Below are 72,089 nucleotides of genomic sequence, written 5' to 3'. Positions count from 1 at the left end.
TTTGTTTAGAAGCAGAGCGACACAGATGGATCCAGTTCTCAACCCTGTCATCACTGTGGTGGTGGGAAAGACTTTCATTGTGACCTCTGTGGAAAAACTTTCAGTCAGCAAAAGGCCCTAAAAGTACATCAACGTAGACACACTGGAGACAAACTGAAATACTGCAAAGAATGTGGGAGAAGCTTCACCACATCAAGTGAGTTAAAACGACATGAACTGATTCACAGTGGGGTTAAAAAGCACCTCTGTGATCAGTGTGGGTCATCCTTCACCACTGAAGGTCAGCTTAAAACACACAAAGGAGTCCACACAGGAGAGAAACCACACAAGTGCAGACACTGTGAGAGAAGCTTCTCACAGTCAGGTCATCGTAACATTCATGAACGTGCACACATGGAAGGAAACTACAGCTGTGACCAGTGTGACAAGAGCTTCAGGAATCTCAGATCATACTCTGCACACAAACGATCCCACGTTACTAATAAACTGTTTCACTGTTACCAATGTGCCCAAACATTCACCTCATTGTCTGCTCTGTGCAAACATCAGCGCGATCACTCAGGGCTGAAATCACTCCCATCACTGGATCACAGTGAATCTGAAGACACAGAAAGATCCTCTGGTTTCTGTGTCAGACTCAAAAAGCTTGAGATCAGGCTCCACAGAGTTCAGATAGAATCATTTAAACTTGTGTTGAACTGAACTGGTTGCTGGGCTGAACTTCTACATAATACAGATCTACATGGGATCTTCTTTTCTGTTTTTTACTGAGTCAGTTTTGTCCTTTTTTCTCTGTCCTGGTTTTGCTCGTCTGTAAATGATTGAAACTCAGTCAAATAGTTCATTGTTCTCCAGCAAAACGTTTTGGAAACTCATGTTTAACCTTTAAAACTCTGACATGTTTTAGCACACAAGGCTTCATCAGGGAGTTCACTCATGATTGGACCATGAGAACAAAGGTTTTTAGTTCTTTCAAAGAGAGTCTTGGAGATGTTTGATGTTTCTGTTTTTCTGAAACCACCTGAAAGAAAAACTATTTTTCTTGCTTTATGTAGTGTGGAAGTTTTTAATGTTTCTTCATCTGTGATGTTCTTGAATGTGTTCACGTGAAGATGGTACAAATAAACTGTCCTTTCAGCTTTAGCTCCTAATTTATTCATTATTTATGGATGTAGCACAGCAGCCGTCTCTTGATTAACACATGGAGGGCTCAGGATCTGATGGTGTCGTCTCCCTAATTTGCCCACTCAGTAAATCTCACTCATGGCCAAGAAATTGAAATAAACCTTGTTTCCCTGCTGGATAGTGATCCACTGTAACTCTGCTCCTCCTTCCTGTTTAGGATTTCTGTGGCTGAAGTAAAATTCCCTGTTGGACCACACCCCTGGTTTCATGAGAAATTGTTTCAGCCATGATTTCTCTTCCTGTATTTCAGAGTAAAGACTGAAGTGACAAATGGAAGCATGTTTAAAAAACACAATGTGAGAGAGACGTTGAGGTCCTTAGAAGTTACCCTGGGTTTTTCTGTCACCCTGCTAGATGTTACACACCTTGTTATTGGACTGATTTCTACTGCTGGACTACTCCTGCGGAGAGTAACAATACTCTTACTAATTAGCTCCCTTTCACAGCTTTGGGGATATTTATTTTTGTGTTTGCAGCGCTGTGAGCCAGAACAGCGAGAGAAAAATCTGCAACAGCGACGAGCCGAATGCTTACGTGAATTGCAGCAGCTGCACATGTGCTACGCTGAATTAGAGGATATCTTTGCTCTGGATTTCTATTTCTACTTTTTCATTTCTATATGATTCTTCTTGCATCTAAACAAAGAGGATTCAATTTGCTAAATGTTGATGGCTCTTCGTGCTCAGGTGTAAATGAGATGTAATATTTGCTCTTGGTTTGGTTCTCCTGTACAGAACCTTGCAGTACAACAGAAACCTAAAAACATTATTTGTAGTTGTTATTCTTAGTTGTTCTGCTGCCTAAATACCACAGGGTCTGATTATGAAGTTATTGAGCTGCACATACATTACGACCTGCTTAAGTTTGAGGTCACAGCGTCTGTAGAGCAGCTGGAACATAATGAAGTCTACAAGGTTAAAGTTTTCTCTTCAGTTATTGTTCTTTCTGCTGCTTGGTTTAATGGATCTGAGAGCTTTTGTTTTTATTATTGTTATTATAATTATCATTAATATATTACTCTCTAGAAGCTTTAAAATAGTGTTTGTGTTTGAAAAAATTGATTTAAGAATTGAACAGAAACATCTGTCCTTCTGAAAATGGCCCAAAGGCACGGAGACAAAGTCAAAGGATGCAACCTGTAACTTTCTCTTCCTTCATGTCAGGACCATCATCCATGATTTATATAAAATGCATATAGCAACAGTAGCACTTTAGTTTGGACTTTATGATTTCTGTAACTGGAAAATATTATTTTGTTTAAAGACAGAAGTGACCGCATAGTTGCAACATCAAAGGGAAATATTAATTAATTAGCATCAAGTATATTTGTTGCTTAAGCGTTTGCACTATAACTTAAGTAGGATTATAACTTTTAAGGAAGGAAAGATTTCAGATATTTAGTTCACTGTTTCAGTTATTTTATATGAAATTTTTGTTTTTTTTAACATATATTTCTAGTTAGAGAAATTTAAGAAGCTTATCCCTCAAAACTGTAAATACAAAAAAGTTGCACAAACTAGTTTCCCACCACAGGAAATTTATTTTAAGTGTCTTCATAGTTTTATTTTTTAAATACAGCAATTTTTATATACTGCACGAAAAACGAAAATAAATATTATAGTGCAAATTTGCAAAATAACAGCATATGCATCAAAATAAACTATTTCCAGCAGTGCAATATGAGTCCTAAGCATCCCAGAAATGACACAGAAAGTCATGAAGTCAAACATAACTTTTAAAAACACAAGTATAAGCTCTTGAGGCCACGATGGTAAAAAAAAACTACATTTCCGCAAAATGACGTCACTTCCGGTTTCGGGCAGGTCATGCGGTCATGTGATAGTTCGTGCTGATGGACGTAGGAAGTTTTACAAACAGCTGATCGGATCGGCGAAGCGTGTTTCTGGAATATCATGTTTTTGTTGCTGCAATTGATTTTTATGCAGTTTTTGCAAAGCTATATGTGGAAGGAAACTGTGACCTAGGACAAGCTGATGGCATAAAATGTAAGTACAACTCCTCCAGTTTCATATGCAAAAAAAATGATTGCGCTAGCTTACGTGGTTGCAGAGCTACCGGGATTTAAAAACAGTTACGCAAAACAGAGCGTGCCCGCTCCGATCGGCTGTAAAGGGTTAAAAATGGCTGGGAATAAATAAAATGCCTCAGGAATAATCTCTGTTATTGTGAAAAATAATGATCATGAAATAATATTTCACAATAATAAGTAAATTTATATAGCAATAATGAGCTTTTTTTGAAAATGTGTTCAATTATTTCACAATATCATTCTCACCTTACATATCTGTCTTATTTATTCACATAGTTATTTACATGGTAAATGGCCTGTATTTATATAGCGCTTTACTAGTCCCTAAGGACCCCAAAGCGCTTTACATATCCAGTCATCCACCCATTCACACACACATTCACACACTGGTGATGGCAGCTACATTGTAGCCACAGCCACCCTGGGGCGCACTGACAGAGGCGAGGCTGCCGGACACTGGCGCCACCGGGCCCTCTGACCACTACCAGTAGGCAACGGGTGAAGTGTCTTGCCCAAGGACACAACGACCGAGACTGTCCAAGCCGGGGCTCGAACCGGCAACCTTCCGATTACAAGGCGAACTCCCAACTCTTGAGCCACGATCGCCCATATTTCGCATTTATTTCATCATGACTTATTTATTTATTTCATTTTGAACACTTTGGAGTTCCATATGGTTGTAGTGGGCTTGTAATGTAAATGTGGTCTGATTAAATGTGACATTAATGCTGACGCTGCATCAAACCCTGATAAAACAGTTCTATTAGTGGGTCTGTGAGATCAGCATCAGTGGGTTAAGGTGAGGCCTTGACTAGTAGAACGTCATGTTGGTGTTTAACAACACATGAGCCAACATTAGACCCCGAGCGCTACGATGCTAAAGATCAGAAGATCCAGTGTGACATCATCGTTACCTGGCAACAGCAGCCCTCATGTGACTTTATTGGAGGATATTTACACCAGCAACACGATTTAGTTTGATATGACGGATTAACAACATGCGCTGTGATATCCAGTTCATCTGTAATAGATACAGGATCTAATCAGTCAGCAGATATTTGATCAGCTTATTTATAACTATACTAGAAACAAATACAACTGTGTTGGTGATTCATGCAAACTTGCATATCAGCCTTTGAAGGTTTTGTAGTATTGAGAACAAAGAGGTTGTGTTAGGGCTGAAAAGCCCGACTTGTTCTCCTCTGCAGGTCATCAAATGCACCACAGAAGTTTGTATTTGCACAAGCCTGTATATGTTTGATGGCTTTATTATTCTCTGTTCAAAGACAGTAAATGTGGAAAACGTCTCATGTAGAACCAGCTTCATTTAAAATGACTGCAAACATTTAGAGAACATGTGCTGCTGTTTGTCCTACATTTCAACACTGAATGAACCCTGAAAACATGATGGCAGCTGGCAGGTTGGAGTTCACATGAAATATCGGCTGTATGAAGACTGGAAATATAGATGATTAAAAACATGCAGCCAAACATTTGTGGACATGGATAAACTATCTGATCGAAAAAGCAGGAAGTGACACAGCTAGAAAGTGTGTAACAGCTGAAGTCAAATGTAATGCAGAGTTGAATCTGCACTTGGATCCATCTGTGAAAGGTCCACATGTAGGGATCACATGAGTCCTGATGTTTGTCAGTCAGCTTGATAACTCCATCTACTGTGGGCTACATATACTGGGCTGGTAGCTCCACAGTGTTGGAAAGAAACTATTAAATGTGCAAAGTTTAAAATCAGAGGCTCTTCTAACACAGGAGCCATGTTGAGTTTAGATCACAGCCGACCACCGGCAGTCTGAAATGGAATGAAGCCCATTGACAGCCAGCAGGTCTAAACAGGAACGCACCCATTTGTATGTGTGGCAATGATGTGGCTGCGGCTGACACAGGATTGGTTCAAACTAAACATCAGACATATTTCACAGAGTTCACAAATAAACTCACGTTTTTATCTTTGATAATCATCATAAAGTAGAATTGATGGTCCAGTAGAAACAGCAGGAGGTTTGAGCCCTTCTGATGGCAAGGCAAGTTTATTTGTATAGCACAATTCAACAACAAGGTGATTCAAAGTGCTTTACAGAGACATTAGAAACAGAAACAAATAAAAAGCATGATTTAAAATTGATTAAAACAAGCAAACAAACTAACTAACAGTAGATAAAATCAGTAGTTAAATGTAAGTTTTGAAATTTAAGCTTAAAAGTGTGGATTTGGTGCTTTATTCAAATGCAGCTGAGAACAGGTGAGTCTTCAACCTGGATTTAAATAAACTGAGTGTTTCAGCTGATCTGAGGCTTTCTGGGAGTTTGTTCCAGATATAAGGAGCATAAAAGCTGAATGCAGCTTCTCCGTGTCTGGTTCTGACTCTGGGAACTGATAAAAGACTGGATTCAGATGACCTGAGGGATCTGGAAGGTTCATACTGGGTCAGGAGGTCACTGATGTATTTTGGTCCTAAACCATTCAGAGCTTTATAGACCAGCATCAGAACTTTAAAGTCTATCCTCTGACGGACAGGCAGCCAGTGTAAGGACCTCAGAGCTGGACTGATGTGGTCCACTTTTTTGGTCTTAGTGAGGACTTGAGCAGCAGAGTTCCGAATGAGCTGTAGTTGTCTGACTGATTTTTTAGGTAGACCTGTAAAGATGCTGTTACAGTAGTCAAGCCTACTAAAGATGAATGCATGGACTAGTTTTTCCAGGTCCTGTTGAGACATCAGATCTTTTATCCTTGAAATATTCTTGAGGCGATAGTAAGCTGATTTTGTTATTGTCTTAATGTGTTTTTCTAAGTTTAGGTCTGCATCCATCACTACACCCACATTTCTCGCCTGGTTTGTGGTTTTAGATGTATAGATTGAAGTTCTCTGGTGACCTGTAATCGTTTTTCTTTGGCGCCAAAGACTATTACCTCAGTTTTGTTTTTGTTTAGCTGGAGAAAATTGTACGGGGCCTTGGTCTCCTGGTGACATTGTGATATATATTTGTGTGTCATCTGCATAGCTATGACAGTTTATTTTGTTGTTCTTTATAATCTGTGCCAGTGGGAGCATGTAAATGTTAAACAGAAAGGGTCCCAAGATGGAACCTTGGGGAACTCCACATGTGATACTTGTCTGCTCAGATGTGAAGTTACCTATTGATACAAAGTATTTCCTGTTTTCTAAGTATGTTTTGAACCAGTTTAGTACAGTTCCTGAAAGACCTGTCCAGTTCTCCAGTCGTTTGAGTAATATGTTGTGGTCAACTGTATCAAATGCTGCACTGAGATCCAGTAAAACTAAGACTGACATTTTTCCACTGTCTGTATTCAGACATATGTCATTAAACAGCAGAAACAGGATTTGGAGGAAGATGTTAATAGATTAGAAAGAATTGTACACTGTGAATCAATGCAAGTCTTTCTATATAGACAGATCTGTAATAATCCCTCAGGTAGGTTCCTCTGGGACAGTCACAGATAGAGACACCAATTCTGACATCCTTTGAAAGCCTGACTTTGAATTTTCATCACTCGTCATGCACACAGATGTTAATTCTACATATTCCTGGTACTGAACTCTAAATCAATATGAAGAAAATGCTCCTGCTAATCTGCATCTATGTTGATATCAAATCCTTTTCCAGCACATGGATAAATCTCTATAAATCTTTCAGTCTGATCAGAATGGGCACAGTGTTGTTATTGCAGCTCCCTGATGTTTGAAAAGCTAAATGTCCATTTTAAAGTGCTCGTGTGTAGGATTGTGTTTTCTTCCTTTGTGCAGTTCTTACAGTAAACATGTTTGAATGTTTCCTGTTCCCCTGATGCTTCTTCCTGTTGGATAAAATTGGTTTGAATAACATAGAACAACTCCCTGATAACGACTGTGTGATGACTATTCTTCCCGTCCCATGAAGGCCACCTGGGTTGGCTGGCAGACTGTTTACTTAGCCTGATAGAGCGAAGGACACTGTCTCCGCTGAACTCTGGACACGCACACACATACACTTACACTGATAAGCACACACTCATCCCCCCTCCCTTCCAAACGCCTTCGATGCTTGTTTCCTGAAGGGGCAGCACGGCGGGTCTGTGTGCCGCGCTGGAATGGTAGCGCTGTGCAGGGTGGCTGCTGTGTTCGCTTCGGATTACTCCTCAACCCCCACCCACCCCTGTGGCTTGTCATGTCTTCACAATGTTGTGCTGTGGACATTTATGTGCTTCTTGTGCAGAGGAGTTTTTTTTGTTTCCTGTTCTCATGCTGTCCTACCATGGAAGCATAGCATGAGTAGGGGTCTCTTTTTTTCCTCTTGTACTTTCCCCAGTGTAGTGTACATTTCAATGTTTTTTTTCTGAGTCTACCAATCTCTGACCTGTATCCCCATGTAATGTTTGTGCTATATGTGTAAGGTTGGGGGGGGGGGGGGGGGGTCCTATTTCACTGCAGGGCAACCTGCATGTGACGAATAAAGCTTTGATTGATTGTTCTTATAGGTTTTAATGAACTTCAAACTGGGATCCACTTACAAAACTGTCTTATTTTATTGGAACGATCCACATTTGCATCCATTCACGGTACATTTGACATCTGAACACGTTTGTACACATGATGAAAGGACAGATGGTGTTTGTGTGTCCTTCTTAAACTTAGTGTGGATGTTTCATCATGTAGAACTACTTAGAACAAAGTCTTTGGGAACATTTGGAGAACACGTTTAGGAAAGTAACATCCTGGTAGAACATTTTCTTAAAGCAGAGCAGAGCTGCAACATGACTGTGAGGATTCAGAAGAATAAAGTCAGAATACTTTATTATTATGAAGACTAAAGTGCACCTTAATGCTGCCAATGAACACACATGTTCTTTGTGAAAGCATGTGTGAGCACAGCTGACGTGCACCACACTGACCCCACTCGCCCCATTTCTTCATCCACTTCTTGCTCTTGTGCTTGAAATGAGACGCAGCAAAAGTCAGAGGCTCTAAAATCCATAAAAAGGGGGCTCGTTAGATCAGGATACTGGATGTGATCCATAGAAAACATGGATAATACACCACTTTATTTGAAGCATCTGTAGCACTGCCTCAGCTCTGGATGTTTCCACAGACTCCTCTGTGCACCTAAATGAAAGGTCAAAGGTCAGCAGCACATGTAGTTGGGACAATTCTTCAGTCGCACAAACTACACAATTATTTTCCTCCAATGACGACTTTTCACTTGCAGAAATGGTCCTGTGTGATTTCCAGGCTGTGATATAAAAACTAGTTCCTAATGGCAGCGACTCACTCAGTAAACATGTGTTTCCTTCACCAACCTCACACACAGATCCAATAAGATCAGGAAGTGGGCAGTATAGTACAATATGTGTTATTTTGTGCTGCACTGCCCAAACTAAAGATCTGCTGAAGTGTTGGAAATGATCCAGATGTTTATTTTGGACGATACAGCAGAAGATCAGACATGAAAGTGGAGATAACACAGAAGACCTGCAGCAAAGGTCAGAGGTCAGACTGGGCCCCTGGATTCAACAATGAGCCAATGATCATCAAGCAGTGACTAAAGCAGAGCCCTGACGTTCTGACATTCATCACACAGCAGAACAAATGTCTGCTGATGACTTCATCTCATGAAATGACTGATAGATGTCAGTTCATTGATCAGCTGAGCTGCTGATCTTCATCGTCACAGAAACATTCAGCCTTTTTCAATCAGTAAATAACTCCCACTACTCCCAGTTTGAACTGTTCCCACTCAAAATGCTGTGAGAACAATGATCATTGTAGGACTTCACAGACATCACGTGTTGTTTTCCACATGTAAGATCAGCAAACACACAGAAACTTCCTGTTGCCACACACGGCCTCTAAAATCTCTTCCACGCTTTCTGTCTGAAGTCCACTCTCTGTGTCGGATCCACAGGAAACAACAAGATCTTATTAACATGGTTTTCAATGTGCCTCCTTCCAAAAAGTCCAACCAATGAACAAATGTGTTGTTACTAAGCTCCACCTGCTTCACCTGCCTCCTCAGCATCTGTACACCTGAAGAGAAAAGAAAGGCTCCAACAGCTCAAATCTACAAAGGATTCATGAAGTTTCATCCAACAATAACATGTTTGCCTTCCACAGTGTGCTGTTAGACACCACTGTACCTCTGCCATTTCAAAAAGAGCAGCTTGGGAACATTTTGGCTCCAAACACTTTGTGTTTAAGTTCTTTGTTTTCTTTGTGAAGCCGACAACATCTGGAGCTTTGTGACTCATAGAAACATCATTTTGTTCTTTAGATGACAGCAGATTGGGACTGAATAATCAATCACTATCAAACCAATAAAGACAAACATGCTGATTTTACAGGAACTTTGTTGGAGAAGCTGCAAAGACATGAAAATGGTGGAGATCCCAAACCAGTTGATAGTGCTGGTTATTCCAAATAAAGCTGTTTCCCTTTGAGATGAAATGACTTTCTGTCCTGATATATAATAAAGATGTTGTTGTTTTTGAGCCCCTGTATTAAAAGTAGTTTAAAGTCAGCTTGAGTTTGATGTCTTTATGTCAAAGCTGCTCATGATGTTGAGCTGCTGATGGAATAAAAACAATATAAAAGCATGTAGTCCAGACTTAAATGCAGCCTGTTGTTAGCTGAGGTCCACACACAGTGTTTGACAGTGTAAAGTGTGTGAAAGGGCTGCTGGTGGAGCTCACTAGGATGAGCAGGTGACCATGTGCCACGAGGTGGAGAGCAGCTGGCCTGGCTTTGACCCGGGCCACGCCCCCTTTCTCTCTGCTTTGCTGTCACTTATCTTCACTGCTCTGTCCAATAAAGCTGAAAAAGGCCCCGAATCAAAGAAATCTGCTGCAGCCTCTGAAATGTCTTCTGTTTCCTTCCCGACGGCTTTTTCACCGTCAGCCCATCAGACAGTCCAGCAGCATTTATGATGATGTCATGATGTTGAAGAGGCTGCTACGGTGGCCTCCCGTGACCCCCAGCCTCATCACAGCTGAGATGCAGACATTTGAAAACATTCAGCAGACAACTGAATAACAGTCCAACACAACAGTCTGTGTGCAGACACACACTGACCTTTCATATAGTCAAAGGAGTCAATCAAACACAGCTGGTTGAGTCATTTCTCTGTGAGTCTAAAGTGAATCTAGTATTTGAAAGTCCACTTCCTGTATTTGTTGTTGAAGACTTCTTCAGCTTCTTCTCAAGGACATCAGCTGCTTGTTTGGCAGCAGAGGCAGTTAAGAAGCTTCCTGAAAAACACTGAACAGTGAGTTCACTGTGGCATATGACAGATTCAGCTTTCTGTGTGCAAATGTGTCTGTGTCGACCTTTCAAATGCTGTTGAATCCAAAACATCAGCGGCTCCTTGGCTGCTCACTTCATGCACTTCTGTCTGTGTGACAGTCCAATGACATCACAGCTGTTTCCAGCCCCAGTGTCTCAGGACTGGACACCTTTAAACATTTCGAGGATCAAACAGCGTCCAGCTAAACACACATGAAACTATCAAAGCTGACAATCATTCCAATAACATCTAATGGTTCATGTATGTAGACACAGGACTACAAGGAAATGGCTCTCAGCATCTGGCTGTGGGAACACATGAGTCCCTGTTTGTGTTCAGATTGTGTGCATGTTTTAGATGTGTGTCACATGTAGAAACGCAACAATCCCACAATGACACAAAGATGTGTTTGACACAGCTGTGCAGCTGTAAGTTGTTTCTAATGATTCATTGAAGCACTTCTAACATTCTGGAGACGATCAGTACATGAATCTGTTCAACACGACAACAATTTGACTTCAGTGTGAACGTTTGCATTAAATAACCTTCTTCATCCAGCTGACAGCATCTTCATCCTATGATCAGAATCAGAATCAGAATCAGAAAGGGGTTTATTGCCAAATGTTGAGCAGGTTTACAACATTAGGAAAGTGCTGCGGTGCTTCAGTGCAAACATAGTGTCATAAATAGCACTTAAATAGACATGAAAAAATAAAAGTAGGAATAAGAATTAAAAGTGCTACGTAGAAAGATATGTGCATGAGATATACATGAGATATATACATGAGAATAAGAATTAAAAGTGCTACGTGGAAAGATATATACATGAGTGCAGGTGGTGATCAGTGCCAAACATGGAATGGTGCAGTGACACAGCGTAGGGTCATGTGTTAGTGGCGGGGACAGTCATATGGTTATTGTTCATGTGTCCAACAGCAGAGGGGAAGAAACTGTTCTTATGGCGAGAGGTTCTGGTGCGAATGGACCGGAGCCTCCTGCCTGAGGGGAGCAGGTCAGACAGACTGTGTCCAGGGTGAGAAGGGTCAGCTGAGATCCGAGCTGCACGCCGCAATGTCCTGGAGGTGTACAGGTCCTGCAGAGATGGGAGTCTTTAGCCAATCACCTTCTCAGCAGAGCGCACAACACGCTGCAGTCTCTGTTTGTCCCTGATAGTGGCTCCAGCGTACCACACGGTGATGGAGGAGGTGAGAATGGACTCGATGATTGCAGTGTAGAACTGCATCATCGTCCGTGTTGGCAGGTTGAATTTCTTCAGCTGCCTCAGGAAGTACATCCTCTGCTGGGCTTTCTTGATGACGGAGGTGATGGTGGGCTCCCACTTCAGGTCCTGAGTGATGGTGGTACCCAGGAAGCGGAATGAGTCCACAGAGGTGATGGGGGTGTCAGTCAGGATGATGGGGGGGAGTGGAGCTGTGTGCTTCCTGAAGTCCACAATAAGTCCACAATAATCTCCACTGTCTTCTGGGCATTCAGCACCAGGTTGATGTGAACAGTTCCTCCTGTTGATGACAAACCTCTGACAGGATCTGCTTGAGGAGCTTTTTCATGTGCAGCTCTCTGAGCTCAGGGCTGAGCTGCTGTTTCATCTTTAAGAGCTGCTGCCTCCTCGACCGGACTTGTTCTCCTCTTCTTCTCCTAATGACACCATTTCTGCTTCATATAAAATTCAATAAAGATGCTGACATGTGTCTGTAGGAACAACATTGAATCTATACCAACTGGAGCCAAACCAGTGGCTCTGCTGGGATCACTGGTGAGCCAACACTTCCTTGTTGGATGCAGATTTCAGGGCTTCCTTTTGCTCCTCCGTTATAACTGTTCTCTCTTCTCAACACATGATGACACAAAGGAATCAGCAGTGACAAAGATGATGCTGAAGAGAAGCACACACTCCACACATATAACAGACCAGTGCAGTTACACACACCTCTGCTTGACATCAGGCCTCAAACAAAGACACAAAACACTAACTTGACTCTAAACAGAAGAAACGAGCAGCTGTTTCTGTTCTGTGCTTATTTATATTTGACACACATGCTTCTCTTTGTGCAAACACACATCGCACTATAAGGGTAACCTCGCACACAATGATTGGACAGCACAGTGATGATGCTGGGAGATCCTATACGCAGCAACACAGAAACACTGAGAACTTTAAACAATGATGGAAAGTGTTATAAATGACTTGTTGGCCTCTGATCTGTCACAAACAGCTGAAACGTGTCTCTCATGAGTCAAATGAAGGTTTTTTTTTGTTTTTTTTTATATGGCTCAGAAGATCATCATTGCCTAATAATTTTTTTTTTCTCTTTCTTTTTTTTTTCCCCCCCTCCCGGATAGGACAGGGGGAAAGAATGAAAGAAAGAGAGGGAGAGAAAGAAAGAAAACCAAAGGGGAGAAGAGGCGGTGAGAAGGGGGGAAGAGAGAAAAACAAACAAACAAACAAAAAAAAAACAAAAAAAAAAACAAACTCCTGGGTCACCTGTATGGAGAAAAAATAACAGAGCAGACAGCAAACAACAAAGAGCAACATAATGAGAGAAAAAAAAAGCACCATCACAATAAACTAGCTAGCAGTAGATATCAATAGTTACTAAATAATAAACGATATTGTGCAGCACGCAAGATAGTGTTAAGGTTCAAAATATTGGGGATGGAGACAAGAGAAAAAACCACAATAACAACACTGGTCCGGCCGGGTTGAGTCAAACGATGATTTAATGATCACACACGTGGGAGATGGACACTGATGCAGACAGCCTCAAAATCTCAAAAATGGTGGAGCATTGCTCAAACTTTTATAACCTCTGGTGCCTCCACCTTATCATAAAAAGCCTAAACATTCACATGCTCTCTCTCACACAGCGCCTAAGCTACGACCTTGGCTCCCTGTTTATCTGCTCCTGCTGAAATGGGGCAGAAAACTCCAGCACACTCTGTTCTCTTCTACTCAGACAAATTAGACAATAACCTTCTGCGAACAGTATTTCTTATAACTCAGCAATATAATGCATCATAAAACAATATCATTCATTCACAACAAGTCAGCAATTTAATGTAATGCAAATCAGTTTAACTAATGCAATAGTTATCAGCTTCTTCTAATTCAGGAGAATAATGCAAACTAAAACTACATAATAATTCACAATCTTTAATTAGGGGTATAACATGGCATAAAATAATATCATAATTTTACAATTCCCCCTGATGAGGTCATTAGAATAATGACCTCACAAACACCCTGTAGCCCAGTGTGGCCGGGTTCATCTCTTCTCACTCCCGAGGTCCTTTGTCCCCCTGAGGGGCAAACCATATGTAAGATGACCTCTGTGTTTGCGCAAGTCAGGTGCAAGACAAACTATTACTACAAGGATAGCAGGTCCAGATGACACTCCCCTGTTCTCCCACAGCTTTATTTGGTGTTCCCTGATACCATTCAGACGTAGACTAGAACCTCTGTCCGAAGAGCTCTTAACCTTTATTTTATTGCTGCAGCTACCAGTGTCGTCCAGTTGGGTGATCCTCTGCTCTTAATTCCTCAACCTTAGGGGTTAGACAACCCTTCAGTCGTAACACAGATCAGGGGATTATTCTGCTCCGATTTCAAACAACGATCTGTGTATTCTCCAGAAAAAGGAACAGGAAGGTGTCCCCTTTTTGCCCAAAAGCCTCTCGAACTTCGTTGGTCTGGTGTTCCCGGATTTCCGCCAACCCCTTCATGGTTATTTGGCTGTGTTTATGGGATCCATCCTTTTGTGGTGACTAGCTGGAGCCCAAACGCCATGACCCTTGGACCCAGTTGATGTCTCGGCAGTCACTGTGTCTGACTCTGCTACGGAGGATCCTCGCATCTCAGTGACCTCGTCTGGTGTCTGTTCCTTGCTCTGTAAGAGACAGAAAACCAAAACACCTCTCTTCCTAACCCTAATAATCTAATGTTATTATCTACTGACCTTCTAGTGATTCAGAATTGGTCTAAAACATTCAGAATGTCCCAGGGACTTATTCTAATCATATCTTATGTGTGTGTAAGCAGTGTTTGCATTTAGCCCTCCGCACTCAAGGCATTTCTTACACTTTATCAGTCCGGACAGTCACGCCGAACGAAGCTTCTGACCTTCAAAAGGCCGAGTGCCAACTCGTTATAAGCACATTTGCAAGGTGTGTCTGAAAATTATTGAAACCCCTCTTTTTAACAAAAGACAAAAAATTAACAAATCTTCTAAACGCTATTCAGTTCATTTCAATGAGTAATGATTAAACATGAAAGTGATAGTTTATGCTTTTTCACTGATTCTCTAAAAGGTCCGTCTTCTCGGACCGCTATTAGCTTAAGCTTTACCATTCCTAAATTATTAAAGACACAAATGAAGTTATAAAATGTTCAAATAATCCTTGTTTGATGTTAAAGCTCAACCTTCCCCCCCTTTTTTGACACATTCCAATGTGTCAAATCAACGGAGCTAGAACATTCAAAAAAAAGTTAGGCAGCTACAAAGTTTCCCAGACTCTTAAGGTGATCCGCGTGTAACGTTCTGACTCAGGTATTTAATATTTTAATGAATCTCGTTTAATTAACTGCCACTATTTAAACTAACCTTAAAGACATAATTTAAGAAAAGATCACAAAAAATAACATGATATCAGTGTTTTGTAAGCGCGTGCGGCCTTCTATGCTCGAAGCCTTTCCCCTCAATAGATCAGTCAGACATTCGCGCTGACTGTAGCTTTTAACCCTTATTAACTTGAGCACAACTCTACAATGAGCAACAAGTTGCAATATGTATAAAAATGATCATGGTTACACTTGCAATGAAAAATTATATCATTATCCTAACACCTGTAAATAGAAGATTCATCAGAGGTTATAACAATCACAGGAACACAGATGTTAGTATAAGGTCAAAAACTTCAATAAATGATCATCGATGCAATGCTTGTTGCATGATTCTCATACAATAATAATGCTGACATTAAAATAACAGTATAACACCCCCTTTTGTCCCGTTTCACTTGACACCTAAACGTTTATAAATGCCTCTTTAATTCTTGATTTTATTTCCCCCTTTTCTCCCCTTACTGACCACAGCAGGGGGATCTTAGTTTTGAATCAGCCATGAATCCAGCTCACCTGATTCATCAGTGAGCTCCACCATCACTGGCGTCTGACAGGGTGGCGCTGCATACTCTTCCTTTAATATCACTATTTTCAACCTGTTAATGAGAGTGTTTAAACCTGAAGTCGACTACGTCCACAACAAGTCAATACAGCTGTAAATGAGGCCAATTATCAATCTATTACCAATCAATAACAACAGATAACTTCTATTTTATGCATGCTTTTAATCAACCACTCACCCAGAGGATCTCCAATCCCAGGAAATGCCTTCTCCTCCTTTAATGAGTCTGTCCTCCTTCCATGCCCTGGTAACTGGTCCATCCAGAGCCATATGATCTCAAATATACATACAACAAGCCAAACCACACCTTGATCACACCAACCCCTTTCCACCCCCAAGATGTCCAATGCCATCCTAGTATGGACTGTCAAAAGTGGCTTTAACGCTGACTGTTCTGACAATCAATTTTATAACGTTCCTGGTCAGATTTGCCAATCTCTGCACCAGAGTTTTAAACGTTTCGCCATTTTCATTAGGTTTTATCTTTTATTTAGTTTCGACTCCAGATTTTCAATTTTTTGCCAGTTGTAATTAGTTTTTACCAATTCTTTGCTAGTTTAGTCTAGTTTTTATTTTCTGAAAATCCTTAGTTTCAATTTAGTTTTATTTGTGTTTTGCAAAAGTTAAGTGTAACAAAATCTCAGTTGCATCATATCAGTCATGCTCTTCTAATTATCCTTGGGTGTTGAGACTAATAACTATTAACTCTTGCCGCACCGAGTGTTCCTAATTTTGGTTGAAGTCAATTGATAACCTTTTGAAGGCGATTGTTTCACACCTTTATTTAGATGTCTCAGTCCTGTTATCTCGGGATACATCACGCTGCCTTATCTGGGGTTAGCTATTTTCTTGGGATGCGAGTTAAGTGGGTGAGCTCTTCAACGAGGGGGAGCGTGCTCCCCCTGATGAGGTCTTCTAGGTAAGCTAGGTTAACCTTCTTGTGTGAGCTTTTCAAGTGCACTTTTAAAGTTTGTGGGATTTTTGTTTTATAAATGTCCCTCAAGACCCCCTGATGACCCAGTAATTCATTTTTGCGCACTGTAGTACACATTTAGTTTTTTGCTTGTAGCTCTCATACTCTACTTGCCACTCCTCTAAGTCCTGATGTTTCTTAGAGAGGACAACAGAACCTTTAAAATTATATCCCATATGTGGGGGTGTGGCCTTGCCAATTGTTTTTCCCACCTTTTCAAAATGGCTGGCGTGCCCACAAGCACATTTTATGGAAGAAAGAAAGGTAAGCTTGATATTTACAATTAAAATGTTTTGTTAAACTCAGATTTTTATTTTATTCAAAAAATAAACATCTGGTAAATAATTTCAGGGGTCTTTAAGAATTAGGCTCATTTACTTTCACAGGGAACATGACTAATTTATTAATGTGTGCTCTACACATTGGGACTTTATATTTATATTTATTTCACTTTTTCCTAATATCCAACTTTTGACAAAGGCGGAGAGAATTCTTAACACAATTATTAAGGGAGATTCAAACATAGATTTTTCAAAATATGAGAGGGTCAGGACCCACTAAAAGCCACACAAAGATTATCGAGATGCAGTGGCAGATGTAATAGAGAAAGACACAGGGCCACCTGAAATCTGTCGTCCTATCTGGTGCAAAACCAACATGTAGTAGAATCTGGAATTTTGATTTTGAGTTAAAAATAAAATATGGGTAAAATGCAGAAATCTTTTCCAGTAAAGTAAAAAAATAAGTGTCGCAATTATAGTTGAATCCATAACACCTAATTGTTTCTACGAGATCACGTCGTTGCTGAGAGTTATCAGTGATCTCAACGTGTGAAAAGAACTCACAGTATCTGGGGTTTAAGCTCCTCTTGGCTGAGAAACCTGGGACAAACATGTGAACAAGACCTGAATAATATCAGTAATGAAGACTTCTCTCCAAAGATCAATAAAAGGAAGCCCCAATCTGATGAGAGTCTAGCAAAATATGGTTCACTCCACTTGCCTGAAATGGTTAGCAGTCCAAGGCATTTCAGTTGTAGAATGATTGGGTACAACAATGAAACAGATGTGAGATGAGGGAAGTGCCAAATGTTCCTTTGTGTCTCCAAATAAAATCAGTACTTACTCAGATATCCTAAATAAATTGACTTTTGTGAAATAGAAAGGTCAGTGCCATCACTTATTCCTAAACCAATAGTTTACAGTTGGTGAAGTGTCAGTGACTTCTGGGTTGGTCCCTGATCTTCATCTTATGAGATTGTTATTTTAATAACACTTGATTCATTTAAAAGAAAAAAGAAAAAAAAGAAAAAACGAAAATAATTTCTCCCTGTTTTTTTTCTTATTCTCTGGGTCTCAGGAGGACATTACGTCCCTCTCCACTACAAGACTCTTGTTATGTCTACAAAACAATCATATTAAAATCATCCTCAATTCTATTCTGGCGCTGTCTCCCGACTTTTCCTGACCTGATTCTGCGCGTGGACGGAGCAGCAACACAGACGACTCGACTAAAGTACTACCTTAATTTCACTATAGCAGGGCACGCACACATCAATGCAACCAAACATATTTTGCTATAAATCCAGTTAATTTTAGTTAGTTTTGTGAACATTCAGTACAGTTTTAGTTAGTACTTCTTTTTTTTTTTGATTTTATTGCCGTTAACGCAAATTCTTTCCAGTTCTACTTTTCGTTATTTCATTTGTTGTCTGTAATAATAATAATCTCCTCTGCACCCTTGAATAAACACCATTAACATGATCAACCTTTTGCTGCTTGTTACTTCACCATCTTATTGAATCAAATACTTCATGCTTATGTGGTTTACGACATTATATTTATCTAAATCTCCACTTTGTGTCTAAATGTTTGAAGAATTTTTGAGGGTCAAATTTTGAGAATTTGACCACAGTGAAAGTTATGGCATTATCACCCCCTTTGGGGATTACCTGTTTCCAGTTTTGATGATATTCCTCCCCGTTCTTTATTTTTTTCAAGTACCCCTCTTCGGTGGCGAGAAACTGTTGGTGTGATCAAGCGGGTGCTGTAAAAACAAAAGCTCAGGACAGAACAGTCACCAGTCATGTACTTCATTCAAAATTAACAAATATTAAGCTTCATATTGATCCTCTGAGTGTAATGGTACATTTTAATTTGCACTTCTAAAAACAATATTTTCTTTATTTTACTCTTGTTCTTGTGCAGCACCACCCCTCAGCACATGCCCCTGTTATTTTATCTTACTTTTAAATTGTTGACTACTTCAAGAGAGCGCCCAAAAGACGGGGACCAGTGTTTATCATTACATATCTCCATTTTGAGTGTGGCTGTCTATCATTCCCCTCTTATTCATAGACCTCGGTGGAGGGTTTTTTGTTTGTTTGTTTTTTTCTAAAATTAATTGACTCTCTATAGTGACCCACTATGGTTAATAATAACATGCTCAGTCATGAGTGGGATCAAACCTTTTCTTCACTTTAGCATTTAATATTCCCAACAATATAATGTAATACCTTAATTCAAACACAGCTACTAAAACACAATTTCCTTAATGCAAACATCAGTAGCTCAAAATTAGCAACCAAAGGGTTCAGTCTGCAGTTCACACTGCTGTGAAGCTACAGCCTCCCCCTTTAGTCTCTGTCATTCTTCTGTTCTTGCAGACAAAACAAAGCAAAACAAAACATCCACCCATCTTTTACAGGCTGGGTGAATTGTCTGTGGACATTCAATAATCCTAAAGTCAGCACCGTTTTTGTCTCAGTATCAAGTCAGTTAAACTTTTAGTCGTCAGTCCATGACTTTTAGTCGTCAGTCATATGCATACATCCACACACATTCATACCAAAAGTTGCTGATAATGGAGTCTCACGCGCAGCCTATTCGAGGCTCCATCACCAGCAAGATGACGTCATCATTTTAAAGGAAACAGCTCCTTGTTTGTTTTTCCTTCTTTGGACTGGATTGACTCGCTGCAATCCTTTTAGGCTTCAGGATCAGTGTCCCATATAAGTCAATTTTCTCCCAAGCTCATTATAATCATGGAGAAAAAATACTTTGCGACTGTTTTCAATAAGAATATTTTATAGCGCTTTAAAGTTCAATCTCTCAGGCCTGGATTAAAGAGCTGATTTATTAAATCAGGAACTCACAAAATACCAAAATATCACCACCGGTGGATCACACCTCTCAGATGTTCTTATCTCAGTGCACTGTAACAAAAGCAAACACAGACGTAACCAATTAAACACTCATATGATAACAGATACTGGGGCCCATTGCAAACATGTCCAAAGTTCAAACCATCTTTCTCTCTCTTAGAGAAAGAGAACAATCCAAACCTCACTGATAGAATCAACCTAGTATCAAACAAAACCCAAAGATCAACCAAAACTCCTTTTTGCACCAACAAAACATGTTGGATTTACTTGACTCAATCGTGGACATTAGTTACACACCACTCTTTACCTTGGCAAAAACGTAAACAACTAAGTTGAATCAACACAACCTTTTCATAATCTCTTCGAAATAAAACTCACACCATTCATCCATCATTTTCACTCTGTACCACTGCTCCTTGTTAGACTGTGTGAAGCACAGTAAACAATTCAGTGGAGGCTTTGAGCCATAAACAGACATCACGCACAGACATTGTTTTCATTATCAAAGTGCTTCAGACCATGTCCTCTAAATCTACACAAATGCCCTCTGCGTGGCATGAAATACATTTAAGCAATAAATAATCAATCAGTTCTTGCTGTTGTAACCAACTCCGTATTTGGATGTTTGTGTGCAGCATTTGTTAGTAAAGCATTCTTCATTGCATCAGCGTGTGTGTGTGTGTGTGGATCACTTCTCAGTTCATTGAATCAACATTTTAATTTGTGTGTGTATGTGTGTCATTCCTCCCTCAATCAACGAGTGCATATGTTCATATGTATGTTTCTTTTCACTCTGAGTCGGTGCATGTAGATGTGTGTGTTTGTGTGGGTGTTTGTGTTCATCACTTTCCTGTTGTAGTGTTCTGGGTAAACCACGGCCTGAAGCGTGCCCTGGGTCCTGCCCTCCTCCTTTTCAGTCTGTTTGCATCCATTGGTGCTGCTGCTCAGAGTTCTGTCCATACTGGTTCTGGCCCCAATTGAGGCAGTCCTTTTCTCCAGTGTCCAGCATCTTCTCCTTATTTCGCTCCTCCTTAACTTGACCCTTTTGCTTCGGTCTTCCTTCAGGGTTTTGATACGCAGCTCAATTGTCTGGATGTCCGTTTGTTGCTTGCAGAAGTACGACTGCTGTCCGTTTGTTTGCAGGTGGAACGGCTGACATCCAGAAGGTGTATAGGAGAGTCTGCAGCTTCCACCTCCCCAGTGGAAGACCTCAATCTTTGTTCTGTTAGTTTTACACAGGCCTCAAGGCTCTCTGGGATCCCTTCTTGCACTCTCAAGCCCACGGCTGAGGTCGTAGTCGTGGTCCCATTCCACGGGAATGGAGTCCATGGTTGTTTGGGTGTCTCGGCCCGAGCGTTCAGTCCAGAGCTGGGCAGCCCAGGACGCTGAGCGATCGGAGGACGGCAGAGGCGACAGGAAGCCATCCCCCTAACGTTCGCTCCATAGCAGACCGGACAAATCACACTGCTCATCTAGCTCCAGGATGCTCCGGCCTGATTTCAAGTCCGGTGTCTTGGACTCCAAGCCTGATGGGTTCGATTTTCAGCTAGCTCCTCCTGGGCCATGCTCAGTTTCTGCTCTGATGCCTCGAGGTCTTATTGAGGGCAGAAACCTCAGAGTCTTTTCCGTAGAAATCAGATTTAAGTCCATTGATGTTTTCCTTGCTTTGCTCCACGGCCTTTTGCGGCTCTGCTGTTCGGCTCTTCTCAGAGGTCAGCTCCTGGCCGAGCCCCGACACCTGTGCCTTCAGCTTATTTTCTCCTGGTGTTTTGTCCATTCTGAGGTGACCTCAGTTACTCCTCCTGTCCCTGGCACGCCCTTTTTGCTGCCCGATGGTCATTGTTGGTCCGTCACTGTCCTGCACAGTTTTAATGCAGAGTGGTTAAGGTCAGCATGGTTTTGCTCGGCCTCACTTTTCATCTGGGCTTAATGGGCGTCTCGTCACAGCTCTGTCAGCTGAAGCTGTCTTTTTCCATATGGCAAGAATGTAAAGAGTGTGTGAGAGGGGTGTGTCCAATCAGGCACAATGCTGGTGGCTTTGCGAGTGCCTCGTTTTCCAAATCCAGATGTTTATTTGTCACGTACACAGCAACAGAGAGAACAGTCTGTTGTTGGGATGGCTGAGGTCCTTCACCATCTTCCTGGCCTTGGTCCAGCACCGCCTGCTGTAGATTGAGTGCAGGTCAGGGTGCTCGGAGCGGATGGTGCGCTCAGCTGATTGCGCAACCCTCTGTAGTGCTTGTCTGTCCGGCATGGTGCTGTTCCCGAACCAGACAGTGATATAGCTGCTCAGGATGCTCTCAATAGTTCCTTTATATAAGGTGGTCAGAATCGGTGGTGGGAGCCGGGCCTTTCTCAATCTTCTCAGAAAGAAAAGACGCTGACAGAAATCTCCCCGTGTAGTGAAACGGGCCTTGGATTACCGCTCTCCGTCTCTGCTGCATGAGATCATTTTCCTGCAGCACTGTTGACAGTTTCAAGTTGTTGTGGGTCCAGCTGCTTTAGCATTTAGTCAGGGTCACATCAAAGATGGTAGAGGAGAGAGCAAAGATGGTAGAGGGGAGAGCAGGAGTCCAGGGTCAGCCTCGGCTTTTCCAGGCCGACAAAGCAGCCTGTAATCAAGCATAAAGAGAAAAAAAAACAAAACAAAACAAAAACAAACGAACAGGAAAATCATGTTGTATTGGCTGTGTTACTCAGAGAGGGGAAAAACAACGGGACCAGGCCCTGTGTCAGCCTTCTCTCCCCCTTTTTTTTTTTTTTTTTTTTTTCACCATATAATCCTCTCATAACCCACCAAGCTGACAGGACAACACAGGTACATGTTAAAATTCTTAAGATCATGTTTAAAGCACAAAAATGGAATTTTCTTTCATTCAGTAATCACTTGTATTAATCAATCAGAAGAAAACATGTCACAATTTGACTTTTATTAACCACTAAATTTGTCGTGTAATCACTGGTTGTGATTTTTTTTTTTTTGAAGTTAAGTTGTTGTCCTGCAACCCAGAGGGTTTATTTGTTAGTAGTGGATAAACTTTATTGTGTAACGGCGGGTGTATGTTAAGTTTCACTGCTTTAAACTTGCTGGAAAATCTTCACGTGTTCATGGGTGTAAGCTGTTTCTTCATTGCGTGTATGTGCGTTTGTACATGGGCTAATTTAACGTTTTTTCTCAAACGAGGCATTTCTCTAGCACGTGCCTCTCTCTCACATTTCTCTGCTTGTGTGTGTTTTTGTTTCACCTTCTTGTTGTGATGCTCCAGGCGCCTTCCCAACCTCCACAAGTCTGTTGGCCGCAATTTTATGTGTAAAACTTCTCTTAATTTCTCCTTTAATTCTCTGCTAGCTGCTGTCTTTTCCACAGCTGCTGATTCTTGCTGATTTTGTGTCCATTACTATAATTTTGCTTCGGCCGCCGTGCTTGTGGGGGCAGTTGGTCCAGCCCCATAGCCACCTGTATCAACACACTGAGAGATTTATTTAATATCATTTTCATTACTGTTAAATAGACTAGCAGGCAAGACACCCACCTTTGCACTGCAGACTACATGCCAGTCTCCCAACACACTCCTCTCTGAGTTTCCACTTTAAACTCCAACATCATTCACACCCTAGTCATTCAACACCTTATTTGTAGTATCATAATCAGCAAAATCAGCGTTTTACTTACAGGCATGTATCATTGTTTGCAAATCAAAATTATAAAACTCAAAAACACGCTAAACAGGAAGCAAAGTCCTCTGTGCGCGTCACAGCTCATTTGCATGTTCACACACCGTCTAAAAATAGCTCGCAGCGCTGCAGTGCGCTGTCGTCACACACAGGGTCACACAAAGCTCAGACAAAACTCTTTTATTTTATATTACAAAGACGTCTTATATTTACAATTACTGACAGGCCTGACAGATTCAGCACCTAACAAATTTCGACAAATTTATCATAACGGGTCCAACCGAAGAAAGCTTCACTTTTTTGTAATCAATTAAACAGTATCTGTTACTTCTGGGAACAGTTTCTGACCTAACTTCTAAATCCCTAACTCAATTTAACTTTGTCCAAACAAGCACATGACACCGTTTTAAACGATGAGGAGTCTCGGTAACTCCTAGCTTATTTCGGGATGCCCTGTACCCCACAGTTAAACCAAAACTGAACTACCCCTGTTCGCCGACAGGTCAAGACCGCGCGTCCACGGCCAGGAGGGAGCGTAACCTCCGGGCTATGTGCTTCTTAGCATCTTCCAGTGCCGTCCTATAATAATTTTAACCTAACCGATTTTGAAAAATTTTACCATAACGGGTCCCACCGAAGAAAGATAACTTTTTTACGACCAATTAAACAGTCTCTGTTACTTCTGGAACAGTTTCTGTCCTAATTTGTAAAACTATTAAACAGTATCTGTTACTTCTGGAACAGTTTCTGTCCTAATTTCCCTACCAAACTACCTGAGCCTTCAGCTCAATATCCAGGGACTCAAACCCAACATTATTACTTTCATATTTCTTCAACTTCATTAAACATTCTTAAGCAACTTTAACTGCATAACACACGGTGATTCTCATCAAAATCAAAATAGACACTCTACCAGTAATTTCAGTGAGTAGACTTTAATTTAGTCATATCCAATTTGGCACATTTTGGAAATAATTCAACAGGTAGTGCCTTACCTTTAGATAAGCCGGCTTTTGTCCACTCAAATCAGACCACTGGCTCGTGCCTGTCCGTTCGACAACCTCGGACCGTCCAAACTTTTAAATTCCACCCCAATACCACAGGACGAGCCCCCAAGCTGTTAAGGTTCAAAATATTGGGGATGGAGACAAGAGAAAAAACCACAATAACAACACTGGTCCGGCCGGGTTGAGTCAAACGATGATTTAATGATCACACACGTGGGAGATGGACACTGATGCAGACAGCCTCAAAATCTCAAAAATGGTGGAGCATTGCTCAAACTTTTATAACCTCTGGTGCCTCCACCTTATCATAAAAAGCCTAAACATTCACATGCTCTCTCTCACACAGCGCCTAAGCTACGACCTTGGCTCCCTGTTTATCTGCTCCTGCTGAAATGGGGCAGAAAACTCCAGCACACTCTGTTCTCTTCTACTCAGACAAATTAGACAATAACCTTCTGCGAACAGTATTTCTTATAACTCAGCAATATAATGCATCATAAAACAATATCATTCATTCACAACAAGTCAGCAATTTAATGTAATGCAAATCAGTTTAACTAATGCAATAGTTATCAGCTTCTTCTAATTCAGGAGAATAATGCAAACTAAAACTACATAATAATTCACAATCTTTAATTAGGGGTATAACATGGCATAAAATAATATCATAATTTTACAATAGACAGCGCACAGTGTGCTTTGAGGCAGCAGCCAAGAAAGCTGTAGTCCGCGTCTCTGACTACCCGTGTGTACACCTGTGTGCATACCTGTGTGGATCAGCATGCTTGCATTCCAAAGGTTTCTCCATGTAATGATCTGCTAGGGAGTGTGGGGAGCCACAGCCCTGTCCTCTATGGTATCAAGCAGGTATGGAGGAGATCAAAACTCCAGACATCCAGAGGCCCCCAGAACACAAGAGACCAAGGAAGATCCACAGAGGGGCAGCTACGCCACTGTCCCAGTAAGAGCTGAGGAGAGTCCCAGATGAGGGCTCATTCAGCAGCCGCGGAGCAGAAGCCAGGGGGAGTTGCAGTGACGCGCCCGTGAGCTCCGCCGGCAGCCAGCCGCGCCTGAGTGACCGAGCCCCAGGCCGAGAGGCCGGGGGCACCCCACCTCCGAAATGGCCCGAGCGAGCCCCAAAAAGCGGCCGCCAAGGAGTGAGCCGGTGTGTACCCGGACGCCCACCCCCAGATACAAAGAACCACCAACGCACCGACACCTGAGGGAGTCCGCCACCGGCAGGGGAAGTGGTGGTGGGTGGAGATAGGCCTCCAAACCTTGGAGGGCCTGAGATGTCCCCAGAGAGGTGGCGTCTGATACCCAACCTGACATATAGACACAAACATACAGGCACACACAGACACAAACATCCATTCCCACCCTCATGCTCTCATGTACACTTCACACTCAACCGACGTGGAGACAGACATAAAGAGACGCTGTATACACGATCACACTCCCCAAGCGTACTCTACAAACCGGGTCTAGGTACCCTTGCCCCTGGAGGGGGGAACTACACCCAGACCCAGGTGGTGTTACCCTTTTCCCTGCGGTGGGGAGAGGCAGACCGCCCCGACTCCGCAGCAGCAGGGAGGCCCCAGACCCCAGACCGCAGCCGGACGGCCAACTCCTCCTAGCCCCCCCGCTCCAGCAGGCCGCAGAGAACGGGGGTGAGAGAAGACTCCAAACCTCCCTCCACCCGCTCATTGTAGTGTTGATGCATGTGTGTTCTAAGGTGCAATTAAAACCCAGGAGGGCATGGAGCTACCTGCCAGAGAGCAGCAGGTAAACGCATAGTCCCTCCTGCTAGCCCTCAATGTCTACGTGTATTTTAAAATTGAGAGGTGGGCGACGACGCCAGGGGTGAGGTGTACACCCTGATGGTACTTTGGATTCCGTGTATCGTGCCCACCCCCAAGATCCTATATGTATGTGTAATGAGGGTGTGAGTAATGAGAATGTCTAAGTTGTGGGATAAAATTGAGGCAGAGGCAGCCAGAAGGGGACAGAGGGGGGGGGGGGGGTAGCCTCCTCTGCACCCTGGTGACATACCCCTACTCCAAGGCCCTGCATGTGTGGGTGGTTGTGGTGGAGGGGGAGGAGGGAGGCAGCTGGAGATGGGGAGGGAAGGAAGGGAGGGGCAGGTGACCCCTCCCTGGGGCCAGCTCCCCCGCTGACCCCAGTAGGCACTCCCATACTCCGCGACCCGCCAGGGAAAAGGGGGCCCAGGCCCATCAGGACCGGGGCCCAGCGCAGCAGCGCCCCCCGGCCCCACAGAGCCCGGGACAGTCCACCCAACCCCACCACAGAGAAAACTGCACCCACCCCATCATCCACTCGTCTTCCAGACTACATGAGACAAAAGACGCCCAGGCTGAGATCTTCCTCCACCTCTTCTGTATCTCCCCCTCCTGCAGAGAGTTCCTGAGGGGAGGAAAGCTCCTGCAAGGTGTGACAATCTCCCCCACCGGTTGAAGAGCCCCACGGGCGACTCGACACACCGGCGGCACCCTGCGCCAGGGATGGGCCCCCATGCACCCACCCGCCCACAACCCCGGCAACACACAAACCAGGACCCAAGGCCCCGAGGCCCGGCCAGGGCCCCGGCCCAGAGACGGAGTGCCCCCAGACCCTCACGCCCATCCCAGACCCACCCAGGGGCAGACAGGCTACCAGGTCAGTAACCCACGTCCATCATCACAGACCCTCCCCTAGCCCCGCTGCACGGAGCCACGAGGAAATAGTCAGAAAAGAGCCCCCAACCGGACATGACCACTACCCCGGGTTGAGCCCCCCAAGGAAGATGCCTCCGGGAACCCCCCGACGCCCTAAGCCTGTCCCTGCCCCCACACCAATCACAACATTGAAGGCGGGACCAAACTATGACCTCCCACCCTCACCAGGTGATGGAGCCGATCAAAGGAGCCCAGAGCAATTGATCTGATGTGGTGGCCGAGGCTGTATCAAAACTAATGTAATCTAATAGATATTTTCTATATTGGTTAGAATTAAGATTGTTTTTATTTTTCCAGTTCATGAGGACAGTTTTCTTGGCTATGCATAGGGCAGTGAAAACCATATGGGCTATATTGTTTTCTGAAGTGACATTATCTAAGCTGCCCAACAAACACACTAAGGGGGAAGTTGGAATGTTACATTTCAGACACTTTGATAAGTTTTCACATATCTCGCGCCAAAACTTCTGCACTGGTGGACAGAACCAAAGAGCGTGAATGTAATTGTCTGGTGTATTGCTTTGACAGTGTGAGCAGTTGTTGGAAGATGTAAAGCCCATCTTGAACATCCGATGACCTGTATAGTGCACTCTATGTAGTATTTTTCACATGAAGGTTTTTGACAGAAAGGACAAAAAGTAGCTGCAGTCAGTTTGTGTCATTTTTATATTTATTCATCTGGGAGAAAAATCTGAGGGACATAAAAATGTGTTTTCAACAGAGACAAGAACATAAATATAACAGAACAGGTAAATGAACATGTTTCAAGGAAACAGCTGGACTGATCAGGTCCAAACACAGAGTGATAAACTTGTCAAACAGCTGTCATATCTTTATATATAAGTTCTTTATAAATGCTGTTCACTGCAGTCTGTTTACTAATAATGTCAAACTGTTAGAAACACAGAAACATCAGAATGGTCTTTGTTCACAGAAACCTGTCTAGGATCCTTTGTTGTTCTTTTGATGCAGAGTTACATTATAAATATAAAGAGTTATTTCAGAGTCTCATCAGTTTTCCTGCATGTCTTTATTTAACACATCAGCAGGGCTGAAGCTCTCATGTTAAACACACACTGATCTATGGACACATTCATGTGTTTCTAACAGAACCAGGCTGTTATCAGCCTGCACTAACATTATGTCACACACACTGAATGTAACAGTGACAGTTTACATCATCACACAATTAGCTGTGATTGTTTCACTGTCATCAAACTAGTCAACAGGAAGTAGAATCAATAGAAACCAATCATTTACTGACAGCATGTCTGATGGAAATAAGTGCAGATTATGTATGAAGTCTAACTGCACACAGTAACTGTGTTCCAATAAGGACTTAACAGCGCCCTCTGCTGGAGTGTTTCACACTGAGAGCAGCTTTCCTCTGAATTCAGTGAGGTTATGACTGAAATTATTGGTTTAGTCGGTTTTATAAAGACCAGACCAGTAAAAACAAGAGTGTCTCTGCTGTCTGTGAGGAGATGGAGCTGAACATCAAGCTGTGCTGTTTCACAGTGAAGCCAGGCGGCTGTCACCAGGAAAAGTCTTGTCCTGAGTTTTTGAGCTCAGAGAGCAGATCAGATGTTTTTGGAGCAAGAGCACAAGTATGAAGTCGCAGAGTTAGTGATGAGAGCTTCCTGGCAAAACTGGCCTACCTGTGTGACATATTTGGAAATGAAGTAAATCTACAGCTTCAAGGGAAAGATAAAAACCTCCCTCAGGTCACAAGATCAGCTCTGTCACTGGAAAGCTTGCAGTGTGGGGCAGGAGACTCGATGAAGGAGACACAGATTCATTGGAGAACCTGCATGAATTTGTTGACACTACTGATGATGATGCCGCCTCAGTGACTCCATATATCAAGCAGCATATTTCATCACTGATGGGATACTTTTAAAAGGACTTCCATGAAAACAGTTCCCAGCATGACCAGCTCCAACTGGTTTCAGCTTTGCAGAGCAGAACCAGTTCATTGACGTCTGACTCCACACTGAGACTGCAGTTCACATCACAGACACTGAGTGGATTCTGGCTGAGTGTAGAGAAGCAGTATCCACTCTGAGGGCAGCAGGCTCTGGGCGTTCTTCTTCCTTTGGTCTCATCTTTGTGAGGCTTCTCTGCTGCTGCTGCAGACCAAGTCCAGGTCCCAGCTAAACACTGAGCAGGAGCTGAGAGCTGCAGGATCCTGCTTCAAAGCTGCTTTGAAAAGCTGTGCAAGACATCGCAGACATCCTGGAGTCAATTGACAAGCGATTGTCCAGTTTCGATGCGAGGCTGGCCCTGGTGGAGATTTTACACTGGGAATTTAAATCTCTGAGAGAATCCCTGGAATTCAGCCAGCAGCAGGTGGAAACGCTTGCTGCTGAAAATGCCACGCTACGGGAGTCGGTCAAATCTCTCACCGATAACGTGACCCAGCTAAACATTGAAAATAAAAAAATAAAAGAGTCCGTTATTGATCTACAAGCCCGTAGCATGAGAGATAATCTTGTGTTCTCTGGTATTCCAGAATCTACCGGAGAGGATGCGGAGGCAACGGTGAAAAGCTTCATCAAAATCCACCTGAAGCTGCCGGAGGACATTGTAAAGAACATCGACTTCGATAGAGTACATCGCTTGGGGGGCGTGCGGTCGCGGACCGGGAAAGCACGGCCTATTGTGGCCAAATTCGGGCAATTCAAACAGAAGGAACAGGTGAAGAGTCGTGGCAGAGAGCTGAAAGGAACGGACTTCAGCGTGAACGACCAGTTCCCCAAAGAGATCCTGGAATGATGCAAGGTCCTGTTCCCAGTTCGACGTAGCTTTATCCAGAAAGGCTCCCGTGCTGTCATCGCCGTGGACCGGCTCTACGTGGACGGACAGCTGTACCGCGACCCCGGCACCACACTGTGGTTATACTGACTGCACTCCAGATAAGAAACCGCTACACTCTTTTCTTATTCATTCACACTTTCTCCTTTAACATTTGTTTAACCTAGTAATCTCAATATGATGTCATAGCAGATATAACACCGTCACCCTCCGTCATTGCTTTAATTGGAATGTTTCCGTTTCGTTTCTTTTTTTTGTTGTTGCTCACAGTTCATGTGGTTTCTTTCTTTCTCTTGTCTTTCACTGCTGTGATCACCTACTTCCCCACTCACCTACAAACAAACACCCTCTATTTCTCCATATTTTCACACCACGATCACGCAAACACATCCGCTCAACGGCAGCACATTCACAACAGCCTCACAGCACGCACAGACTTGCAGGACACATAAGCAAGCCACGCTTGTTCATATTAGTGAATATTCACACACATAGTCAGACTTATGGAGCCTCTCACCTCACTTCTTTTTCTCTTTCTATTTACAAACAAGGGATGTTTCCACACTCTCTCCACCTGTCTAAACGAAACACCCAGCGTACATCATTAGACATACACACACAATTATGGGCATGCTGAGGTTTCTCACATGGAATATAAATGGAGCTGGCACCAGAGGAAAGAGGTTAAAGATATTTAACCAGCTTAAAAAACTACAGGCAGATGTTGTTTTATTACAAGAAACTCACAGACCTGTCACAGGTTTAAACGAACTTAAAACACCTGAGTTTCCTAACGTGTTTGCAGCCTGTTATAATTCTAGACAACGGGGAGTAGCAATTTTAATACATAAAAATGTTAATTTTACAGTACTCGACACAGTTATAGATCCAGAGGGTAGATTTCTAATTATTAAACTATCAATATTGAACAAAAAACTATGTATTGTAAGTATATATGGTCCAATTGTTGATGAACCCTCATTCTTCCACGGATTTTTTAGTGCACTCTCTGAACACCTTGATTGCGCACTCATTCTTGGCGGTGACCTCAACCTTGGACTAAATGAAGAAATGGATAGGCTCAACACAACAGGAACTCAGCGCAATTGGCAATCCACAAATATAATCAAACAGTATATGAGCGACTTTGGCCTTCGCAATGCATGGCGCTCCCTTCACCCCAACAGTAAGGAATATACTTTTTTCTCGCATGTTCATCACTCTTACTCTCGTCTGGATTATTTTTTGGTCAGCAGCTCACTGCTGTGTGACATTTCAGACACTGAGATTCATCCTATAGCTGTCAGTGATCATGCTCCTGTATCTTTAACACTAATGCACAAGAATAATACTACGCCAAGTAAAAACTGGAGATTTAATACATCACTGCTTAAAGATGAAGACTTTATTAAATATTTTAAAAAGGAATGGACTTCATACTTAGACTTTAATGACACTCCCGGAATATCTGCTTCTGTTCTATGGGAAGCAGGGAAAGCTGTGATGAGAGGTAAAATAATTTCTTTCTCATCACACAAAAAGAAAGAAGAAAACAAAAATATTCAGGAATTAGAAAAAACCATCAAATCACTAGAAGAAGCCTACGCGTGCAACCAAGATCAGGAAACATTGAACAAAATATGCAAGACAAAACTAGAATTAAATGAAACTATTAATAAAAAAACACAATTCCTTATACAAAGACTTCGCTTGCAGAATTTTGAACACAGTAACAACTCAGGTCGATTTCTAGCTAACCAGTTAAAATTCAAAAATTCAAATTTTATTTGTCACGTACACAGTCATACACAGTACGATATGTAGTGAAATGCTTGGACAACTGCTCGTGACCTAAAGAGAACAAAAAAGGAAAAGGCTATGAATAAGATAGGAAATAAATATGAAAAATTAAAAAGGGTAAATTTAACTAGGAAGGAATAAAATATAAATTAAGGTTAAAAATGAAATAACTGTACAACACAAATTAGAATGAAGGGTAAATTTAACTGGGAAGAATAAGATAAAATATATGAATTAAAGTTGAAAATAAAATAACTGTACAACAAAATACACAATACACAATATAGAACTATATAAGAATGTATGAAGAAATCTAAATATAAATAAATATATAAAAATAAATAAAGAAAAAACAACTATATGTGCTGCTAAAGATTTATCGGGGAACACAATATATGACCCTGGAAGAATAAACAACATTTTTAGGGATTTCTATGAAACGTTATACTCACCACAAATAAACCCATCTAAAAATGAAATTGATCGGTTTCTTGACAACGTAACTCTCCCAAAATTACTAGATAGTCAAGCAATGGAACTGGATTCGCCACTGACGCCAAGTGAATTCCAGGAAGCCCTGATAAGTATGCCTAATAATAAGGCTCCAGGTCCAGACGGCTTCCCTGCAGAATTCTACAAAGAATTCTGGACAATCCTGGCACCAGTATTCCACGGCATGTTGCAGGAAATCGAGGAAAATGGCAGACTACCACCAAATATGAATTCTGCCAACATTAGTCTCCTGCTAAAACCAGGCAAAGACCCTTTATTTCCCTCAAGCTATCGTCCAATTTCTCTTTTAAATGTAGACCTTAAAATAATCTGCAAAGCTCTCTCAAAGAGATTAGAGAAAATAACCCCCCTCTTAATTCATCCTGACCAAACTGGTTTCATAAAAGGTCGGCACTCCTCAACAAACACTCGTAGATTACTTAATTTAATAGACTACTCATACAATAAAAACGTTGAAACCATAATATTATCTCTAGATGCAGAAAAAGCATTTGACAGAGTTAACTGGAAATTTTTATTCGCGACTTTACACAAATTGGGTTTCGGAAACTCTTTTATAAACTGGATAAGAATATTATACAATTCCCCAACAGCTCGTATCAGAACAAATGACCAGACATCCTCCAGCTTCTGTCTCCTGAGGGGCACCAGGCAGGGATGCCCACTCTCCCCTTCACTTTTTGCAATTTTTATCGAACCTCTAGCGGCAGCATTTAGACAGGCTACAACAATTAAGGGCATAAAATGTAAGAACATAGAACATAAAATCAGTCTCTATGCGGATGATGTGTTGCTTTTTCTGCAAAACACACAAACCAACCTCTCTGAGGTAATTACTCTAATAAACTGGTTTTCAAGAGTTTCAGATTATTCAATTAAGTGGCCAAAATCTACAGTTCTCCCCATTAACTGCTCCTTCCATAATTCTTCCTCTGCCCCACTGCAATCTGGAAATATTAAATATTTAGGTATTAATGTTTCTCCTAAGCTTTCAGACTTAACTAAATTAAATCACATCCCACTTCTAAAGAAAGTAGAAGGTGATCTGACTAGATGGAAATCTTTACCCATATCACTCATGGGAAGGGTCACCACTATAAAAATTATGATCTTGCCAAAAATAAATTACTTATTTTTGATGATCCCTAACAAACCATCACAAGATTGGTTCAGATCTCTGGATTCATATATTTCCAAATTCCTTTGGAAAAATAAACCTCCGCGTATCAGCTTAAAAACGCTACAAAGAACCAAGGATAGAGGAGGATTAGATCTGCCTAATTTTCACCAATACTTCTTAGCCAACAGGCTTCAGTTCATCTCAGAATGGTCAAAACATACCTTCCTAGATGAGCCCTGGCTAGATGTTGAACAGGCACTATGCAAGGATCTAGAGATTTCAGACCTACCATTTATTAGCTCAAACATCAAAAGACATGAATGCTTTAAAAGTATCAACATCAGCTTCTCTCTGACAGCATGGTGGGAGTTTCTAAAAATAACGGAGTCTTCACTAATCCCATGCAAACGTACACCTATCTGGAATAACCCAGACATATTACAAAACAATAATATGATTAATTTCCCAGAATGGAGTTGTAAAGGAATTAAATACTTAGAACGTATATTGGAGGGAACAGAATTTATCCCATTTGACAGACTAGTTGCACAATATGGGATCAACAAGAAATTTTTTTTAGAATATCAACAAATTAAATCCATAATAAAAAAGAAATTTAACCTCAGTCAAGTTGAATTACAAACACCACCAAGTGCGGCACATTTCCTTACTCTTAAATCCCCCAAATTATTATCTAAAATATACAGAACACTTTCTAAATTAGATGAATTAATATCCCTTCCTATTGCAAAGTGGGAAGCAGATTTATCAGTCAGTTTAGACCAAAACTTCTGGTCTCAGGTATGCTTAAAAACTTTTAAATTGATTAAAAATCCCAGTCTGCAATTAATACAATACAAAATACTACATAGAGTGCACTATACAGGTCATCGGATGTTCAAGATGGGCTTTACATCTTCCAACAACTGCTCACACTGTCAAAGCAATACACCAGACAATTACATTCATGCTCTTTGGTTCTGTCCACCAGTGCAGAAGTTTTGGCGCGAGATATGTGAAGACTTATCAAAGTGTCTGAAATGTAACATTCCAACTTCCCCCTTAGTGTGTTTGTTGGGCAGCTTAGATAATGTCACTTCAGAAAACAATATAGCCCATATGGTTTTCACTGCCCTATGCATAGCCAAGAAAACTGTCCTCATGAACTGGAAAAATAAAAACAATCTTAATTCTAACCAATATAGAAATTATCTATTAGATTACATTAGTTTTGATACAGCCTCAGCCACCACATCAGATCAATTGCTCTGGGCTCCTTTGATCGGCTCCATCACCTGGTGGGGGTGGGGGGTCATAGTTTGGTCCCGCCTTCAATGTTGTGATTGGTGTGGGGGCAGGGACAGGCTTAGGGCGTCGGGGGGTTCCCCAGAGGCATCTTCCTTGGGGGGCTCAACCCGGGGTAGCAGTCATGTCCGGTTGGGAGCTCTTTTCTGACTATTTCCTCGTGGCTGCGTGCAGCGGGGCTAGGGGAGGGTCTGTGCTGATGGACGTGGGTTACTGACCTGGTAGCCTGTCTGCCCCTGGGTGGGTCCGGGATGGGCGTGAGGGTCTGGGGGCGCTCCGTCTCTGGGCCGGGGCCCTGGCCGGGCCTCGGGTCCTGGTTTGTGTGTTGCCGGGGTTGTGGGCGGGTGGGTGCATGGGGGCCCATCCCTGGCGCAGGGTGCCGCCGGTGTGTCGAGCCGCCTGTGGGGCTCTTCAACCGGTGGGGGAGATTGTCACACCTTGCAGGAGCTTTCCTCCCCTCAGGAACTCTCTGCAGGAGGGGGAGATACAGGAGAGGTGGAGGAAGATCTCAGCCTGAGCGTCTATTGTCTCATGTAGTCTGGAAGATGAGTGGATGGTGGGGTGGGTGCAGTTTTCTCTGTGGTGGGGTTGGGTGGACTGTCCCGGGCTCTGTGGGGCCGGGGGGCACTGCTGCGCTGGGCCCCGGTCTGGATGGGCCTGGGCCCCCTTTCCCTGGCGGGTCGCGGAGTATGGGAGTGCCTACTGGGGTCAGTGGGGGAGCTGACCCCAGGGAGGGGTCACCTACCCCTCCCTTCCTTCCCTCCCCATCTCCAGCTGCCTCCCTCTTCCCGCTCCACCACAACCACCCACACATGCAGGGCCTTGGAGTAGGGGTATGTCACCAGGGTGCAGAGGAGGCTACCCCCCCCCCCCCCCCTCTGTCCCCTTCTGGCTGCCTCTGCCTCAATTTTATCCCACAACTTAGACATTCACATTACTCACACCCTCATTACACATACATATAGGATCTTGGGGGTGGGCACGATACACGGAAACCAAGTTACCATCAGGGTGTACACCTCACCCCTGGCATCGTTGCCCACCTCTCAATTTTAAATACACGTAGACATTGAGGGCTAGCAGGAGGGACTATGCGCTTACCTGCTGCTCTCTGGCAGGTAGCTCCATGCCCTCCTGGGTTTTAATTGCACCTTAGAACACACATGCATCAACACTACAATGAGCGGGTGGAGGGAGGTTTGGAGTCTTCTCTCACCCCCATTCTCTGTGGCCTGCTGGAGCGGGGGGGCTAGGAGGAGTTGGCCGTCCGGCTGCGGTCTGGGGTGTGGGGCCTCCCTGCTGCTGCGGAGTCGGGGCGGTCTGCCTCTCCCCACCGCAGGGAAAAGGGTAACACCACCTGGGTCTGGGTGCGGTTCCCCCCTCCAGGGGCAAGGGTACCTAGACCCGGTTGGTAGAGTATGCTTGGGGAGTGTGATCGTGTATACAGCGTCTCTTTATGTCTGTCTCCACGTCGGTTGAGTGTGAAGTGCACATGAGAGCATGAGGGTGGGAATGGATGTTTGTGTCTGTGTGTGCCTGTATGTCTGTGCCTACATGTCAGGTTGGGTATCAGATGCCACCTCTTTGGGGACATCTCGGGCCTTCCAAGGTTTGGAGGCCTATCTCCACCCACCACCACTTCCCCTGCCGGTGGCAGACTCCCTCAGGTGTCGGTGCGTTGGTGGTTCTTTGTATCTGGGGGTGGGCGTCCGGGTACACACCGGCTCACTCCTTGGCGGCCGCTTATTGGGGCTCGCTCGGGCCACTTCGGAGGTGGGGTGCCCCCGGCCTCTCGGCCTGGGGCTCGGTCACTCAGGCACAGCTGGCTGCCGGTGTAGTTCACGGGCGCGTCACTGCAACTCCCCCTGGCTTCTGCTCCGCGGCTGCTGAATGAGCCCTCATTTGGGACTCTCCTCAGCTCTTACTGGGACAGTGGCGCGGCTGCCCCTCTGTGGGTCTTCCTTGGTCTCTTGTGTTCTGGGGGCCTCTGGATGTCTGGAGTTTTGATCTCCTCCATACCTGCTTGATACCATAAAGGACGGGGCTGTGGCTCCCCACACTCCCTAGCAGATCATTACATGGAGAAACCTTTGGAATGCAAGCATGCTGATCCACACAGGTATGCACACAGGTGTACACATGGGTATTCACAGACGCGGACTACAGCTTTCTTGGCTGCTGCCTCAAAGCACATTGTGCGCTGTCTATCTTGCGTGCTGCACAATATCGTTTATTATTTAGTAACTATTGATATCTACTGCTAGCTAGTTTATTGTGATGGTGCTTTTTTTTTTTTATTATGTTGCTCTCTGTTGTTTGCTGTCTCCTCTGTTTTTTTTCTCCATACCGGTTGACCCAGGAGTTTTGTTTTTTCTGTTTGTTTTTTTTTCTCTCTTCCCCCCCTTCTCACCGTCTCTTCTCCCCTTTGGTTTTCTTTCTCTCTCTCCCTCTCTTTCTTTCATTCTTTCCCCCTGTCATGTCTGTCCCGTTTGCAACTGAAAATAAAATAAATTCATAATTATAATAAAGGTCAATCAAATGGACCAATATGGCAAGGCCATGATGATCCACTTGGTAAAATAAATCCGCTTGGCATCTTTCTTGGCCTCAAGACAACAATTCTGATGGCTATAGATCCAAACGGGACAACAAAAAAAGAAAGAAAATTATAGATGTGATGGTAACAGAGACAGTAGGTTTCCTAATTTGCGGAGGAGATTTAAAAATACATCTACAACCAAAGCTAGATATTTCCAATAGAAAAGCACAGAATACTAAAACATTAATTAAGAACATAAATACATTGATGAAGGAGGTGGGACTAATTGATATATGGAGAGACTTGCATCCCTACCAAAGGGATTATACTTATTTTTCCTCACCGCACTCGTTATACACAAGAATAGATTATTTCATAACTTTTGGGAAAAATAAAGATAAAATAAACACTTGTGCAATTGGAGCAATAGAGTTAAGCGATCATGCACCAGTATACCTGTCTGTTGATTTAAACGTGCAACCAAAACTCAATAATTGGAAATTAAATTCAAGCTTACTGAATGATCCTCACTTTAAAGGACACATTAAGAAAGAGATTCACTTCTATATGGAAACTAATGATAATGGTGAGGTGTCTCCTCCTATACTGTGGGATGCCTTAAAAGCTGTCCTGAGAGGGAAAATTATAGCAATATCCTATTATAAGAAAAAGATGAGAAATAAGAAATTAGAAGAGCTACAAAATAAGAATTAGAGAAAAGGCATGAAAGAAAAACATCTCAGGATATATTGGAGGAAATTAGGAAAACAAGAAATGAAATAAATGATTTGACCACATATGAAATTTAAAAAAAATTAATGTTTCTTAAACAAAGGTATTATGAGGGAGGATCTAGCCTGGAAACTAAAAAAGAAAATAGCAGATAATACAGTTCACAAAATTAAACATCCAGTGACAAAACTAATAAAAAAATAAACCAATAGAAGTTCAGAGTGCATTTGAAACATTTTATAAGACTCTGTATGCTAATAACACAGAGAGTAGTATAGTTGAAATTAACAGTTTTTTAGATTCTCTTGATTTACCATTACTGAATGAAGAACAGAATAAAACTCTGATTGAAGATATAACAGAAAAGGAACTAAGAATAGCAATAAGTAAAGTTAAAATAAATAAATCTCCAGGATCAGATGGATATACGGCAGAATGGTACAAGGAGCTAAAAGAAGAATTAAAACCAGTGATGCTTCTAACAATGAATTGGATCCTAAAGAAGTCTCAAGTACCTTCTAGCTGGAAAGAAGCAATTATCTCTGCCATCCCAAAAGAAAGCAAGGATAAATTAGAATGTGCGTCATATAGACCAATATCTGTTCTTAATACAGATTACAAGCTGTTTACATCTATCATGGCTCGACGATTAGAAAAGTTCTTACCTAATCTAATTCATAATGATCAAACATGTTTTATTCGAGAGAGCCAAATACAAGATAATGTACGACGGACATTACAAATTATTAATCATATTCAAAAGAATAAAATAGAAGCAATGGTAATCAGTATCGATGCAGAAAAATCATTCGATTCAGTTAATTGGAACTTTCTTTACAGAGTCTTGCATACATTTGGCTTTCACGAAAATATAATTAAGACAATACAGGCACTTTATGATAACCCTACGGCAAGGATTAAAATTAATGGCTACCTATCAAATAGTATTAAGCTGCAAAGAGGAACAAGGCAGGGCTGTGCGTGCTCACCATTATTATTTGCGTTATATCTGGAACCATTGGCTCAATATATAAGACAAAATAAAGAAGTAGAAGGTATTAATATCCATGAAAAGGAGGATAAATTAGCCTGCTATGCAGATGATATTTTAATATTTTTGGGTCAACCATCAAACTCTTTACCTAAATTAATGCAATCATTTGAATACTTTGGTCGACTATCTGGATATAGGGTTAATATGAGTGAAACACAATTGCTTAATTACAACTATATTCCATCAGAAGAAATTAAAAATAAGTATCAATTAGCATGGCAAACAGAGTACTTTAAATATCTAGGAGTCATAATACCTAAGGATCTTACAGAACTATTAGAACGAAATTATTTACCAATACAGAAAAAAATTAAGGAACATATAGCGAGATGGAATCTAATTCCATATTTAAGTTTATATTCGAGAATAGACTCAATTAAAATTAATATTCTTCCTAAATTATTATATTTATTTCAAACATTACCAATAGAAATTAACCAGAAACAGTTTAATGAATGGGATAAAATTTTGTCAAGATACATATGGCAAGGAAAAAGGCCCCGAATTAGATTTAAAACTCTTCAACTTAACAAAGGAAAAGGGGGTGGGGCTTACCTTCTCTTAGGGTATATTATTGGGCAGCACAATTAAGGCCTATGATATGCTGATGTAATCCTTCATATGACGCTCAATGGAAAGTTATTGAGGAGAGTCTGACCTCCATCCCCATATAAGCTATTATAGCAGACAGAAGCTTGCAAAATTTAATAAAAACTATTGAAAATCCATGGATCAAGTTGACTTTTAAAATTTGGGAAACAGTAATAAAAGAATATAAACTAGAAGAGGATATAGCAGTTCTTAAGTGGTGTGCATATGACACACATTTTGCTCCAAATAAATTGGACACCAGATTCAAAGATTGGACATATAAAGGATTAACAGCTTTATGTATGGTAATGGAGGAAGGCAGACTAATTAGTTTTGATAAAATGAAAGATAAATATTCATTAGAAACACAGGATTTTTATAGATGTCTACAGATGAGGCATTTTGTCAATAAAACGATAAAAGCTAAGGCTGAATTGAGTAAACAGCTGCTAGACGTATTTAAAAGGGCAGTTCAAATAAAAATAGAGGTATTATAGGTGACCTCTATAAAGGATTAACAAATATGAAATTACACTCAACCTTGTATATCAAAACAAAATGGGAAATGGAGGGAGGAATAGAGATAAAGGAGGAAGAATGGACAACAATATGGGCATATCAATGGAAATGTAGCAGCTCACAGAGCTGGCGGGAATTTGGGTGGAAATGTCTGATAAGATATTTTATTACACCTCACCAAAAATCTCACTATGAAGGTAACCCTCAAGCTTGCTGGAGAAATTGTGGAAATACAAATGCAAATCACTATCATATTTTCTGGGACTGTCATGTTATTAAAACTTATTGGAAGGGAATACATGCAGCAATACAAGAGACATTTGGAAGATATTTACCTTTGGAAAGTAAAACTCTACGTTTTGGACTTATGCCAGCAGGATGGACAAAGAACGATAAATACTTGTTTAATATTTTACTGGCAGCAGGCAAAAAAGCCATCACAAAAAAATGGCTTTCTTCAGAGAGCCCAGCTATGAACACGTGGATGAACATCACACTGGACATTTACAGAATGGAGAAAATGACAGCAGATGTGAACTACAAGAGGGACCTGTTTGTATCACGATGGAAGAAATGGATGGACTACATTAGAAAACGCAGGCCAGTTTTTGCTTTTGCGTTAGATTTTGACTTTGATAACTACTAGAAGACTAGAGGAAAAATTAGTTACATTAATGGAAACAAAAACACACTCCCTATATTTATTTATTTATTTTTCTTTCCTTTTTCTTTTTCTTTATGTATTTTTTATTTATGTTGTTTGTTGTTTCCTGTTTTGCTTCTTTTTCTTTTCTTCTTCTTCTTTCATTCTTATTGTATGGGTATTTTAGTTGTTTAAATATAGAAAAAAATAAAAAAATATATGTACTGAAAGATAGCTGAAGTTGATGGTATTGTATAGTGATTCTAAAATGTCAATAAAAAAAAAAGCTGGAATCAAATGAGTCCAAGTCTTCTGCTGATTCAGCATCACATTCATCTTTGCTCCTTGTTCTGCATCCCCACCATGGACTTCATTCCTTTCCAAGCCAGCCTTGAGTGTCCTTTATTCAGCTCATCCTCTGCTTTACTTTTACACCTGATTTTAGCTGCTTTTCTTCTCTCCCTCATAACAAGACAGCTTCTTCTGCCTGAGAACATGTTGGAGTGATTTACTAATCCAGGGCTGATTTTTGGGGAAAATAGTTCCTGTTTTCAAAGTAATCCCCATTTTTCCCAGAATGAAATGTAAGTAGAAATAAATGATCTAAGTGAGAACATGAGCCTTTAAAAAGGCTCTTCTGAGGCTGCTGCCAGTGGTCAAAGCCTCCAACAAAGCTCTGTAAGTACATATGTGATCATAGCTTTAGTTTTTAAATGTTTATTCTAGTTAACACAGATCAGGTGGAACAACTCAAATAAAATATCAAAAATATTAAGTGGTCATCGGTACTCAGTTTGTTCAATACTGAATACAATGGAGCACAAATTGTCCACGTTTCTGAAATATTTCTGGGTGTAACTGTCACCAAAGTGCAATTTAGACCTGGCCTGTGGTTGTTATCTAAGTGATAATCATCAATTCTACTAAAACAAATACAAAATAAAGAAATTTGACACATTCTGTTGATATCAAAAGCACACTGAACAATTCAGTGTTGTTTTACTGCTGTTCTCTCTTCACTTCTTCTCCTCTGATTCTCTCCACATGTTGTTCTGCATCAGTGCTCAGTTTCCTGACAAAACAAGATGAAATATTGCTAAATATAATAGTATCTCATTACACTTCAACAGAAGTGTTTTATTTTTGTAATTGTTTATCTGTTATTTTTCAGACTGAGTCACTGTGACCTGTCAGAGAGAAGCTGTGAAGCTCTGGCCTCAGGTCTCAGCTCTCAGACCTCTAATCTGAGACAGCTGGACCTGAGTAACATTAACCTGAAGGATTCAGGCGTGAAGCTTCTGTCTGAAGGACTGAAGAGTCCACACTGTACACTGGAAACTCTCAGGTGAGATCAAGCATTTTTCTTTCATCAACTGACAGAATTAGCAGATTAATAATAAGGCAGTCCTCTAATAAGAGGAGAAGTGGAGGTGTTTTGAAGGGCAACATACTCTTATGTTAACAAGACAGGAAGTAGTTCCTGGGAACTGCTTCCTTTGTTATTGTCTAAGTAGAAACATGATGGTGAAACAGTGATGAGTTTGCAGAGGTGGATCCACACAACACAACACAACAATGCTGTTGCGTGCTGAAAGCAGACTTCTCACAGATTCTGAGGCTGCAGGTTTCATCACTGTCCAACCAAAATTCACTGAACCAGCAGTAAATGAACGTCCAAAACTACGCTTCATGTTTAAAAAACAGATGATCAGGGGGATTTGTGTTTACATCTTTTTTGTGTGATCTGTTCACCTGCTGTTTCAGCTGTTTGGTGGTTGTTGAGATGGTTTTGTGAACTTTTAGCTGAGATTCTGACGTGTCTGTAGATACCACACATGTCTAATTACTTTGTACAGCATGAATGGCCATAACGAGGTTTTTAACAGTAAGAAAAGTTGTAAAACTTCAGAAAATATAGTTAAAAGTCCAAAACCTTCTACGTCTGGTGGCTTGTGGTAAGGAGCAGATCAAACGAGTAAAGAATTACGTTATAATTATAAATGGCTTCAACAGCACATTCAGGTCTGTGAGACTCATTCAGACACTGAGCCGTGGCTCTGTGCTACATGCACATATTTCTGCATCTCTGCCATTCAGACACACTTTATATATAGTTTATTTTATGTAGTATTCAATACTGAACTGTACATTTAGTCTTTTTAAATGCAGCAAGTGTTATTCAGTGTTTTCATAAAAGCCTTATTTCTATCCATTTACTGCTATTAGGAAGAACACGTGAGGTTTAAGACCTGGACCAGTTTGAAACCTTTTGTCCTCCACAATGTGCTCACATTGATTATCAGCAAGCCTGGAAATTCATCAATATTTGACATATGAAATTATCTCAAGGGCTGGATTTGGCACACGGGCCATATGTTTGACACCCCTGGTTTACACAGTTTGGTATTCAATGTACAAGTGAGTTAGCTCTCAGCTAACTAGCAGACAAGCTAACTGCTGGGACTGCGTCTTTCTAACAAGAGCGTCAGACACTCAGACTGGTTTCCTTTGTGGATGATGATGTGTTCTCACACTGATCCTTCATGCTGATGCTGCCATCCACCCACTGCTCCTGGATTCCTCATCATCATCTCCATCAGCCCTCACAATACTCCACCTTCATCAGCTTCATGTTCAGCAGCCTGGATGGACAGTAATTCTTTCCATGGGTTATGGTGGGACATTGAGAGCTGAAGTCAAACAGCAGTGAGAATGAAAGACTGATTCATTTCTATTTAGTCTTGTGATGTGCAGCTTTGTTCAGAGCATTAAGGCCCAGCAAAGATTACTGAGGTCATAGAGTCCTGATGAAACCTGTGTGCTTATAGAAACTGAGACCAGATGAACCAGAATAGAAGGACATTAAAATGAAGTGTCAGCTACACAAAGGCAAAGCTATTCAGTTGTTGCTGTGAGTTATTTAAATGGAGGATGGAGTCAGACTTTAAGCTGCTGGACTCAGTTACTATATCCTGTTGTCCTCATAGAACCTGGATACACAGACTCACCTGTGACACAGTGACACACAGTGTGGGCTACACACACATTAGAAAGTGGATCAGTCACACTTGTGCAATCATTTGTTGTGCTGGGAAACCATGAACACTTTGAATCACATTAATGGCTTTGTTACAGCAACATTCAATCATGAGTTCAAAAGTAGTGTATTGTGTACTTATTTTAATAGTACTGCAGTATGAGAAGTGCAACATTCAGTGTGCAGAAACAGATCAGGTGCTTTCTAACAGCAGTGTTCCCTTTAACACAGCAGCAGTTCAAATATTTCTGTCAGTCTGAGCTGAAACATGAATCTAATCAAATATCAAATCAAAGTTCTTTGCCTCTGCCAGGACGTTAACATTTGATCTAGTTTTTTTACAAAGTTCCCTCAGCGTCCAGAGCCACCAACATACCTTTGATCAACAGCAAGTGAACATTTATAAATGTGTGTTTGCAGAACAGGAAGCAGCAGAACTATTGTTCTGTTATCAGGCAGCAGCACAAATGCTCATCAGCTCATTTACTGTGCAGGACTTTGAGTGTGTGAAGTGTGTGTTTGTGCTGGATTTCCTTTGGAGAATCTCAGTCAGAAACAAGACAAAGAAAAACTCTTTCAACAGTCCAGGTTGAGTTGACAACATGAACTGCATTTATCTTCCTCTGACTTGACATGTTCTTCCTCCTCTGCACCGAGCCAGCTGCTAAGACTCACAAGCTCATTGACATTTTCTGATGATAAAGAAACTCTCTTCTTCTGCACAATATGAGCAGCAACAGAGAAGAAGCTTTCACAGGTACAGATGTTGCAGCTGTGGCCAAGTACATGTGCTGCATGTTTGGAGCAGCACTCTAATGGACAGGCCTCTGTACTGATGGTGGGCTCTGCTCTGTATCCACCACACTGTTCTCAGCTGAGTCTTCCTCCTGTTCACACTCTGATGAAGCACCAACAGGGCCAACTTCTTCTCTGGTGGCTCGGATGTTGTTGCTTCCACAGGTTTCCCTCCAACAACCCTCTGTTCCTGCAGTGAGATCAGTAAGATCTGGGTAAACACTTGAGCTCCTTGAATCTGGCTCCAGCAGCAGTTTTCACATATACAATGTTGGCATTTTGCTTGCGTGTCTCCAGGTCTGTTCTGAATGTAGACTTGAATTTGACCACGTAGGCGGGGTCATCATCTGAGCTCTCCATCACCTGAGAGAGATGACAAAACACAGAATCACAGAGCATGAAACCAATGTTTCTCCTCCCAGAAGTTCAGTCACAGACCTGCAACAGAAACAAGAGTCAAAGATTCAAATGACGCAGAGCTTTCATTTACTTATATCCACAAACATGTCCTCTACATATTCATGCTGTATTTACACACACATACAGAGGCTGTTTGTCTCTCACACACAGACAGGACACTGAGAAATACATCATGTTAAATATACCTGCAGGCTTCCAGCTGTGCACTTTGTCCCTGTCAGCTGTGATTGCCATGGCAACCTTGGTGTTGTGGGCGATGCAGGGACGTGTTCAAAGGCAGACGTCTGGCAGCAGCATCATATTTGATGCACTATCTGTACTGAGTGTGCTGACTTTATTTCAAATGTCCCACTGCTGTGCAACATGAATCACATGTTCTGCACGTTTCTGTAACTCCCAGGTAACCATGGTTACCCAGCCACGCCCAGTAGTCTCCAGAGAGACCAACAGCTGGTTCACGTTGTAACGCCGTGGCTTTCGTAGTCTCTCCTTTTTCTACAGCTCATGTGTTCTTCTTGTGATGCTGCGTCTTGAGGCTCATACATGCCGTCATTTGTTGATCCTAAGAACGTTCCTCAGACCGACTTCTTCAACAACAGATAACTTTAGTTGTATCAACACTGCCTCCTGGAACAGTTTAAAATGAACATGTCAAAGATCTGTACCTGTCTCCATGTTTCTGTCCCCGCCCCTTTCTTTCTGTCCTTGGTCATGTGAGCGCTGCAGTAGTATTAGGCCCACCCTCAATGCTCGCATTGGCTGAGACGCATAATGACGCCCATTTCAAGCCAGCACTGATCAACATCCCTCCTGTGACCCATGGCTTTTATATTCAGAGCCAGTGAGCACTTTCACAATAATCATGATTTTAAAAACTGTGATTAAAATAATTGCTGACGTTGATCACTTAATGAGTTAACGAGATTATAACAGGTTAAGTTGCCCTAATAATTATACTTTGGTGACAAACTGATGTGATCTCCATGTTTCCTTTGTTGGACTGTGGGCGAGTTTCAGAACTGAATGTACTGAGTAACATGTAGAGTTTAAACATGAGTCAGTTCCAGTTTTAGAGCTCTAAAGTGCAGCTATCATGTTAGGAATATGTTAGGAATAGACAGGAACACTGAGCACACTGAGGTCAAATCTTTATTTTACCACTCGCTGCATTCTTGATGTTCATGAATTCAGCAGCTTCATGATTGTCTGCAGCATTAACCTCATATTTCCATTAAAAGTGTTGAATTTGACTGTTTGATGTTCTTTATGATCTCTGGCACCAGTTCATCTGTAGGCTGAGCTCAGTCCATCCAGTTAGTGAAAAGATGTTTAATCCTTTAAGACCTACCATAGAACCAAGTCCACCAGAGCTTATATTATATTTTTACCTGCTGTGGTGCCATTTTTGGGAGCATTTCAAGTTGCTATACATCAATACAACCATTATAGCCCAGATTTTAATAATATGTATTCATTAAGTGCATAGTAATTACATAAATTGCAAAAAAGTGCAGTAAACTACAAAAAAATTGAAAATCGTTTTTGCTTTTTTAACATATATTTGTAGTTAGAGAAATTTAAGAGGCTTATCCCTCAAAACTGTAAATACAAAAAAGTTGCACAAAATAGTTTCCCACCACAGGAAATTTATTTTGAGTGTCTTCATAGTTTTATTTTTGAAATACACCAATTTTTATACACTGCAGGAAAAACGAAAATAAATATTATACTGCAAATTTGCAAAAAAGCAGCATATGCATCAAAATAAACTATTTCCAGCAGTGCAATATGAGTCCTAAGCATCCCAGAAACGACACAGAGAGTCATAAAGTCAAAGTCAACTTTTAAAAAGACGAGTATAGGCCCTGAGGCCCTGATAGTAAAAAAAGACTACATTTTCGCGAAAATGACGTCACTTCCGGTTTCGGGCAGGTAATGGCGGAAATGCAAAAGTTCGCGCTGACGTCTATTCCAACGTAGGAAGTGTTATGAACAGCTGATCGGATCGGTAAAGCGTGTGTTAGGAGTTTTCCTGTAATGCAACTCAGGTTGGAATAAATGATACTCAGACAGGTTTGCAGGTTTAACGTGCACACGGGTGAGAGTTCAAACGGAGACTCACACACCGCAGCAGTTGCCACCCTTTAGTTATACTCAAGCATGTTTGCGTCACAGACACATGCAGGAAGAGATAACATACAACGATAGAGACTTCGTGCTGAGCTTGCACAGTGTAACTTCTCTAGTACAAAGAGCAAACACATCTAGAGAACCTCAAATGAAAATGTACTTCTATACATAAACATAATAAAATCTTTTAACAGCGTGTTTCTGGAATATTATGTTTTTGTTCCTGCAAGCGCTTTTTATGCGGTTTTTGCAAAGCTTTATGTGGAAGGAAACCATGACCTAGGACAAGCTGATGACATAAGACGTAAGTACAACTCCTCCGGTTTCATATGCAAAAAAAATTTTTGCGCTAGCTTACGTGGTTGCAGTGCTACTGGGATTTAAAAATAGTTATGCAAAACAGAGCGTGCCCGCTCCGATCGGCTGTAAAGGGTTAAAGGTCTCCTTGTTCTGTGAGCGTGCACAGATCCTGAAGCAGAAAGCCTGGTTTACAGAGAAATGATCATCAATGTGGTGATGCTCATCATCTCTGACTGGGATTTGAGGTTTTGTCAAAGCAGCAAAGAAAGCCTGGCTATGTTGGACTGGGTGTGGCAGTAGCTCCCAGTTTGAGTTCAGGAGACAGACACCCTCTCTACTTTGAAGATCAGCTTCAAACTTTCCTTTTTGATAAATATGCTGCCCTCACGACACGTGACCCTGTGAGGTTAGACAGCTAGCGAACAAATAGAAGAGGTCTTCCACACAAGGCTTGACTTTCTTGTTTTTATGTAACTAGAACATGAGAAAAAATGAAAATGAATCGCTGGTTAACACACATCTTAATAACAACTTGCCGATTAGCCTAGCTTAACATGTACATTACATCAGCATACAGTTCGCTCCATGTAAACACACATAACGACTGTCTCTACACATGTCAATACTCACAAAGACGAACATTTTCCGAGGTGCGAACGTGTAGAGCACTCTTAGCGTGAACATGAACTAGTCCCTATTTAATAACTGCCGGAGCACTTTTTCACGACATCATAAACGAAAGGGTACATCAAAGATAGGTTAGTGAACAGAGCGCTCCCTCGCTCCATTTCCGCACATAGGATACAAAGATCTCTTGTGGCAATGATGTCTCACTCTGAGCTTATTTATCACTCTGCTTATGTAGCTCAATCAGCACACACACCAACCGCTGACTTTTGACTCAAGGGCATAACACTCCCCGCTTGATATACACACATTATATCACAATAAACATCAATACAACATATTCAAACATCATCTAGCATTGAAGAATATTCATTCAGTCTCTGCAAGCAAAACAACAATCTCTGAAACTGGTCTGAGAAACATTTTAACAGTCCCATCTTTTACAGTCCGCACTTCCACTTTTCGGACCTTCTTGTCGCTGCTGGGGAATGTTTTTACTATTAGTCCCATGGGCCATTCGTTCCTGCTGGCTTGGGGGTCCTTTAGCAGGACCACATCTCCTATTTTGACATTAGGTCTAGTCTCTGTCCATTTTGCACGACCTTGTAAGGTGGATAAATACTCTCCCTTCCACCTTTTCCAAAAAGCGTCAGCGAGGAGTTGAACATGTTTCCATTGTTTCCCAAACAGCTGCCCTGATGAGAAGTTCCCAAGTGGGGCGGACACAGCACTCATCTTCTGCGTTAGTAGCACTGCTGGAGTGAGTACTGCAGGACTGTCAGGGTCGGTGGATATGGGAACAAGAGGCCTTGCATTAATAATTGCCATCACCTCGGCCATGAAGGTGCACAACACTTCATGAGTAAGACGTGTTTGTTCAGTTCGTAACAACATTGCATCCAGAATGCGCCTGGCAACGCCTATAAGGCGCTCCCACGAGCCTCCCATATGAGACGCATGAGGGGGATTGAAAGTCCAAACACACCCTCTCTCTTGCAGGTACTTTCCTACTGCTTTGTTTCCTGAGTTTAGGTCTAATTCCTTACAAGCGCCCACAAAATTCGTGCCTCTGTCCGAGCGCAGAAACTTGGCCGGGCCCCGAATAGAGAAGAGCCTTCTTAATGCATTGATAAAACTATCAGCAGACATAGTCTCTATCAGTTCGATATGCACAGCCCTAGTTGACATGCATGTGAATAACACAGCCCAACGTTTGTTCTGGGAACAACCACCTCTTGTACGACGCGTCACAATAGTCCATGGCCCAAATACATCTAGGCCTACAGTGGTAAAGGGTTGTTCAGGGGTGACTCGGTCTGCAGGCAAGTCTGCCATTTTCTGGATCTGCATTTTGCCTCGCAACTTGCGACATGTGACACACCGATGAATGACAGATGACACAAGCCGCTTCCCTCCAATTATCCAGTACCCAGCACCACGGATAGCTCCTTCAGTTATGTGTCTTCCTTGATGAGCCACTCGTTCATGATAGTGAGTTACAATTAGCATGGCGATGTGGCTGGTAGATGGGATAATCAGAGGGTGCTTTTCATTCTCTGTGAGATCGGCAGCGGAAAGACGTCCACCGACTCGTAAGAGACTGTCTTTGTCCACTACAGGATTGAGCTTTTTGAGTGCATCAAATATGCCACTGACCTTCCTTCCTTCTTTAATGTTTTCAAGCGTCCCTTTGTAAGCTTCTTGTTGGACGGCTCGAATAATGACTGCTTGGGCTCGGGTGAGTTCTTGGACGCTCGGTGTCTCACTGAAACCTTTCCATCCCCTTCGCCCACTTTTGTGCAAAGGATGTAACTACATGAATGAGTCTGGCTATGACTCTGCAAAGAGTGATCCAGTTTGAGTACTTTTTGAAACGGTCAGAACCCAACTGTGGCTCTGCTACAGTAGTTTTCATTACTTTTATTTCCGGATGTATCTCTCTGTCTTTTTCAGGTTCGATGAGCGTGAAAGGACCAGTGTGTGGTTCTGTGTGTGGGTCAGAGTACAGAAAGGGTGGACCTGAGAACCAGGTACTGTTCTGCAGGTCTGCTGCTGGAATGAACCGAGTGGCCTGGTCAGCTGGATTTAACTCACTTGGTACATAATGCCATTGACTCGGATGGGTGGATGCTCTAATGCGCGTAACCCTGTTGGCAACATACATGTAGAATCGTCTGGAGGTGTTGTGTATGTACCCCAACACAATCCTACTGTCTGTGTAAAAAGTCACATTGTCTACTTTAATGTCTAACTCGTCTCTGATGAGCTCAAACATTTCCACTGCGAGCACAGCAGCACATAGTTCCAGGCGTGGTACAGTGTGTGCGGGGCGGGGTGCGAGTTTAGACTTCCCCATCACAAACCCAGTATGACACTGTCCTTCACTGTCAACTGTACGCAGATAGACTACTGCACCTATAGCGACAGTGGAGGCATCACAGAAAATGCAAAGTTCTTTCACTTTCGTTGTGCTTAACGTACCTGGGCTGTAGCACCTTGGTATTTGGAGGTTCTCAAGGGCTTGCAAAGAGTCTTTCCATAAGTCCCACCTCTCCTGTTTCTCAGGGGGTAAGAGTGTGTCCCAGTCTTTTCCATCAGATGACAGTTCCCTGAGTAATGCTTTGCCCTGCATTATTATGGGAGCAGCAAATCCCAAAGGGTCATAGAGGCTATTAACTGTCGACAATACTCCCCTCCGTGTGAATGGTTTGCTCTCATTTGACACCTGGTAAGTGAAGCTGTCAGATTGTAGGTTCCAACAGAGTCCCAAGCTTCTCTGAACTGGAAGAGGGTCTACTCCTAGGTCTAAATCTTTCAGGTCCTTTGCACGATCCTCAACAGGGAAAGCTTCCATGACTTGACTGCAGTTTGATGCCACCTTGTGGAGGCGCAAGTTAGACTCTGCCAACATGTTTTGCGTTCTTGTGAGCAGGTTGATTGCTTCCTCTGGCGTGGCGACTGATGTGAGACCATCGTCAACATAAAACTGACGCTCAACAAACTGTCTTGCCTCAGATCCGTGTTCTCGTTCTCCCTGCTGTGCTGCCTGTCTCATGCAGTAGATGGCAACAGCGGGTGACGGGCTGTTTCCAAACACGTGGACCTTCATTCTAAACTCAACTATGCTCTTTGTAATGTCATTGTCCTCATACCACAGATAACGCAGATAATCTCTGTGGTCTTCGCGCACAACGAAGCAGTAAAACATTTGCTGCACATCGGCTGTCAGGGCTATGGGCTCTTTGCGGAAGCGCAACAGCACTCCCAATAGGGAGTTGTTCAAATCAGGTCCGCCAAGAAGCACTTGATTGAGCGAAATTCCATCACATTCTGCACTTGAATCAAACACGACTCGTATTTGTTGTGGCTTCTGTGGGTGGTATACCCCAAACGTGGGCAGATACCAATGTTCTTTATTTAGTGGCAGAGGAGGGGCAGGCTCGGCTTGGTCGTTATCCAACATTTTCTGCATGAATTGGATGTAGTGATCTTTCATTTCTGGTCTCTTTTCCAAAGTCTTTCGGAGAGAGCAGAGGCGTTTTAGGGCTTGTTCTCTGTTGTCAGGGAGCCTCCTTCTCTGTGAGCGAAAGGGTAAAGGTGCAACCCAGCTGTTCTCTTGGTTTTGATAAACTTCACTGTCCATTATTGTCAGGAATGCTCTGTCGTCGATAGACATGGCTTGTTTGTTATCAACCTCAGATCTAACAAACACAGAGTGTCCCAAATCGTCTGTGATGCAGGTTGCATTCATAGTGACCCCATAATTCTCTTTAACGTGAATTGTGTTTGGGCAAGGCTCAAAATAGGATGCACGTCCATTATCTAAGGTGTGTGTTTTATAGACATTGACCTCTGACTGACTGTGCACTTTTCCTAGACACACCTCCCCCACAATAACCCAACCCAGGTCTAGCCTTTGGGCGTATGGTGCATCATTGGGTCCGTTGATTTGCTCACGTACCTTATGGACCCTGATGACGTCCCTTCCAAGGAGTAAAAGGATTGGGGCGTGGTGGTCGACAGGTGGGATGTTATCTGTCACTGGAAGAAGATGTGGGTGATGCTGGGCAATCTCTGGAGAGGGTATTTCAGATCTATTGTCCGGCACAGAGTCACATTCAATTAAAGGGGGTAGCTGGATGTTGACTTCTCCATCCAAAGACTCGAGGAAGAAGTTTACAGCTCTCCTACCTGAGGTTTGTTCTCTGCCAGAGCAAGTCTTTAAGGTGTATGGAGTGGGTTTGGCATTGATTTTGAAAAGGCTGAAAAACTCTGACTTAACCAGTGACCTGTTGGACTGATCATCTATTACTGCATACATTTTTATAGCTCTCTCTTTTTGGCCTGCGGGATACACTTTGACCAAACTGATCTTAGAACATGAACGTGGGCTATCACCTTGGCCACATACCTCTGTGCACTTCGACTCGACTGAAGGTGAGCTCTCGATTTGCTCTTCATTGTCGTTGTTTCCTGGTGTAGTACTCTTAGGGGCAGGAGTAGGACCAGGATGCATTGCAGATAAGTGTTTAAGGCTGTCACACTCGATACACTTAACCACTGCTTTACAGTTTTTTGCAATGTGTTGGACAGACCCACAGCATCTGTAGCATATGTGGTGCTCTTTGAGATAGGCTTGTCTTTCTTCAATAGTTTTGTCTCTAAAGAGCTTACACTTTTTGAGTGGATGTGGTTTTTTGTGGATTGGGCACTGGCGATCCGGTTCCTCCATTTTCTTTGGACTGAGATTATTCTGGTCCGACTCTGCCGTAATGTCCATTTTGTGTGCTGACACAGTAGGTTTGCGACTATAAGACCTCAGTTTTTCTGTTGGGGGAGAAGGGACATGGGTGTTGGCCTTGGACATAGCAAAGCTTGGGTCATTCCTCATTTTCGCTTGCCGCTGGACAAATTGTGTGAAAACTGAGAAAGGAGGAAATGACACACTATGAGTCTCCTTGTACTGTGTTCCTACAGTTGTCCACTTTTCCTGTAGGTTGAAGGGAAGTTTTTCCACTATTTGCCTGACTCCTCTAGCTGTGTCCAGGTAAGCAAGTCCTGGGAGCGCACCATCTTGTTTAGCACACTGAAGCTCCAATAAGATGTCACTAAGTTCCTGCAGCTTAACATTGTCTTTGTTTGTGAGTTTGGGAAAGTCCTCTACCTTTTTTAAGAGTGCGTCCTCAATAGCCTCAGGTGAGCCGTAGCACTCTTCAAGGCGCTGCCAGACCATCTTCGCACCTGCAGCAGGATTGAGGGTGTGTACAGCACGAATGCGCTTAGCCTGTTCGGATGATGTTGGACGCAACCATTTTGTTAGCAAGTCTAATTCCTCTCTTGGAGACAAATTTAGGTCTTTGGTTGCGCTGATGAATGAGGTTTTCCATGCCCAATAGTTTTCAGGTTTGTCATCAAATTGCAAAAGACCTGTGCTGACTAGTTCTTTGCGAATTAGGTATTTTGCAAACTGTTGCATTTCACTTGATTCAGGTACACAGTTGTTAAGGTTGGGGGTGTGCTTTGTGGAGTTGGACCAGTACGTGTCGACTACACCAGTGTTCACTGTTTGCTCCTGTTTCCTTTCTCTATTTACAGGTGGTGTTTTCGTCTGAGTGTTGGTTATAAAAGGATTAGTTATTTGTGTACTGTCTTGTGCATCTACTTCATTGCAATTTCCTTTAGGAGGCTGTGCTGAGTCGTGCTGAGTGTCTGGGTAGAGTAACTCACATTGTTGTTGAACATATTCGTTAGTGCGGTGCACTGTACTGATGGGCTCAGCTTCCTCACAAAGTTCTCCGTAGAGCTCCCCGCTCTGAATCTCTGCTTCTTCATAGGCTGAGGCCTCTGCTTCAGCTGCGGCTATTGCTTTTTGGCACTGGAGGACATGTAGATGAGCATCCAGTTCAGCTCTCTGTTTCATTGCATTAGCTTCCTTTTCAGCGAAGGCCAGTTGAGCTCGTGCTGCTTGAGCTTTGGCGTAGGCCCTTGCAGCTGCAGAAGCTGTTGATGAGGATGTCCGTTGAGAACGCCTTGTCGAGGTTCTGGATTGCTGCGACTTGGTGTCGAATGGTTGAGACCGTTGCTGCGTTGTAGCTGGTTGAGTGGCAACGTCTGGTTGCTGTTCACCACCGGCTGCTTCGTCTAGCTCTTCAGCAGCGTAGTCTTTTAGGTAATTTCTTCCTGAGCGTAGACTCATGTTGCTTAAAGTAGCTCTGTATGTTTGAACCCGCTGAGTAGGCGTCTTTTCCTTTGTCTTTTTACTATGCTGCCCTCACGACACGTGACCCTGTGAGGTTAGACAGCTAGCGAACAAATAGAAGAGGTCTTCCACACAAGGCTTGACTTTCTTGTTTTTATGTAACTAGAACATGAGAAAAAATGAAAATGAATCGCTGGTTAACACACATCTTAATAACAACTTGCCGATTAGCCTAGCTTAACATGTACATTACATCAGCATACAGTTCGCTCCATGTAAACACACATAACGACTGTCTCTACACATGTCAATACTCACAAAGACGAACATTTTCCGAGGTGCGAACGTGTAGAGCACTCTTAGCGTGAACATGAACTAGTCCCTATTTAATAACTGCCGGAGCACTTTTTCACGACATCATAAACGAAAGGGTACATCAAAGATAGGTTAGTGAACAGAGCGCTCCCTCGCTCCATTTCCGCACATAGGATACAAAGATCTCTTGTGGCAATGATGTCTCACTCTGAGCTTATTTATCACTCTGCTTATGTAGCTCAATCAGCACACACACCAACCGCTGACTTTTGACTCAAGGGCATAACAATAAAGCTTCGAGCTGGATCAGGTGACCCTGAACCATCCCTTAGTTATGCTGCTATAGGCTCAGGCTGTTGGTGGACTTCCCATGATGCTCTGCTTTCTTCTCCCCTCTCCACCCTCAACTGGTGACAGATACAGTGGGGCAAAAAAGTATTTAGTCAGCCACCGATTGTGCAAGTTCCCCCACCTAAAATGATGACAGAGGTCAGTAATTTGCACCAGAGGTACACTTCAACTGTGAGAGACAGAATGTGAAAAAAAAATCCATGAATCCACATGGTAGGATTTGTAAAGAATTTATTCGTAAATCAGGGTGGAAAATAAGTATTTGGTCAATAACAAAAATACAACTCAATACTTTGTAACATAACCTTTGTTGGCAATAACAGAGGTCAAACGTTTACTATAGGTCTTTACCAGGTTTGCACACACAGTAGCTGGTATTTTGGCCCATTCCTCCATGCAGATCTTCTAGAGAGCAGTGATGTTTTGGGGCTGTCGCCGAGCAACACGGACTTTCAACTCCCGCCACAGATTTTCTATGGGGTTGAGGTCTGGAGACTGGCTGGGCCACTCCAGGACTTTCAAATGCTTCTTACGGAGCCACTCCTTTGTTGCCCGGGCGGTGTGTTTTGGATCATTGTCATGTTGGAAGACCCAGCCTCGTTTCATCTTCAAAGTTCTCACTGATGGGAGGAGGTTTTGGCTCAAAATCTCACGATACATGGCCCCATTCATTCTGTCCTTAACACGGATCAGTCGTCCTGTCCCCTTGGCAGAAAAACAGCCCCATAGCATGATGTTTCCACCCCCATGCTTCACAGTAGGTATGGTGTTCTTGGGATGCAACTCAGTATTCTTCTTCCTCCAAACACGACGAGTTGAGTTTATACCAAAAAGTTCTACTTTGGTTTCATCTGACCACATGACATTCTCCCAATCCTCTGCTGTATCATCCATGTGCTCTCTGGCAAACTTCAGACGGGCCTGGACATGCACTGGCTTCAGCAGCGGAACACGTCTGGCACTGCGGGATTTGATTCCCTGCCGTTGTAGTGTGTTACTGATGGTGACCTTTGGTACTTTGGTCCCAGCTCTCTGCAGGTCATTCACCAGGTCCCCCCGTGTGGTTCTGGGATCTTTGCTCACCGTTCTCATGATCATTTTGACCCCATGGGATGAGATCTTGCGTGGAGCCCCAGATCGAGGGAGATTATCAGTGGTCTTGTATGTCTTCCATTTTCTGATGATTGCTCCCACAGTTGATTCTTTCACACCAAGCTGCTTGCCTATTGTAGATTCACTCTTCCCAGTCTGGTGCAGGTCTACAATACTTTTCCTGGTGTCCTTCGAAAGCTCTTTGGTCTTGGCCATGGCGGAGTTTGGAGTCTGACTGTTTGAGGCTGTGGACAGGTGTCTTTTATACAGATGATGAGTTCAAACAGGTGCCATTCATACAGGTAACGAGTGGGGGACAGAAAAGCTTCTTACAGAAGACGTTACAGGTCTGTGAGAGCCAGAGATTTTCCTTGTTTGAGGTGACCAAATACTTATTTTCCACCCTGATTTACGAATAAATTCTTTACAAATCCTACCATGTGGATTCATGGATTTTTTTTTCACATTCTGTCTCTCACAGTTGAAGTGTACCTCTGGTGCAAATTACTGACCTCTGTCATCATTTTAAGTGGGGAAACTTGCACAATCGGTGGCTGACTAAATACTTTTTTGCCCCACTGTAGATTGTTGTTTTGTGTGTCTGCAGTCTGTCAGGCTGTCTGATCACAGAGGAAGGCTGTACTTCTCTGGCCTCAGCTCTGAGCTCCAACCCCTCCCATCTGAGAGAGTTGGACCTGAGCTACAATCATCCAGGTCACTCAGGAATGAAGCTGCTGTCGGCTGGACTGAAGGATCCAGGCTGGAGACTGGACACTCTCAGGTATGGAGAGAAAATCTGATAGAGGAGGAAGAGCTGGAAACATTTCCCGTGTCTTTCACTCACTTCCTGTTTGTTTCCTGCAGATGACACATGAACAATCACACATGCAGGAATATTTTCAGGGACAGACACACTAGTCTAGCTGGATAGTTCATGGATATTTATGTAGGGGTCTCCAAGGAGTCTGTTTGCAGGAACATCTAGGTCACAGGTGTACCTGATATAGATACCAGTGTACCTAATAAAGTGTCAGCTAACATTTGGAAATGGAAGCTTAAATAATGACAAACTGTACATTCACAGCTGAATTCACAATAAATTTGTTCTCAAGTGCACATTTTTCTGTTATTGTTCTCAAACAACCGAATGAGAATGAAATATTGATTCTAACAGGGCCCATAAACAGCATTAGCTTAGCAGCATTAGCTTATCAGAGTTTCCATCATGGTCACACAAATCCTTAGCAGAGAAAAGTGGCCTACTTAGCAATAGCTGCTCAATTTTATAAAGAAAGGGAAAACAGTATTAGCATTAGCTGCTAATTGCAGCTTACGTAGCATAAACTCTTCACATCTTTATAATGCAAGGGAAAGGAGTCACTCATGGAAGCCTATTTAGCATTAACGTCTCACATCATTATAACACAAGAGAAAAGGGTATTAGCATAAGCTACTAATGCTTATTCACCTCAAATTAGCTTTAGCTGCTAATGGTAGCCTACTTAGCATTAACTCCTCACTAATATAATGCTAATTCACATCAAATTAGCATTAGCTGCTCATATTGTTATAAGGAAAGAGAAAACGGTATTAGCATTAGCTACTAATAATTATTCAGCCCTAATTAGAATAAGCATCTAAAAGCAGCCTACTTAGCATTAACTCCTCACATCGTTGTTACCCAACGGAAAAGAGTATTAGTATTAGCTACTATCATTTTTAATAAGTAAGAGAAAACAGTGTTAGCATTATTAAATAATGCTAATTCACACTAAATTAGAATTAGCTATTTACAAGAGCGTACTTAGAATTAGCCGCTCACATTGTTAAAAAGTAAGGGAAAACAGTATTAGTATTAGCACATGATGCTAATTCACGTCAAAGTAGCATTAGTTAATAATGGCAGCCTACTTAGCATTAACTGCTCACTAATATAATGCTAATTCACATCAAATTAGCATTAGCTGCTCACATTGTTAAAGGGGAAGGGAAAACAATATTAGCATTAGCTGCTAATAATTATTCACCTAATTAGAGTTAGCCCCTAATGGCAGCCTAGTTAGCATTAACTCCTGACATCGTTATAATGCAGGGGAAAAGGGTTACCATTATCGGATAATGCTAATTTACATCAAATTAACAATAGTTAATAATGGTAGACTTCGTATCATTAGCTGCTGTCATTCTTACAAAGCAAAGGAAAACAATATGAGCATTAGCTGCTAATGCTTTTTCATCTAAAATTAGCATTAGCCACTAATGGCAGCCTACTTAGCATTAACCCCTCACATTGTTATAATGTAAGGGGAAAGAATTAGCATTATCTAATAATGTTGACCTTGGCCCACTGGAAAAGTTCAGAACTAAAGATTTAGGAGTGTTTCTCGATAGCTCTTTCTCATTTGAGAAACAAATGAATTCTGTTATTAAAACCAGCTGTAAGGTTTATATTGTTGATTGTCATTTATGCTTAGAAATATTTACTCATATATGCTTAGTTTTATAATCGATTGCATGATGATAGAGGTTTGATCCTTAGTAGTCTGTAAAGACTCTGTGTGCCTTCCAGAGTGCTCTGGCATGCACACACCACTTGGGGCCATGAGAGAGGTCGTACCCTCTCTTACTGATTTATGGTGTAGGACAGAGGTCTCAAACTCAATTTAGCTGGGGGCCGCTGCAGGCAGAGTCTGGGTGAGGCTGGGCCGCATTAGGTTTTCCACAAGAAAGGCATGGTTAAAAAATTCCAATCTTCTCAAATCTCTTTATTTTTATTTTTTAACACAAAATATGAAAAATAAATAAACAAATTAAGAATTAATAAGAAAATAAATCAATCTGTAATACATAAATAAAATAATAATAAGATATTTTTAGTCAGTGAACTTGTGTGTTTTTTTCAGTCTTCTATATCTGCTGTGTTTAGATTGAAATGTCTGTATTAACAGTCCTATAACCTTCTTCTGAACATGAATGGAACACTGTAGAAAATGAACAGTTCTTCTGAACATGGCTTCTCTTGCCTACTCCTTGCTGCTAGAGACCTGGCAGCGTTTCCTCTCGCATAGCCGAGCCAGATTTGGCCTGAGGGAGGAAGCAACTGCTTCCTCCCTCCTTGTCTGCTTTTCCACTCACCTCCCTGAACTTTGCTTTGAGTTCAGAGTTGCACTGCACCTCAATGAGCTCCATTTGAAGCACAGAAGAGGCATCTTGCACATCAAAGGAGAAAATGTGAAAGGTGGCTCTGTGTGTCTTGAAGTCAGCAAACCTGTGATCAAATTCCTCCTGTAGCCTCAAAATGACATCAACATACTCATCAGCACTGAATGGTGTGCCTGCATCTGTCATGGTCCTGGGCCGTGTTGGCCCAGTATTCTTAGTTCTCTTGTATTTTTGTATTCAGTTCCCTGTTTAGGTTCTGTTTCCTGAGTTGCCCTGTTATGTGGTTCCCTGTGTGCTTTCCCTTTGTGACTCTCACCCCCTGTGTGCCCCTCTATGTATTCATGAGCCCTTGTCCCCTTTCGTGTTTTATTCCATGTTTTCCCCAGCCTGTTATGTCTGTGTTCTCCCCGTGCTCTCTCCTCCTGTCTGAACCTCTGTACTTCCTGTTTTACTTTGACAGTCTCTCGTCAGTATGCGTCATGTTGTGTTCACTCCTGCCCTGTCTCGTTATGATTATCTGTGTCAGCTGTGTTCCCCGTGTGCTCCCACTTCCCTCGTTAACCCTCTGTGTATTTATGTCTGCGTCTCCCTCAGTTCTGTGTCGTAGTCTCCCTCATGCTGCGTGGATTTCCCTGTGTCTCTCTCCAAGTATTAGTTTATTGTGCCCAGTTTAAGTTTTGTATTTTCCTGTCATCTTGTCAGCAATAAAGCTGCCTTTTGAGTTCATCCCTTGAGTCCGTGAGTTTTGCGATTGGGTCCTCATCCTGCCTGCCACACAGCCGACCATGACAGAAGACTACGACCACGACATGGACCCAGCAACTCACAACCCCTCCGCTGAGCTCCGGGAGGATTTAATCTACACGGTGGAATATCACTGTCAGGAGTGGGAAGTGCTGCCAGGAGACGAACACTGGGAGGTCGTAGCCGTCCGTCTACAGCGGATGGTGTCCGGACTCCCGTGGCTGTTCGGCGCGCTGCACCCCCACATCCGGGACTTCCTCGTTCCCACCGTAGGCATCCGCCCGGAGCTGCCTCTCCAGTGTGAAGAGTCGGAGGACGTTCAGCCCGGTCCGCTGGAGGATTCGCGGTCCGGCTCGTCTCCTCCCCCTTCCCGGAGAAAACGGCGTTCACGTCGCCGGCGTTCCCGAGCAGCGGAGCAGTTTTCATCCCTGGGTGAGAGTGACTGTGCGTCACACTCTCAGCCCAAGTTTTCTGGACCCGGACTTCATGACTTTTCCACCACTGTGAGTAACTCTGTTTTGCCCGCCATTGTGTTTCCTGAATCGGATAACTCCACCACTGTGTGTTTGGACTCTGGAGACACTATACAGCGAGGCACCTCGGTGTCGGATCATTCACCAGTTGCTAGCAACCTTTGTGTTTTTGAGCCCTCTGATTTTTGTAAAGCTCGCAGTATGTCCTTTGATTTAACCGATATGAATGTGTTACATGTAGAGACAGCTGAACCTAAGACAGCTATCCTACACCAGACTCACCCACACACTGCTACCAGCATTGCAGCCCCACAGAACTGTTTTAACCAGCCTGTACACTCTGGGGTTTTCCAGTCTGAACTCAGCCACACACCACCATCTGAGACTGAGTGTTCTGTAACTGATGCTCCTTCTAGTAACTGTTTCATGTGCCAACCCGTTGTGTCTTTTGACATGTCCAGTGGTGCCCAGTCAGGTCCACAACCAGTGTTTAATCATTCAGTTTCTCGAGTGAGCGGTAACAAGATGGTCGCTTCCTTTGCTAAGCTAACTGAAAGACTAGGGTTAAGCGTTAAAGAGTTGCTTGATCAGGTCAAGTTTTGTGACCCACGGCAACGCATGCTTGATCCTGTTCGCTACTCCTCTGAACCTGTTGCTGTGAAAACGGTTGTGGGTGTTACTTCGTCCCTGGACTGTGTGGCTCCCCATCCAGTTCAATCTGAGTCAGCCTGCCGAGTTGGTTCACCTATGGACTATATGAAAATTGACTTTGTTTCTCAACCTGTGTTTGTCCTTCCAGCCTCGATTCTGAAAAGAACTGTCTCTGGCGTTCTTCCTTCTCTGACCTGTGTTAGACAGCACACCGTTCCTCAAGAGACAGTTGTTGATGTTGTCTGTTTTGAAACTGCTTCGGTGACTGTCCCTGAGCTAATCTCCTCCAGGACTGCTAGCGCTAACCTGGAGAGTGTTATAGCAGTGGATTTCCTAGGACCTGCTTGCTTTAAACCTAGATCTCCTAAAACTGAGTTTGGCGTCAATAACTTGGTTTTCCCAGTGTCTGTTGCTGCTCCTGAACTCTGCTCTCAAACTCCAGTTCCTGTAACCAGGGCAGCGCAGGCCCAGCTTTCCCTTGCTCCCGTATCAGTTCCTCGGGAGAGGGTGGCTGAGGTCCAGCCGGTCCCTGCTTCTATCCCCAGCCTGGCAGAGGCTCCGTTCATCCCGGCATCCGTACTTGCTCCTCGGGTGGGGTTGATGGACACCCAGCCGTCGCCTGTGCCTGTTCCGGTTCCCCGGGTGAGGTCAGCCGTGACCCTGCCGACTCCTGCACCCGTCTCAGTTCCTCGGGTGGGAGCGACAGAGGTCCAGCTAGCTCCTGCACCTACATCAGCCCCCAGGGTAAAGGCAGCCAGAGACCAGCTCGTCCCTGCACCCGTAGCTGTTCCTCGGGTGGGGATGACTGGTGTTCGGCCAGGCCAGGCCTAGCACCTGTTCCTGTTCCCAGAAGGAGAGCAACCCAGAGCCAGACACCTAATCTACCACAAGCGCAACTACCACTACAACTGGCATTGCTGTCCATAACTCAGTCAGTGGCTCAGTTATTAGCACAGTTTCCTGTTTTGTCACCAGTTCAGTCTTCAGCACAGTTAACGGCTCCACAGTCTGCCCAGTCATCCGCTCCGTTACCGCCTCAGTCCTTTGCCTCATTGCCTGTTAGTTTGTCAGCTCAGTTATTGTCTCTGTCACCAGCTCAGTGCTTAGCCCAGCAACCCGTTCAGTCACTGCCCACCTCAGCTGGAAGCCTTAGTGAGCCTTCTTCACCAGCTGAAGATTACGCGGTGCTGACACACTTTAAACTGACTGTTTGCCCTACACAGCCCCAGCCGTCGCATCCTAAGCCGGCTGCGTGCCCTGTGCCGCTACAGTCAGCGCCCGCGGTGCCAGAGGACCCCGCACCCGCTGGCTCTGCATCCGTCTCCGCTGGGGGTTCAGGAGGACCCCTCCAGCAGCTCCTCGTCTCCGCTGGCGGCTCTGCCCAGCCCGGCCAGCACCTCCTCGTCTCCGCTCGTCTGGTCCTGCCTCGTCTGGTCCTGTGCCCACCAGGCCATGGCCAGCATGCCTAACACTGGAGAGCCGCCGCTGCATTCCATGCAGCCGGCCCCCTGAACGGCTCCGTCTCCTTCGCCGCCGCCGCTGCCTTCCGCGCGGCCGGCCTCCTGAACTGCTCCGTCGTCTCCTTCGCCGCCGCCGCTGCCTTCCGCGCGGTCGGCCCCCTGAACTGCACTGTGTTTTGGGTTGTTTTTCTTGGGCTCCGGTGTTTGCTGTGCTCCTTTGTTTTCTGTTCCGTGCCCTCCGTCCTGGGCCCCCGCCGCCCGCCCTGGGTCGTTTTCTGTTTGGTTTTTTGTTTTCCTGTGTTTGGGCTGTCTGGAGCCAGCCCTTAAGGGGGGGGGTGATGTCATGGTCCTGGGCCGTGTTGGCCCAGTATTCTTAGTTCTCTTGTATTTTTGTATTCAGTTCCCTGTTTAGGTTCTGTTTCCTGAGTTGCCCTGTTATGTGGTTCCCTGTGTGCTTTCCCTTTGTGACTCTCACCCCCTGTGTGCCCCTCTATGTATTCATGAGCCCTTGTCCCCTTTCGTGTTTTATTCCATGTTTTCCCCAGCCTGTTATGTCTGTGTTCTCCCCGTGCTCTCTCCTCCTGTCTGAACCTCTGTACTTCCTGTTTTACTTTGACAGTCTCTCGTCAGTATGCGTCATGTTGTGTTCACTCCTGCCCTGTCTCGTTATGATTATCTGTGTCAGCTGTGTTCCCCGTGTGCTCCCACTTCCCTCGTTAACCCTCTGTGTATTTATGTCTGCGTCTCCCTCAGTTCTGTGTCGTAGTCTCCCTCATGCTGCGTGGATTTCCCTGTGTCTCTCTCCAAGTATTAGTTTATTGTGCCCAGTTTAAGTTTTGTATTTTCCTGTCATCTTGTCAGCAATAAAGCTGCCTTTTGAGTTCATCCCTTGAGTCCGTGAGTTTTGCGATTGGGTCCTCATCCTGCCTGCCACACAGCCGACCATGACAGCATCCACGAGTGCCTTGCATGCTGGGAAATGGCAAAGGTTTGTCTGAGAGAGCTGAGCTTTCCAGAGCGCCAGTTTTGTGGAGAATGCTCTCACGTTGTCATAGGCAGCACTGACAAGTTGCCCCTGGCCTTGTAACGTCTTGTTCAGTACATTAAGCTCATGTGTCATATCAACAAGAAAAGCTGAGTCCATGAGCCATTTGGGATCAGTTAGCACAGGAACACTAACTCCATCCTTCTCCATGAAGGCTTCACTTCTGCTCTCAACTCAAAAAGTCTCTTTAATACATTTCCCCTGCTGAGCCAACGTACCTCAGTGAAGTCGAGCACATCCCCATATTCTGACTCCATTTCCTCTAAAAAAGCACAGAACCTTCGGTGCTTTAAGCCCCTGGATCTGATTTGGTTGATGCATTTCACAACAATAGACATCACATTGTCAAACTTCAGGCATTTGCTGCAAAGGACCTGCTGATGGATGATGCAGTGCAGAGCAATGGCCTCCTCCACGCCTTCCTCTTCCAGTTTGTTTTGTGCCACCAGTCCATTTTCCCTCCCTGTCATTGATGGCGCTCCATCTGTTGTTATTCCAACAAACCTCTTCCATGGCAAACCAACATTCTCAATGGCATCACACAGCTTGTAAATATCTGCTGAGCGGTGGTCTGGCCATGCATTGGAATTACTGTGAGCAGCTCCTCCATCACTTCAAAACTGTCATCAACACCACGGACATACATTGGGAGCTGGGCAGTGTCGGTGATGTCTGTGGTCTCATCAAGAGCGACTGAGTATACACTGAAACATTTGGCTTTCTCACACAGTTGGTCATATATGTCACTTGACAGGTCAGAAATGCAATCTGCTGCGGTGTTGGCAGAAAGGCTGATGTTGCTAAACTGACCTTTCTTTCCCAGACAGACTATATTTGCAGCCTGCAATATGCACTTTTAGACAAATGCACCTTCTGTGAATGGCTTCCCTGCTTTAGCAAATAAAGAGCAGTGTTACGAGGGAGCAGACGAGAGCGACTGAGGTCAAGTGAAGGAACGGCGCTGTCACAGTTCTCTCCCTCATCAATTGTCTGGTTCCAGTGGTGGTTCTGTGCTAGACGACCCATCACCAGCTTTTTCCACTGGTTACCAGTACGTGGTAGAATCCACTTCCAGATCTGGTTGTCTTTAAATCTGTGAATGGATTGGCTCCATCTTATCTCTCTTTAACAAAATAATCCAAGTGGAGCCCTCAGGTCTGCAGATAAGCAGCTTCTGACCAGAACTAGACGTAAAAACAGAGGTGAGCTTTATCGATGGCTGCAGCCAAACTCTGGAACAGTCGCCCTTCACATCAGGTCGTCACCAACACTGGACATTTTTAAAAGCTGGTTGGAAACACATTTGTACTCTGTAGCTTTCAATCCTGACCAGTCTTTATAGTCATTACTGTGTATGTTTCCTATTTTCTCTCTACTCTGTGCAGCACTTTGGCTCAAGCTGTTTTTAAATGTGCTGATAAATAAATGTAGATTTCTTTGAATAAAACAGTGGAGCCGAGCTTTGAGCTCAGTGTGTAACAGTGTGTGTGTGAGAGCCATGTAATGTCCATGTGTGCATGCTGACTGTGCTGCTCTGACCCCCCTCCTCCTTTCAGGGTGGAGCCTGCTGGAGTCCGATGGTTGAGACCAGGTCTGAGGAAGTGTAAGTGTGTTTTTAATGGGATTCATGAAAACAAAGCAGCACACATTCAACCATCTTCATCATGTCAGGAGTCATCATCAAAGTGTCAATCAATGAACAGATGATGGATCAATAACTGCAGCTGGATTGTGTTTGTTCTCTCCATCAGATTCCTGTCAACTCACAATCGACACAAACACAGTGAACACAAAGCTCCAACTGTCTGACAACAACAGGAAGGTGACACATGTGGAGGAGGTTCAGTCATATCCTGATCATCCAGACAGATTTGATGATGTTCATCAGCTGCTGTGTAGAAATGGTCTGACTGGTCGCTGTTACTGGGAGGTCGAGTGGAGAGGAGACGTTTGTATATCAGTGAGTTACAGAAGCATCAGAAGGAAAGGAGTCAGTTATGACTGTTGGTTTGGATGGAATGATCAGTCCTGGAGTCTGTTCTGCTCTGATCGTGGTCCTCAGTCTGTCAGGCACAATAAAATAAAAACATCCATCTCCTCCTCCTCCTCCTCCTCCTCTGTCTCTAACAGAGCAGCAGTGTATGTGGACTGTCCTGCTGGCACTCTGTCCTTCTACAGAGTCTCCTCTGACACTCTGATCCACCTCCACACCTTCAACACCACATTCACTCAAACTCTTTATCCTGGGTTTATGGTCTGGTTTCCTGGTTCCTCAGTGTCCCTGTGCTGAGTAGAGTGTAAAGAGTGTCTCCTGTTACAGAAACACTCTGACTGTTGAACAGATAGTTCAGTCTGTACATGTCTGTCTCTTTCACTCACAAACACGTTTTCAGATTCATGGATTCAATCAGTTGATGTTTGAAACTCTTCTAAATGATTCCTTGTAAACTTCTTCCTCTTCAGTCACAAACAAACAGGAAGTGATGTCACATGTGTTCCTGTCCACACAGCAGAATGAGTCTATTGCTGACAGTGATGTACAAACAGAGTGAGCATTTCTGAGGCCCAAAATAAACTGAGTAGTTCACTGAATGAACAATGGACTGTGAGCTCAGTTCCTTCATCATTAGTATGGATTATATATGTATATGTATTATATTAGTATCATATATATCAGGTGCTGCTGCTTTCAGTCATTGTGCAAATGTGCTGTTTGTAAGGTTGTAAAGCTGCAGTCAGCTGAGATTGAAGAAGTCACCTGATCAGTGAGCAAACGTTTCTGAAAACGTCCAGATGAACAGAATCAACCTTTTGGGATCAGCCAGCAATGCAGCATCATTGTTGTTCAGCTTCAGAGGTTTGCAGGAATGAACTGATGACCAGAAACAGCTGCAAAGTCCAAGAAAATACCAGCTGGAGTTCAGCTGCATTTGAAGAAGTCAAAAAAAAGTAAGGATGGCAAAGGGCGACGTTTTCTTCCAAAGAACTGCAAACATGGTCGACGCCTCATTAGAAGAATCATCTGGACATTTGTGAGGAACTCTAACCAAGAAAGCAACGTCACACAGATCCAACAGACAGTTTCCATGACTGCAAGTGTTGAGTGGAAAAATGCTACATTGCATTATTGCATCCTCTCACCACAGGAGGCGCTGTTGGGACCACTGATTGCTGATCAGCTGTTCTCTGATGATCTGATTGATACTGTGAATAACGGGACTCACTGAACTCTGTGACACAGTGAAGATTACAGAGTTTAACTTCAACATCTGACTGACGTCACACAGACAGAAGGATGAACCAGTGAGGCACAGAACACAGTTACTGGAGATACTGGATCAGCTCCATGTGAACCTCTGATGGAGAAGCTGCTGAGCCAGAGAAACATCAGGACATGACAGCAGCTGCACTTATCTAACAACATGTAGCAGAGCTGATCTATGTTAGAGGATCTATCACAGCAGCTGAAGCCAAAGTCCAACACTGGATACCAGCTGAGCCTGTGCTGAGTGTAGTGTTACAGGAAAAGGGCAGAAACACTGGTAGCTTCCAGTGATGCTGACTGGGGCACAGAGCTGAATGATGCAGCATCAGGACACTGTTTCAGTCTGACTGACAGAGAAACCTGTAGCTGTATCTACATGTGAGGCAGAGGCCACACAAGCAGCTTTCTATGTTTCACAGTGACTGAGATCTTCAGTGGGGGTGGACATGCTCCTGTACAGACCTCTGAGGAGAACCAAGGTGCAGTCAAAGAGTCCAGTCTGTCCTCACAGATGTGAACATGTGCTTTCATCAGGTCTGCTGTCAGCTAGCAGGCTCACATCAGAATCACTGTTCCTGAAAAACACAGTCTGTGTGACATCATCAGTCAGCTGATGGTCCCAGATCTGAATGGTTTCTGTCTCTACTGAGGAAGTCAGAGAATATCACTGAGGTGTGGATCAGGTCTGAGTGAGCTGTGGAGGGACAGCTTTAAACAGTCCACAGGTCTCACGTCCTGCTCAGTCTGGTAGCAGATACCTCGTATTGTTCCAGATGTGCTGACATCAGCAGCAGCAGCACAGCTGTGTGATACCATGAATCTCAGTTATTGATCCAACACACAGTAAATACAAAGATGAGGATTTCTGAGAGTAATCATTATGAGTCTGAACACATGATCACTGAATGTTAGTCTCCACAATAATAAGCTAACACAAGCAAACACAGCTTTCAGCTCTTATTTTGAAACTGGCTTATTTAGAGAGCTGTGATGTGAGCGTGCCTGGCTCTGAGGCACTTGGGTCAGCCTCTGTTGTTTAGAAGTGTTACAGACTGTGAATGACACAGACCTGTCAGTTTCCATGTTTGTCTGTAACACAGCTCAGGGGCTCCATGCTGAACGCATCCATCCAGTGTTATTGATCCAGGACTGATACCAGCATTGGGATCAATACTACAACACACAATCACATGTGTCCACGTGATGCAGTTTGAAGAGCAATCAGATGTCTCTGTATGAGGAGGCGGGGTCACAGGAGGTTCACAGAAACTCTGCAGCAGCATCATCAGCTCACATGGAAACTTTGATGATTCACTTCTGTGGTGTTTTTACAGAAACACGTCACAAAATTAGCTCCACCTGTTTTGTGAGCTTTGAGTTTCTTGTCTTCATCCTGGATTCTTGTGTTGCTGTTTTTACACACAGCAGATATTTCCTGGTTGCTTCCTTGATGACCACATGAAGCTTTCTGAAGCTTGGATTGAAAACGCTTCATTACTCAAAGCTTTCCAACACAGGCCTCTGTGCTGCCATCTGGTGGACAAACATGTGAAGTGCAGCGTGAAGCTACAAATGAAACTGCTTCAGCTACGTTTATATATAACATACTATAACCTATATAACTATATGTATAGTGTATTATGTAGGTGTTAGAGCTGGGGGTAGAACTGCTGATGGCCTGGTTGTTATTTATGTTCCCCATGGTTCACCAGCTCTCACACAACATCAGCACCAATGATCCACGTCCTTATAAACCTCTGAATCAGGTCCTGAAGCAGTGACGTCCTGAGTGAAGACCTGACTGATCACATGACTCTGGTCACCTGGACTCAGTGTTTCTGAAGCAGTGTGCTGGGTTTTTAAAAATACGTGGCTGCTGCCTGATGTTGGGCCCACAGAGGAAGACGACTCACTCGCTCTTCTTCACTTCCTCCTTAAACATGTGGAAGGAGAGCAAAGTGCTGCCAGACTCTTATTTCTGACAGGAACAGAAGAAACCACAGCAAACTGGTCCAGTTCTTCATCTTCATCACAATCTGTTTATTTCTGATGGTGTCTTCAGTCTGAGGTTTGAAGTTTCCATGTCTGTGTGATGTGTGGTGTGAAGGCTGCTGGTTAAACTGGGACTCACTGTTTAAAGCACTGAGTGCTCATAGAGAGATGCTCCATGAGTCCCAGTACAGACTACAAACATGGTGGAAACTTAGCTTTGATATCCACACACTCTGCACGTCTGTGAGTAACTGTGATGAAGATGTGCAGAGATCTGTGTCCAAACAGGAGAAAGACTGTAAAGACTCTGTGCTTCTAACAGCCTCTGTTAACATATGTGAGGCTGTTTGTTGTTGTTGCCATGGAGCTTTGCACTGTTTGGGTCAGCAGGTCATGTGATCAGGTTTGTTCTGCTGGACGATGGTTCAGTGTCAGGTTTGTTTGCATTCATCAATAAATATCTAAATAAATCAAAGACTCCATGTTTGTTCTTTCATCATGTGACCTCTGCTCATCCATCTCTGTGTGTATCAGGATACATTTGGTTCATAATACACAGAAAAATCAGAGTTATTACCTGTAATAAATGTGAAAGATTCCTGCAGTGATAACCAGGCAGGACTGAAACACATCCAAGCTGTCACCACGGTAACAGCACTGTCCATCCACAGGTGAGGGGAGGAGCAAAAAGAGGGACTTTGACCATTTTATACTAAAAACACTCAACTAATGTTTCTAATATGAAACAAATAAGCCCACATTAATGTGAGCGTTTATTAAATAATAATAATGATGATTTCCTCCTGATCTCATTTCCACAGCAGAGAAAACTGTGGTGTATATTGAGGTGGAGGGTGTGGTCTGTGGCTCAGGTGTAGAGTGAGGGTGGGGTGCACCACAGCAGCATGCTGGGACTGCTGAGGGTGGAGGAGGGAGTGATGATGACATCAGAGCTGCAGCACAGAGACCAGTGAACACACAGTCTGTTCATCTTTGCATAGATACAATATACAGCACAATATTGAATGACAGACACGCTGTGGGAGCTTCCACAGATACACTGACGTCAGCATCCAGAGTCCTCCTGCTGCTCCCTCCTCAGAGCCCCGTGATCAGCACCAACACATTCAGTTAGATGACAGAGTCCAGCTGCAGCTAGAATCAGCTCCCCTCTGTGAACAACAGCACAGCGTCAGTGTTTCACACTCAGTGAAAGGAGGAAACAGCAGAAGAACACCATGTGTGCTACGTTTCCCAGGACACACTACAAACTGCACAAATACAGAGCAGCACGTGGAAGGACCTGGAGCTGCATTTACAGAGCTGCAGACAGCGTGATGTCCTGTATGGACAGGTGGAAGGAACCAAGTCCTCAGCTGGAACACTCGTGTTTGTCCACAGACAGGAAACACAGCAGGAAACTTCCTCACAGAAGTGCAGCTCATGGATAACACACTTCCTGTCAGTCAGAATGAGGCTGCAGCCAAACACAGAAAGGTGTTTTTGTCCAGATGAGCCCAGAGAAGAAACACGAGTGTTCACAGACATCAGAAGCTCAGAGAGGTGAAACATGAGGTTGGAGTCCTCGTCAGCATCCAGAAGAGCTGCTGTGAAACCCTGAGTACTCATGACAGACTCTGATGGCACAAACACATCATGATTCAAACAGAAAGACAAACATGGAGCTCCTGATCCTCCTGCATGAGAACAAGCTGACATGAGCGCTGTGTCTGAGAGTGTCTCCCTGTCACAGTGACAATAACACAGCTGCTGCTCACAGTCATTAAACTGACCTGAGGTCAGCTGTGCTCCTTACATATGAACCATGTGACCTCACATCAGTGCTGTGGATGACTGTAGTCATAGAAGAGTAGAGCTGTAGCAGGTGGTGTGAGGAGGAGGTGGTGTATTCTAGTTAACGCAGTACTGAAACACTCCAGCGGAGGGCGCTGTTAAGTCCTTATTGTAACACAGTTACTGTGTGCAGTTAGACTTCATACATAATCTGCACTTATTTCCATCAGACATGCTGTCAGTAAATGATTGGTTTCTATACATTTCTAAACACAAAACCTCTTCACACTTCTAACATGCACATTTACACAACTAAATGGCAGTATTGATGAAAAGAAACACATTCAACAAATCCATTTAAACCTTAAAACAAACAAAAGGAAGCATCTCTATGGACAAACAAACCCCTCCACTTGGTTTGACCTGCTGATGTCACACATGACATCAGCAGGACTTTAAAATGAGGAAATGCCGGGCGGGCGTTTCCCCACACCTGACCCTCATGAAGACTGAAAAGACAAACAAAGTAAGAACAAATGACTTAATCTGTAACATAATAAAATGTAAAGAAACATGTAACTGAGTATTCAGCTTCATTTGCAGAATGTTTGATTTGCCAGCAACTGAATGCTTCCACACACAAACCCGGCATAGTGAGTGAAGCAATGTTACTTAACAAATAGCAAATCATAGCAAATACATAGAAACAGAATAATGTGTTTAATATGCAAAAGAAGAAGAAGAAGTAAACACATATGGGACAAATGGAGACCATTGCAGCTCATCCACCAGTGGGGTAAAAAGAGCAACCAAGAAAGTGGCAGCCTGCACGGCCACAGATGTGCTGGAGGAGCTAGAAGCTCTACCCATGGAGAAACTCCTGGAGAACCTTGCTAAGCCTAACAGGGGACAGGTACTTCTGCCCAACCTGGCAGCCACAAAGTGAACTCATTTAGGTAAAGATAACCACATGCACCTAACCAGCCTGCACCAGCCTGACATTTCTTCCTCCTAAGTAAAAACGAATGGATGGATTGAACTTAGAGTCTCAGCTCAGTTTTCTATTTTGACCACCTACACCCCAAGATACTCTTTTAAAAAGTGTTGTTTTCAGATCCCTTTGAAGTTCATAAAGGGCCTGTTCATTTTCATTCAAATGTTTTATTACATAAATGTTACTGTTTTCTTTTGATTTATGCTCCCACTACACTGCACCTCTACAAACAACAATGCCACGGACTGTCAGCTGCTTTTACATGCTGTGAACATGAGTAGGTTTGATCAGAGTTTCAATTATCAAAGAAAAGAAAAACTGAGCAAAAAGAA

The 72,089-nt window shown here is 43.2% G+C and overlaps 1 protein-coding gene and 1 long non-coding RNA gene across 2 annotated transcripts in view; both read left to right on the top strand.

Moving 5' to 3' along the window:
- The window catches only part of LOC146577367 (uncharacterized), a 490-nt gene extending 377 nt beyond the window's left edge, over positions 1-113 (top strand). Inside the window, exon 2 of the long non-coding RNA XR_014889460.1 lies at positions 10-113. This is a non-coding gene — a long non-coding RNA (uncharacterized LOC146577367). The remainder of the gene's footprint in view (positions 1-9) is intronic.
- Positions 114-42,088: 41,975 nt separating this feature from the next.
- LOC146577366 (stonustoxin subunit alpha-like) lies at positions 42,089-69,433 on the top strand. The gene is made up of 4 exons (XM_085254000.1): positions 42,089-42,256; positions 56,785-56,958; positions 65,269-65,315; positions 65,464-69,433. The coding sequence occupies exons 2-4, from the start codon at positions 56,903-56,905 to the stop codon at positions 66,000-66,002; spliced, it is 642 nt and encodes a 213-aa protein (XP_085110126.1). The 5' UTR covers positions 42,089-42,256; positions 56,785-56,902; the 3' UTR covers positions 66,003-69,433.
- The last annotated feature ends 2,656 nt before the right edge of the window (positions 69,434-72,089 follow it).

Source organism: Mchenga conophoros, linkage group LG3, assembly GCF_057382185.1.
Source record: "Mchenga conophoros isolate Kocher_MC1m ecotype Shallow Benthic linkage group LG3, M_conophoros_male_GT1.1, whole genome shotgun sequence".
NCBI classification, from domain to species: Eukaryota; Metazoa; Chordata; class Actinopteri; order Cichliformes; family Cichlidae; genus Mchenga; species Mchenga conophoros.
Note: the sequence above shows the minus strand (reverse complement) of the source record. Positions and strands in the feature narration are given on the sequence as shown.

Coding starts and splice junctions, on each gene's coding strand:
- LOC146577366 (XM_085254000.1), top strand. CDS start 56,903: ATGAAGCTGCTGTCGGCTGGACTGAAGGATCCAGGCTGGAGACTGGAC. Junction 56,959..65,268: donor TGGAGACTGGACACTCTCAG/GTATGGAGAGAA, acceptor TCCTCCTTTCAG/GGTGGAGCCTGCTGGAGTCC. Junction 65,316..65,463: donor GAGACCAGGTCTGAGGAAGT/GTAAGTGTGTTT, acceptor TCTCTCCATCAG/ATTCCTGTCAACTCACAATC.